Genomic DNA, 59,589 nt, shown 5'->3' with positions numbered 1-59,589 from the left:
CACAGTTGAATGCTAAGCTACGAATATTATTTTCTATAAGTGCACTACTTGAAAACCATGTTAACCATGATAAATTGTCATGGAGAAAAAATCTATCTCTGTGGTCCCTCAGAGTCAAGAAATGAGTTGATGGCACATAATTAGTTGTTTCACAATCCACCTATTAAGAGCATTATCTGGAACAGATACAACACACTTGTTGTGGTTCGCCGGCAGCCGGTGCAGCTGGCAGCAGAGTCGGACAGTGAGGAAGAAAGGGGACCAGTCAGGGAGTCTGGAGAGGACTTGAACAAGGGTCCTGCATCCGATGCAGGGATGGGGCCAGGATCATCTGGGAGTGGGGTGCTGCCTTTGGAGCCTTTGGAGTCTGGCAGCAGCGAGGCAGAGGACCCAGGGGAGCCTGTTCCCAGTGTGCATGTGCGCAGAGCTGCTAGAAGGTGAGAGCAGCTGAAACAAAAGGGGCGAGTCAGGAGTAAGGCTGGGAGGTGATTGCCCCTCCCATAAGGGATAAAAGTCAGGCCTAAATGATGAAACCTTTGCAGGAAGTAAAGTAGTTCGATCAGTTCCGAGTCCTCCTTGAAGCTCTGTGTAATCTGTTTGTTTGTTTTCTGGTACGTTGGTTGGTTTCTATGATCATTAAATTGGATACTTCTATTTTTGGCAGCATTCCACAGCACTGAAAGGTGTGTGCTTATCTTGAGGAACTGTTTAAGATACGTTCTGGCTGGGAATGTAAGTAATTCCCAGTGTTGCAATAAAATAGGTTTTGCTTTTAAAACAAGTTTGTGTTCAATTACGTTTGACGAAGCCTGGGTCAGAACAACACCAAAGGGATGGGAGGATTCGTAGAGCCACTTAAGGCCTGATGCTGTAGCCTCAGGATAAAATACTGTAGGCTAGTCCTAAGGACCAAATAGCTTACTCATACTTCTTCCCCTGTGGGAGAATGCAGGCATTGGAAAATAAGGCTGTCCTGTTGACTCATCAGAAAGCAAACTTTCCTTGTACTGTCACATTTGCTGGTCTATTAGGAAGCAGGAGAAAAATTTGTCACCCTCATTTGGGACGATCCCCCGTTCTAAGTCTGGTTTGGTTTGTTCCAATTTCCGTCTATGTTGGTGCAGGTTTTCAGTTTCCTAAATGACATCCAGAGGCATGGAAAAAATAGCTTGTACTATTTTCTCACATTTATCCCTAAGAGAATTCTCTGGTATCCCTGGTTGGAAATTTCCCAGGTCCAAATCTGTGCTTCCTGATTTAGACTGACCTTCAAGCAAAGCGTGGAACAAATATAGAAAATGTGCTGAAACAAGTGGATATTTGCTCCAAGTATGCACTCCAGTCTTGAGCAGTTTTTAAGAAGCTACTGGTTGGATTTCTGCATTCTGTGTGGTTTGATTTTTCTTTAATGCACACATACACAGACATAAAACATAGAATAATAGGGTTGGACAGAACCTTGGAGATCTTCTAGTCTAACCCCCTGCCTGGGGCAAACACACAGAGGAAAGACACAGAGGAAAGGAAAGACAAACACACACATTAAATGAGTCATTGCTCCTACAAATCCGTGGTGGGATTCAAAACAATTTACTACCAGGTCTGTGGGCGTGGCTTGGTGGGTGTGGCAGGGCAAGGTTACTGCAAAATTCCATTCCCTCCCCACCCCACTAACCTGCTTTCCAGCTCATACCTGGGTATGTTCAATCTTGTGTGTGTGAGATTCATTTTTTTTTTTTTTACTACCGGTTGTGTGGGTGTGGTTTGGTGGGCATGGCAGGGGAAGGATATACTGTAAAATCCCCATTCCCTCCCCATCCCACTAACCTGCTTTCCAGCTCCGTTCTCCTGTGCAGGGCAACCAAAGAAGACCCACCCGATCAGCTGGGAATCAGGAGGCAGAGAATAGATGGGGGTGGAGCCAGTCAGAGGTGGTATTTGCCGGTTCTCCAAACTACTCAAAATTTCTGCTACCGGTTCTCCAGAACTGCTCAGAACCTGCTGAATACCACCTCTGCTCCTACTCCAGAGGCCAACCTCTACTCCATGCTGGTCTTCTGTGCCATTGTTACTACCAATAAAAATGAGGTTTTATATCCTTGAAGCCAGCTCATTGCTGAACAAACACTTATGATTTACATGTTCAGAGTCTGTAGCATCTATGGGCTCTTGAACCTCACAAAGAAAGATGCTGTGTTGGATGGCATCCAATCAAGACAGATAAATTCCGCTATAGATGGCCAAAGTCATATCAGCCCTTCAGGGGATACCAGACGAGGAAACCAAAATAATGAAGGCCAAGAACGCTTCTATTATAACATTACGGGAACAGAATTTTGCAAGCCTGAATGTGCTTCCCCTTTCCATCCCTCCGTATTCGTGAGACCTAGGGGAGGTATTGCCTTAAAACATTTTCTCAGATTATAATTCTGCCTCATCCTCAGGTTTCCTTCTTCCTATCCATCAAGGCCCTTCCTTCTGTACATTACAGTTAGAAGGGAAGAGAAAGGGAAGGGAGGCCAGGGCAGGGACACGTGGGGAAGGGAAAAGGAAGGGAGGGGAGGGAAGAAGAAGAAAGGGAAGGGATTCTATTTTCTCCTTGCAGCCATGTCAGTATAAGCGGAAATGGCATATTCTCTTGACCCATTGACTCTTGCTTAAGCAATACACATTGCATAAGTTCTCCCTCAGGCTACATTTCTGCCGTCCTTCCAATCAGGAGTTTGCAAATTCAGGTCTTCAGATAGTTGACCATCAGTTCATAGAGCCCAGCCCTTCCAATAGTTGCTGCCAGATAGTAATTAGTAGCAGGGCCAAAGGGAGGAAAGATAAAATACAAGAAGAATAGCTTCAAGCAAGGAAAGCATAAAGAACAAAGCTGTGGGATCTTAATGGAGCCAAGGCATGCTTTGAACCTTTGAACAACACATCAGGGGCTGCACCCAGCAAAGAATGAAAGACATGATGGCAAGTGAAGATTCCATTATCAGTCAGAATAGAGCTGGAAGGGACCTTGGATGTCATCTAGCCAACCCCCTGCTCAAGCAGGAGACCCTAGAGCAGGGGTGTCCAACCTTGGCAACTTTAAGACTTGTGGACTTCAACTCCCAGAATTCCTCAGCCAGCAAAGCTGGCTGAGGAATTCTGGGAGTTGAAGTCCACAAGTCTTAAAGTTGCCAAGGTTGGACACCCCTGCTCTAGAGCATTTCACAATGGGTCTTTTCTTTAAAAACCTCCAGTGATGAAACATCTACCACTTCTGAAGATAAACTGTTCCACTGGTTAATTGTCCTCACTGTTTGGAAGTTTCTCCTTAATTCCAGGTTGCTTCCCTCCTTCATTAGTTTCCATCCATTGTTTCTTGTCCTGTCTTCTGGTGCTTTGGAAAATAAGTTGATCCCCCCTCTTCTTTGTGGCAGCCCCTCAAATACTGGAATACTGCTGTCATGTCACCCCTAGTCCTTCTTTTCTCTAGACTGGAGAAAGATACCCAATTCCTGCAACCATTATTCATATGTTTTAGTCTCCAGGCCTTTGATTATCTTAGTTGCTCTTCTTTGAACTTTTTCCAAAGTCTCAACATTTTTTTTTGTATATATGGTGACCAAAAGTAAGGCTTTATAAAGCAGTACTAATACTTCATGTGATTTTGATTCTATGCCTCTGTTTATGTCTTCGCTATTTTGGCTGCTGCAGTGCACTGCTGGCTCATGTTTAAGTGATCCTCCAATAGGACTCCAAGGTCCCTCTCATAGTTACAGCCTTGAGCCAGGTTTCATCTAATCTGTACCTGTACCTTTTCCTGCCTAGGTGTAAAACTTTGCTTTTCTCCACATTAAACTTCATGTCTTTAGTTACTTGTATCTATTTAATTTTTGAGATGGGCTGCCTGAGAAGTCTCAGTTACTCCCCACATTCTAAAATGAAGATGACAACCATCTATTAATCACTAACATATTTGGGATTTTGAAAGTTTTAAATGTCTGCTCAGTTATGTAGAGGTCATCCCCACCTTCAAAAAGGGAGACCCCAGCCTAGTTGAAAATTACAGACCAATCTCTTTATGCTGCGTCACCTGTAAAGTCATGGAATCAATTATTAACCAATCCATCATCCTCCACTTAGAGACAAACAACCTACTCTCCAATAAACAATTTGGTTTCAGAAAAAAACTATCCTGCAATCTGCAACTCTTACACTGCAAAAACATATGGACTACACAACTCGATCAGGGCAAAGCAATAGACGCAATCTACATAGACTTCTGTAAAGCCTTTGATTCAGTGGTACACGACAAACTACTCCTAAAACTAAAATCTTATGGTATCTCTGGACACCTGCATAACTGGATAGAAGCATTCCTGTCAACAGACAACAAATAGTCAAAATTGGGAGCATCCTATCAAATTCTGTACCTGTCAACAGTGGTGTCCCCCAAGGCAGTGTTCTAGGACCAGCTCTCTTCATACTCTACATAAATGACCTCTGTGATCATATTAAGAGCAACTGTGTTCTCTTCGCTGACGATGTAAAGCTATTCAACACCACAGACAACACTGCTACCCTTCAAAAAGACCTCAACTATGTATAAGAATGGTCAAACAAATGGCAACTTCAAATCTCAACAAATAAATGCTCTGTCTTACATATTGGCAAAAAAAATATATCAGAAAATAAAATAGTCAAGACCTTGTTGATGATCCAAACTCTGTCAAGGATCTTGGAGTACTCATCTCTAATGATCTAAGTGCTAGAGCCCACTGTAACTACATAGCCAAAAAGGCATTAGGAGTTGTTAACCTAATCTTACGTAGCTTTTTCTCTGGTATTATTACACTACTAACTAGAGCATACAAAACATTTGCTAGACCAATACTCGAATACAGCTCATCAGTCTGGAACCCACTAAGTATAGTATATAAGATCATATATTGCAATGTCCTACCTGTCAATGAATACTTCAGCTTCAACCATAACAATACAAGAGCACACAATAGATACAAACTTAAGGTAAACCGCACCAAACTTGATTGCAGGAAATAGGACTTCAGCAACAGAGTGGTCAATGTCTGGAATACTCTACCCGACTCTGTAGTTTCTTCCCCAAATCCCAAAAACTTTAACCTTAGACTGTCTACTATTGACCTCACCCCTTTCCTAAGAGGTCTGTAGGGGGCATGCATAAGCGCACCAATGTGCCTATCGTCCCTGTCCTATTGATTCTTTTATTTTTCTTATATGTATCCATGTATTCATAACTATGTTTTTACTTATACCTATTATCTTGTAAGCAATTGACAAACCAAATAAAATAAATAAAAAATAAAGTATTTAGTTACTTGTATCTGTTTAATTTTTGAGATGGGCTGCCTGAGAACTCTCATTTACTCCCCACATTCTAAAATGAAGATGACAACCATATGTTAATCACTAACATATTTGGATTTCAAAAGTTTTAAATGTCTGCTCAGTTATGTAGAGGTGCTTTAAATCATCTGGGAAAACCCTAACTTGTAAAGATACATCTGGGAAATTAATGTCTCCAGGTGTGTTTATTTTAGGCATTCACATAAATTTCTTTTCCTGGATAATGTCAAGAGCTTCAGCACAGTTTTATTTCTATCAACCTTCTTCTTTGGACACCCAAGATGTTTTGTGGCTATGGATTGGACCCAAAATATGATGAATATTCTAACTGATAATAATTTTATTTATGGGAGTACATTCATGCTGTAACAGGAAACAAAAATGACTAAATCCCTGTGGGTATGTATATAATCTCAAAATTTTTAAAAACCTGTATGTTCATTCATGGGCAACATTTCTAACTGTTCCTGCATACCTCCTTTACTCAATAATAAAAAAAAAATGACATCAAAACCAAGACTCCTGATTGACCATTCTTCTAAGAATCTGTAACCTAAAGTTAGGATTTGAACAGAATTTTTCAGAGTAACAAATCAGGAATTCACTTCCATTGTAATGCAAACATTTTGCATTTCACTGTTTATTTTCATTCTGTTGGCAGTAGAAGTCAAGGGAGTCTCCTTTGAAACAACATGCTAGACTACTGTAGGGGTCTAGCTTGTTTTGTATACAAACAGAATAATTCATGAGTATGGTTGCTTTCAAAATTGATGGACCACCCCTTGGTTTTCTTCCTTAGCTTGGATGTTTTTGCCTGACAAATCCAGAGATATTGTTTATAAATCATGTGCTTTGAAAATTCTTTGAAGTTTTATTCCCATTTTTAAATTTCCTTTTATACCCTCATTTCCCAAGGAAAATTAGAGCACTAAGCAAACTATTTCTTGCTCAAACAGCTCTGTAAGGCCAGCAGCCCAAGAGCTATGTTGCTACCAACTTCTCACAGTAGAAGTGAAAAAGCTCCAATACAATTGATGAAAGTTCTAGTTCTGTCTTAGGCATGAAAGCCAACTGGGTGACTTTGGGCCAATCACCAGAAGAGAGTGAGTCCTAGTCCCACTTTAGCCACGAAAGTCCAGTTGGGTGTCTCTGGGCTGGTCACTCTCTCTCAGCCCAACCCACATGATAGAATTGTTGTGAGGAAAATAGGAGAAGGAATAAGTATTATGTATGTACTCCACCTTGAGTTACCTATAAAGGTAATAAAAATCTAATAATTATTTTAGTTTTTCAGTTTCTAGACAACAAAAATTCATATATTCTCTAAGGCCATCTCTCCCAATTTTTCTAGCAGAGCCAATTACAAGATCATGGGCAAAACAACAAATGAACCTGGTTGATATATCAAATGTGCCTGTGAGATGGAGGTCTGTCGGTGTGAGGGAGTGGGACGGAGAGAATGATGTCAAAGTAATAGCTGACAGTTCAGCACCATTCCCTGAAGATGAGCAGCCTAAGTGGGGCGCGGTAGGGAGGAAGCAATACGACTTAAGCAGGGGTGGGATTCAACATTTTTAACAACCGGTTCTGTGGGCGTGGCTTAGGTGGTGGGTGTGGCTTGGTGGTCATGTGACTGGGTGGACATGGCTTGGTGGTCATGTTATTGGCTGGGCGTGGCCAACTCAATATCACTCACATCGAGGCGCACATCTCCTCGCCTGGCCTCTCATGACTGTGGGGATGCTGCAACAGTCGTAAGTGTGAAAAAGGGTCATGTCACTTTTTTCAGTGCCATTGTAACTTTAAATGGTCACTCTACACAAGCAAAGTACCAGCAAAAGAGGGGGAAAAAACTCCAGAGAAGTTTCTGAGACAGGAAGTCTAGTCCTGCCAAGAATGTAATAAGGGTTAACGGAGAGGCAGTTTCTGTAAGCAACCCTAGAATGTTTCCTTCCTGCCTTCCTTACAGGATTAGGCCAGTAATTTCTTCTAACAACCGGTTCTCCAAACTGCTTAGAATGTTTAACAACCGGTTCTAGCGAATAGGTGCGAACTGGTAGAATCCCACCCCTGAACTTAAGCCTCCATCGATTAACATGTCTGAAGTAAAAAACGATAGAGCTAATCACAGGTGGGAAGTGAGTGAATGGGCCTATTACCTGCGCAATGGCTAAATTGATCAATGATGCATAAAGGTGAATATCTCTTCAATGGTAGTTTTTACATTCTGAGGATGTTAGCAGAGGCTAATGAAAGCTAAGTGGATAATATAGTTTAAGTTCTGGAGATTGTGATGTCTGCCCCTTCTTTTATTGCTACACCTGGAAAGATAGAGAGGTGATAGATAGATAGATAGATAGATAGATAGATAGATAGATGATAGATAGATATAGATAGATATAGATATGGTATATAGATATAGATAGATACATGATAAATAGATATAGATTAGATATAGATACATACACAAACATACATATATGTGTGTGTGTATATATGTGTATATGTGTGTCTACGTATACATACAGTATATACTGGTATATATGTATCTATATGTATACGTGTGTGTGTGTGTGTGTGTGTGTGTGTGTGTATGTATATATATATATATATATATATATATATATATATATATATATATATATATATATATATATATATATATATATATTGTAGTGTATTCAAATAGAGACTTCTAAGTCGATGTTCCTATTGGTTAGTTAATGCAACGGAATGATTGGTTAATAACGTCAGTATCGGATTGGCCGCCTAAAGCGGCGGGAAGTTGAAATAAATGCCATTGGTTGCGAGCCACGAGCAGCCGCTATAAAAAGGGCTGCCGCAGCTCGAATGCAGTTGAAGTTACTGGTTGCTATTAAAGAGCTGAATTCAACTCCGATCTTCAAGTCTCTTTTACTGGCAACAGAACACTGGCGACGAAGGTGGGATTGAAGAGACAAAGACCGTAAGCACGTGGCAACGATAGCCAAGGGACCAACGAGATGGCCGGCAACAATTCGCCACCCGCACCATTCAATCCAGCCGAAGAAGACTGGGAGTCATACATTGACAGGTTCCTGATGTTTTTAGAAAGCAACGAACTGCAAGGAATCAATGACCAAAGGAAGAGAGCCGTATTCCTAACGCATTGCGGTCCAACTATTTTTAAAATGGCCAAGGCATTAGCAAGACCAAATGACGTTAAACAGATGGCCTGGCCAGACCTAAATCGGATGTTGAGGAACCATTACGCTCCGGCCGTATCCAACCTCATTAGAAGGCACGAGTTTTACAAGCGCGACCAACTAGAAGGCGAGAGCATTGGAGACTTTGTAGCAGCCTTAAGAGACATTGGGGGGCATGCGAGTTCCTTAATATGGACGAAGCCATGAGGGATCTCATAGTCCTTGGACTAAGAGACGCAACTCTACAGAGCAAACTGCTAAACCGACCCAACATCACCGCGAACGAAGCCATTGCTGAAGCAACTGCTGCTGAAGCCACAAAGAAATCTGCAGCAAAAATGAAGCAGATGAATACAATGGGTAGCCCGAGCATGAACAAAGAAAAGAAGACAGAAGGAACCCAAAAGCACGCTGCCACGACCTCTCACCATGAGGACATCGAATCATCAACCGATTCAGATGACGAAGACGAGGAAGTAAACAGGCTCTACCCAGAAAGGAACCGGAGAGAGAGACGAAGCAGAAAACCCGAGTTCCAGTGTGCGGGTTGCGGCAGAAACCAGCCAAGATCTGAGTGTTGATTCTTGGATGCCACATGCCGGCATTATGAGAAACAGGGGCACATTGCGAGGGTATGCCGAAACAAAAAGAGCTATAATCCAAAGGGACGAGGCAATACCCCCACCCCCACCCCGAAATAAAGAAAGGCCAACCGGAAGCCGTTGGAGCCGAGACGGAAAAAGTCAACGACTAAATGAAAAAGAAGAAACACACCAAACTATCACAATTGGGACGGCCAGAACATGAAACACTAAGAAGGTTCGAATCAACGTCCTGATAGAAGGCGAGCCGTGCGAAATGGAAGTAGACTCCGGTTCGTATTTATCAATGGTGTCATGGAATACAATAAAAAGTTTGATACCCGACATAAAACGAAGAGAGAAGCAAAGCCTGATCATCAAGGACTACCAGGGAAACAAGATACCAGTAGTGGGACTGGGACACTTCAAAGTAAATTTTAAAAGGCACACTGAGATCCTGCCGTTAACCATCATTGACAGAGATCGCCCCAGCCTGCTCAGTTTGGAATGGTTCAAACCGCTCGGAATCGAGGTGACAGGGATCAACAGCATCACCATGACTGACTGGGAAAAAGACCTAATGGAAGAATTCCATGACGTATTCGACGGGACCTTAGGCAAGTACCGTGGGACCCCCATATCGTTTAGCTTAAACCTGAACGTAGCTCCAGTCAGGCTTAAAGCCAGACGGGTACTATTTGCACTAAGACCAAAAATTGATGAGCAACTAAACAAGCTAATTGCTCAGGGGGTACTAGAGCCAACCGACCACACCAGATGGGAGACCCCAATTATAACCCCTATAAAACCTGACGGGTCCGTGCGCATCTGTGGTGACCATAAGGCTACCCTGAACCACGCATTACAACAGAGCACATATCCCGTTCCGGTAGTCCAACACCTGTTGCATTCATTGGGAAGAGGAAGGATTTTTGCAAAACTCGACCTCGCGCAGGCATATCAACAATTACCCGTTGATCCTGAGACAGTTGAGGCACAAACCATCGTAACGCATAGAGGAGCATTTAAATGTAACAGATTACAATTCGGTGTAAGCGTGGCCCCTGGCGTTTTCCAGAGCCTAATGGAACGCCTCCTACAAGGACTAAAAGGGGTGGTACCCTACTTCGATGATGTATTAATATCAGCTGAAAACAAAAAACAACTAAAAGACTGTTTAAGGGCAGTCCTGACAAAATTTAGAGAAGCAGGACTCAAAGTCAAAAAAGAAAAATGCCAACTTGCCACAAACCAGGTCGAGTTCCTGGGATACCTTATCGATGAAGCAGGAATCCACCCCACTAAAAAAAAAAAAATACGAGCAATAAAGGAAGCTCCCAGACCCAAAAACAAAACGGACTTACAAGCATTTTTGGGACTCATTAATTTTTATCATGTCTTTCTGTCACAGAAGGCAATGGTAGCGGAACCACTGCATAGACTCCTCGATAAAAAAGCCAGCTGGAAATGGGGCCACCAAGAGGAAACAGCATTCCAAAAAATTAAAGACTTAATTACATCAAAATCGGTATTGATTCAATACTGTGACACACTACCTCTAACTGTCACCTGCGACGCTTCGCCTTTCGGGATAGGCGCAATATTCAGCCACACACTACCAGATGGCAGAGAAGCATCGATCACTTTTTATTCCAAGACATTGTCCAAAACCGAAAGAAACTACAGTCAATTGGACAGGGAAGCCTTGGCAGCCATCTCGGGGGTGAAACGTTTCCATGAATACTTATACGGTAGGACATTTTCTTTGATTACTGACCACAAGCCGCTATTGGGAATCCTAGCTGGAGATAGGGCAACCCCCAATATCCTGTCCCCAAGAATGACTAGATGGTCAGAATTTCTGGCAGCTTACAATTACAAACTCATTTATCGCCCAGGGAAAGCCCACGCAGACGCTTTAAGCCGCTCACCACTACCAGGGTCTGACGATGACGATCCAGCTCCCACCACACAGACCCTACAAATTGAAACGATTCCAAATTGGCCAATCACCGCATCAGACATCGCAAAGGGAAACGGCTAAAGATGCACTGATGGCCCGAATATTGAACTGGGTGGGACGGGGTTGGCCGGAAAACATAAAAACCGAGACTTTTAAACCTTTTAAAAACCGACAAACTGAAAATGGCCACTATACCAGTTCTCCAGAACTGGTCAGAACCTGCTGAATACCACCTCTGCCATGAACCAATAATCCTTACTAGAAATTAGCTCCATCGAACACGAGTAGCTGAAAACAAGCCCATGTCCCTTAAGCCTCTTCATTCCATTGGAGGCAGATCCATAATTAGAAAGACCTCCTGTGGGAGGTTGGCAGGAATTGCTATCAAGGGGACTCAAGCAGTCTGTTTATCCACGTGGCTCAGAGGTCAGTTGGGGTTTACCAGACTTGAATTTGAATCAAGAAGGCCAGCGTGATGTCCACGCAGAGCAAATCTGGTGTGAAAGTACATTGGATATGGCCTAATGTTGCTGATCGTCTATGAAGCATCAATATGAATGTCATCTCGCTAATGAATCTAGTGCAATAACTACAGATTACATTCTCCATGTGATGTTTTTCCTACATTCATTTGCTTAATATAGCCTTGCAAAAAAAAAGAAAAAGAAAAAATGTTATCCCACAATGTTTTTGGCCAGCTTGCTCCCTCATGATATATCATTTATAGCACATTGCAGTCTGAAAAACAAATCACTTTTTTTCATCCAGCACTCAAAAATATCCCTGTTGGTTTGTCTTGGGAAAAATATTCACTTGCCACAGGTAGTAAAGAGATACCTCTGTTTAATTTGATGTAAAGTTTAGAGTTGTTTTGTGTTTGATTAAGTTTGACTTACCTCTTCCTTAAAGCCTGATAAAACAGTCTTTAAAACTCTGCTGATTTTGAATTAGGATGCCTCTAACTTAATTATAATTCCACACAGTTGATGTTCCTTTGACAGCCATCCTACACTAGAATGTAGGGGTTGGAAAGAATTTTGAAAATCATTTATTCCAACCCTTACTAGCACAGTAATGTACTACTAAGGGTTTCCTCCAGAGTAGTAATTCACACATTTGAATCATAGAGGTGGAGGGACATTAAAAACTTCCTGCTTTATGAAGAATTCATCAGAGCATCTCTGACAGGTGTCCATCTGGTCTGTGTTTGAAGATTCCAGTGAAGGGCATTTCAGCATTTCATATGTCAATATGTCTCAGATTGATCAGTCAGGATATTCTTCCTGATGTCTAACCTGAATCTTTTGTAGTTTTAATCCTCTGGTTCTGGGGATTGAACTCTGGGACAATAGAAAATAAGTTTATTCACTTTTCCATGTGACAATTCAGATATTTGAAACAACTGTCAGGTTCAAATTTTCCCTTCGGTAGTTAAATATACTGGTAACCCTTGACTTAACAACAGTTCATTTAGTGGCCATTTGAAGTTACAATAAACTGGAAAAAAAAGTGACTGAGGACTGGCTGGGGAATTCTGGGAGGTTGAAGCCCACACATCTTAAAGTTGTCCCGTTTGAAAAATAGGGATCTTGTCCGTCTTTTATGCTTTTATCAAAGAGAATTTCATGACTTCGCTGAGATCTAAGTATATAAAATCTACGTCATTCCTCTGATCAGCTAAGTTAGTTAACCTCCTCCTCCCTAGCAAACCAACAATTAGAGGAAAGACGGGTTAATGTGGGACAAACAAACAGCGAGAAGCGCCTTCTAGAAGCTTCAGATTGTTTGTGCCCTTTAGCATTACTAACCTCTGGGCCTTCTTCCTCCACTTAGACAGGTCTTTGGCCAATGTCCCATCCCTAATCTCCCCTTCTATTTTCATTTGCAAACCCTTTGGCACACGTAGCAACATTGAGGGAAAAGGAATCGGGATAGCTATTCTTAGCTCAAGAATGTACACAGTGCCAGTGTTATGGTACCTCGCTAACCACCCCTGGAAAAGCAAGGACAGCTCCGTGATGCTAAACAAACCTACAAACCATCCCCAATGAATCCTTCAAACCAGCGAAAGAATAATATAGGGAGGTTTCATGGCTTCCTCTCCCTCTCCTTTTCAAACATTAATCTTCCGAAGCAAGTTATAGGCATGGAAAGTTTCAGCAGAGAATAAACAAGCCAGAATCACTGAAGGTTGGGAAAGGATTAAGGTAAACAGATCTGCCCCCATTTTTTTTTATATATATATTTTTTTTGCTACAAACAAAAGTCATTAGATCTTGGAGAAATTTGTTTTGGTGTGTAGCAGCTGGGTTGTTGGGGTTTTAAACCTCTCCGTGCAATATATGCTAGTTATATTTTGTACATTTCATTGAAGAATGGGATGATGGGGTGAAGGTGCACTGAAGTCGGCTAGCAGCTGTCCTCCTCTTTAAAAAATAGAGCACCTTTCTGTGATCTGTTGTTGTTTTGTGGTGCAGTCAGAACCAAAACTGATGCATTGAGAAATAAAAGCTAAGCATTGAATGCATTTTATTGTGCATGTACAGTATAGCAGAGTATAACTATAAGGTTGGGGATAATGTTTTTAGCAGACTTTGAAATCATGCAAAGAAAACAAATCAGTGATTCCTGTTTGGGACTGATCTGAAATCCTCACCTTTCAAGAAGTGCCTTGACTTCCATCGGTCAGAAATGGTGTAGGGTCTCCTGCTTGGGTGGGGAATTGGATTAGATGACCTACAAGGTCCCTTCCAACTCTGTTATTCTGAAAGCAAAGCAATTTACAGTAAAAAAAAAATCCCTGTGGATTCCTAGACGCAGTTTAGTTTAGTTTATTGTGTTGTTCTGCAAAGTTACATTCTTTAGAAATGACTACGATTCTTTTTTTGGGTGATGGTGGGGAAATGCTAAATAGCTTAGAATTTTTAGAGTTTCTTCCTTATGGACATTTTTTTTTTTTTTTTTTGCTTTGGTCTTGAATCCCTGATTACTGAAAGCATTTTGAAACGTTTTTAAAAAAATCTATTTTTTAACTCAATGGACTATCAGAAGCCTAGAACTGGAATTTAACATCAGGTTTATTTTGTAAGAGGAATGTGATACAGATAGTCCTCGACATACGGGCATAATTGAGCCCAACATTTTTGTTGCTAAGCGACACCATTGTTAGGAAAGTTTTGCTCCATTTTCGTGACCTTTCTTATTAAGTGAAGCTGTCAGGTTTCTGGCAGTTATCGAACCAAAGTTCCAGAACTTCAAAGGATTTATTGGGAGTTAACATGTCCAGCATTGCCTGGGTGTAGCTGACTCTGAGACACAATCACTGCAATCATTAAATGAGTAACATGGTTGTTAAGTGAATCTGGCTCCCCCGTTGAATTTGCTTGTCAGAAGGTTGCGAAAAGGGGATCATGTGACCCTGGGATACTGCAAACGTCATAACTATGAGTCAGTTGCCAGGGGTCTGAATTTTGATCACGTGACCATGGGAACGCTGCAACAGTCATGAATGTGAAAAACGGCCATAAGACACTAAATGAACTGTTGTAAGTCGAGGACTACCTCTGTGTGTGTGTGTGTGTGTGTGTGTGTGTGTGTGTGTGTGTGTAAATATACATACATACATACATACACACACACATAGACACACAGACAGACACACAGACAGACATACACAGACATACAGACACAGACACACAGACACACAGACACACACAGACACACACACACACATATATTTTCTTAAGTTTTCGTGGGTATCTATATATATGGTATTCAGCTTTGTTCGGGTATTTTCCCACATCATTATAGTTGTGCTTTTAAAGTTGTAGTGTCATTTCGACAGAATCTCATCTGCCATCATCAGGCTTCTGTATTGTGTTCGTTCTCACAGATGTTAATATATATATATTAACCTTCTTTGTTGATGTAAGCAGCTGTTTTCCCCACTCTATAACAGATGGACAATATTTCGAGGGGACTTTTGCATTGCACCCCGAAGAATTGTTGATACCGTCATCCTAAGAAATCTCCTTTGGGTGCTGTTGATGTCATGGAAGAAAACGCCCTCCAAGGCCTGCTGTTCAGAGACCAAGATTTTTCCTCTGACCTCCTAAAGCAGCTGAACGCCTTGAGACAAAACAGAATCCTAACGGACGTCCTTCTGTGCACAAACGACGTTGAAATTCCTTGCCATAAGAATGTTCTTGTTTCCAGCAGCCCCTATTTCAAGGCCATGTTCTGTAATAACTTTAAGGAGAGCATCCAGGAAAAAGTCAACCTCCAAGGAATGGACTCCAGCATTCTGGGTTCGATTATCCTTTACGTCTACACGGGGGAGATTCTCATGACTCCCGAGAACATTCTCAGCCTCATGGAGACGGCTTCCATGCTCCATTACATGAAACTCTTCGAAGCCTGTTCGGCTTACCTCCAGGATCAGCTTTCTCCAGAAAATTGCCTTAGCCTGAGCAGGCTTTCCGAAATCCTCCACTGTCAGGATCTTAATCGGAAAGCGAAAGCCATGGCTCTAAGGTGTTTCCCTGAAGTAGCCACTTCTGAAGACCTGAAAGAACTTTGTGTGTTGGAGTTGATAGACTACCTTGGGAATGATGAGCTTTGCGGAGAGGAGGAGGAGGTTTTTGAGGCTATCATGGTCTGGGTAAGGCATGACCTTCAAGCCCGACAAGGCTACATTCAAGACTTGTTCCAGAAGGTGAGGCTTCAGTATGTCCATCCCACATTCTTCTTCCGCTTCATAGCCAACGACTCTCTCATTCAGTCATCCCCCGCCTGTCAAAATATCCTAGAACTTGCAAATAAGCAGATGTTTTCATTGTATAGTGTCAATGCCCCTGACGTCAAACCCCTCTGGCATGTTCCCCGGCGCTATTCGTGCCGGGAGTTCCTCCTCTTAATTGGTGGTCGCAAAGACAACCAACAAACTACAAGGGACGTCTTGCTATATGATGAGAAAACAGATCAATGGTTGAGGCTTGCCAAGTATCCAACCCGTCTCTACAAGGCCTCGGCAGTGAGCCTGCACAGTAATGTCTATCTTCTGGGGGGAATTCCTGTCGGTAACGGGAGAAACCAAGTCAGCAATAACGTTCACATCTTCTCACTCAAACTTAATCAATGGAGGCCGATCGAGCCCATGTTAGTGGCACGCTATTCCCATAGAAGTGTGGCCTACAAAAACTATATCTTTGCCATTGGGGGCATCGGGGTGAACCAGGAAATCTTAAATTCCATGGAGAGGTACGATAGCATCTACAACGTTTGGGAAGACATGGCAAATATTCCCACTGCGGTTCTGCATCCTGCTGTATCTGCCAAAGACCAACGAATCTACCTGTTTGGGGGGGAAGACTTGATGCAAAATCCAGTCAGGCTAATACAGGTAATTCCCATTCTTGATCATCTCACCTGGGCTATCTCAATTGCATGCTTCCAGACATGCCTGGCCTTCGGTTCAAAGTCTTCGAGCTATTCTTATGCTTTGCTAAGAAAATATCCCTAGCAGGAAATAGAAAAACCTATCCATTATTTTGAGAATCCATTGGGAAGCCATGCAGTGGATAACCAAACTCATTGGCTCAGCTGAAATTTCCAATTCCTGAAAACCACATAAAACCCCCTTTTTATTTATACGTACAATCATTTTGCTGTTAAAGACCTTAAGCAACAGCCACAATGTCATTTTGCTAAAAGGCCCCACCATTACTTGCCACATGCAATCTAGAGTAGCGTAAATATTGCAGGGTGGACTATATACGACTATATAGGACTGTGTGTGTGTGTGTGTGATTGTAATGCAGACGAATCCAGATAGCAATAGCAATAGCACTTTACAGTGCTTTACAGCCCTCTCTAAGCAGTTTACAGAGTCAGCATATTTCCCCCAACAATTTGGGCCCTCATTTTACCCACCTCAGAAGGATGGAAGGCTGAGTCAGCCTTGAGCCTGGTGAGATTTGAACTGCCAAGTTGCAGGCAGCCAGCTGTTGCCACCACATGCTCGGATGCATGTCAAAGGGTAATTTTTTGAACAATTGCAAATGTGGGTGCATCTCAGCATTACAACGTCAGTTTAATAATGAGAAGAACTAGTTAGAATGGTTGCATCCAACGGCATCTACAGAAGGGACAAAAAAATATCAAGATGGCTGCAACTGTGAAATAGGAGTCCTGTCCCATTGTTCTTATTGGCTACAAGAGCCAAAGAGAGGCTGGTCCTTCAGGGATCAGTAAAATAGGGGTAGGGCAATGGTGAGATTCAATTTTTTTTTAACTACCGGTTCTGTGGGTGTGGCTTGGTGGGCGTGGCAGGGGAAAGATAGTGTAAAATCTCCAGTCAGAGGTGGTATTTGCCGGTTCTCCAAACTACTCAAAATTTCCGGTTCGTCAGAACTGGTCAGAACCTGCTGAATACCACCTCTGGGGTGGAGCTTCAGTCACATGGTTGTGGTTGCCATCTTGAACTTTACACCTAACCTTCCTCACCATCCCTGGCTGCTTATCTAACCTGGCTTTCGCAATCCACAATTCAACCACCACACCATGTCAGTTGTTAAAATGCATTCTATTTTATATTTACACACTTCTATAGCTGCAAACTGTCAGAAGTTAGTGAAATAAGACCAAATCAATATTGTTCTGCCTGCTTCATGGGCTCATCAGGGCAACGGATCAATACCGTCACACAGGCCAAGGGCTGTCCAATACAGGAGATCAAACTCCATGCTTTCAACCAAATTGATGGGAAAAGGGGCCAGGTTGGATGGATTCCTTCTTGTCCAAGATTCTGGACTTCCAAGCATAATAAAGATGCCCTTGTGATTTTCTCAGAAACAATTGGTTATCTAAGCACAGGATTTGTTTCTGCCAACTCAAATTTAGGGTTACATTATATCAGAGGTGGTATTCAGCAGGTTCTGACCAGTTCTGGAGAACTGCTAGCAGAAATTTTGAGTAGTTCAAAAACCCCCGCAAATACCACCTCTGACTGGCCCCGCCCCCATCTATTCTCTGCCTCCCGAGTCCCAGCTGATTGGCCGGGTCTTCTTTTGTTGCCCTGCACAGGAGAGTGGAGCTGGAAAGCAGGTTAGTGGGGTGGGGAGGGAATGGGATTTTGCAGTAACCTTCCCCCAAGAGTGAGTAGAGAATGGAGATTTTATAGTATCTTTCCCCTGCCATGCCCATCAAGCCACACCCACAGAACCGGTAGTAAAGTATTAGGAATCCCACCACTGCATTATATGTACAGTATTTCACCAGTATTTTCCAATTTTAAACCTAGCATTTTCTTAGGCCATCTTTTCTCAGCTTTGTGCCTTTATACACCTTATTTTCACTCCTATAATCATTCAGTGGCTATGCTGGCTGACATATACAGGAACAGAGGATATAAAGGTGGCTGCCCCTTTTATAATATACAGTAATATGTTCAAATATTTGGTTTCATAAAAAAGCAATTTACAAACTGTTTCTATCCCAGATGTTCTTTTAGTCATGGGTGGTCATTTAAAAAAAAAACTTGAAAGTTAGGCAATTCCAGATGTCCATTGCAAAGGTTTTATCAGCATTTGGTGTCTATCATCATTCAGGTTTCATTTAAATAGCTCGCAAGATATGTTAACTGTTGACTTTCCCATTATGTTTATACAACAGCTAATGATGCGCAAATAAGACTTTAAAACAAGCTCTGACATTCTTTTCATTTTTCAATTGCCAAATGGTATTAAATTGTGTGCGTGTATGTTTGAATCTAGTTGACACACAAATAGCAGGGCACAGACGCAAGATGAGGATGGAGCTGAATATTCAAATGCCATTCAGTTTCTTGTGCATTTAAATGACGGTATACCTCTGTTGTAGTTTTCATCCTGTAAGCTAAAAGCAATATACAGGTAGCTGTTGACTTACAACCATTCATTTAGTTACAATGGCACTGAAAAAAGTGACTTGCAACCAATCCTCGCACTTATGACTGTTGCAGTATCCCTATGATCATGGGATCCAAATTTAGGCATAGGGCAATCATCATGCATGACAATTGCCACTTGCTGGGGTCATATCATTGCTATTTGTGACCTTCCCTGCTGCCTTCCAACAAGCAAAGTCAATGGGAGGGAAGCCAGGTTCACTTAATAACTGCATAATTCACTTAACAACTGAGGCAAAAAAAGGTCTTAAGCTCGGCCGTGACTCACTTAACAACTTCCTTGCTTAGCAAAGGAAGTTCTGGTTCCAGTTGTGGTTATAAGTCAAGGACTACCTGTATGATAGTAGTTAAGTAACTGAACTAGGACTGGGGAGTTCCATGTTCAACATCTGGGGATGAAAAAGTGATTGGTTGGTTTTGGGGCAATCACTCAAGTGAGGTGTAGGATTATACCTGCTAATTTACTTGAATTTCCAGATCTGGATCCAAAATTTGGTGCCTATTTGCCAAATAGGTAAATGATTGTAGCCTACTTGCAAATATATATTGTACATTTATTGTAGAATTAGAATTAGAATTCTTTTATTGGCCAAGTGTGATTGGACACAAAAGTAATTTGTCTTGGTGCAAATGCTCTCAGTGTACATAAAAGAAAAGATACATTCGTCAAGAGTTGAGAATCATAAGGTACAACACTTAATGATAGTCATAGGGTACAATAAGCAATCAAATCATACTAGGAAACAGTCCATATAAATCATAAGGATACAAGCGACAAAGTTACAGTCATACAGTCACAAGTGGGAGGGGATAGGTGATAAGGAGCTATGAGAAGATTAACAGTAATAGTAGTGCAGACTTCGTAAATAGTTGGACAGTGTTGAAGGAATTATTTGTTTAGCAGAGTTTGTGTGTCTAATCACACTTGGCCAATAAACAATTCTAATTCTATATCTTCACTTAAAAAAAAAAAGATTCATTGTTAGAGATACCCTTTTATGTCAAATCCCTCCATTTCATGCCACTTCGTTTCATATTTTTCAGGTGTATCATGTGTCTAGGAACATGTGGTTCCGAATGGAGACCAGGATGGTGAAAAATGTCTGTGCACCAGCAGTTTTGATTGGAGACCGGATTTTTATCGTTGGAGGTAACATACATTGAGAATCACTGTCATGCAGGTGTCCCAAAATATAGCAATTTCTCTCTGCTTGATGTTATAGTGTAGAATTTCCCCACCCCCCCTACATCTCAAGTGTCTGAATATATCTTGTGGAGTCTATTACAGCAATAGTATTGGATATAATTGATATTAAATTCAATTTATGTTTTGTTCTCTCCCTATGATTTCACGTACTAATCCGTCTTAATACAGCACTCAGAGATTATTTACGATCCTTGATGCAAGCAAGTTTTGCATATCTTTTATTCAGAATGAAAACTGAAAAAGGAAGCAAAACATATAGAGAAAAAAGTGGAATAGTTAGAGGTAACATTTGGACAAAACCTTCAGATAATATAGTTGAAATTTAACATAGACGATATGCAAACTTTATGCAAATTTACTGTAGACAATATGCAAATGTTTGCTCCATGTCTTACTTCTGAAACTTTGATCTCATACTTGGAGAGCTTAATACTGCTAACACATTTTTTAATTATTATTTCCAGCCTGGAGATGCTATGGGGTAGGCATTCAGGAAAATCCTGATCTGGAGGTTAAGGAGAAAAATCAGGGAGCCAAATCCAGGGAGTTGGTGTGGGACAAGATGAAAATTCATCATACCTTTGACCTCTTCATCCTCTAAGAAATTACCCCTCATTAATGTCCACCTGTCTATGTACTTCATGAAATAACTGTGCAAGTCTTATGGCTATAACATTTGAGCACTGAAAGCCTGCTCAGCCCTGGAACAGTCTGTCTAGCTGCTTAATTTCACTGAGTTAGTAAACAGAAGAACCATCAAACTGTGTCTTCCAGAAATCCAGTTGTCCTGAGTTCTCTTCTCCTTTCCTTTAGTTTAGTCTGTAGAAATACCCTGTCTGGAGCGTTGATCCTTATCTTGCTTCTTCTCTGAAGAAGCTGCCAGCTTCAATCATGGCCTAGGAACTCAGAACAGATCAGAATAAGTTGGGAGGGACTTTGAGGTCTTCTACTCCGGCCTCCCCTCACCCCAGTCAAGCAGAAGACCCTATACCATTCCAGACAAATGGCTGTCCAATCTCTTCTTAACATCCTTCAGTGGTGAAGAACCCACAACTCTTAAAGGGAAGCCATTCCACTGGCTAATTGTTCTCACTGTCAGGAAATTTCTGCTCAGTTCTAGGTTGGATCTCTCCTTGATAAGTCTCCACGTGTTATGTCTTAGCCTGCCTTCAGGTGCTTTGGAAAACTAAACCAAACTTAGTCTTTGAAGAACATATACTAGAGATGTGGGGGTCACACTATTGTTGGTAGTCTAACCTTACCATTATTATTATTTTTTTACATTTTGTGGGATCAGCACCATTTTCAAGCAAACCAAATTATTACTCTTTTCTTGTTTTCCTTCAGAAGTATATGGCAGTGTCTAATTTTTGGTGCCATAATTTTTCATTTTTCTATACAAGAGAGAGCAGGGAGACCAAAATATGAATATTAGAAGAGATGTACAAGAAGGTTTGTAAAAAAAAAAAAAAAAAACCAAGCCTTGCTCTCTATTTGCTCTGAAATTTTGTGCCAATGATTCAGTGGACAAGCTTAAGCCATAAGCATTTTGGTTTATTTAAGGAAAAGAACAAACATTTCACCTAATTTCAAACATAATTCATTTTCCTTTAAAGCAAAGACATTTACTACCAATAAATTTTCAGTTACTGGGTAAGATGTCATAACAACATCTAGTTGTTCCTGGCTTATCGACCAATTGGAACTGTGTGTAGGGGGGGTGTAATTCTCAATAATAACAAACAGATTTTTGATATTTTTCAAAAAGCATCTAACGTATGTCAAGTTTTCCTTGAATAAATCAGATCAAAACAAGACAGAGTTTATTAATCACAGCAATGTGCAACTTGGCTTGAATTAAATACAGTTCTTATTATTTACTGCAATTATGTCTGATTCTGTATTAGTTTTGAGCTGATTCAATACATGATAAAGCTTTAGAGTTCATAGCATAGAAATATAGTTTTGTAGGTCTGATTACCGGTTTTAGATTAAATTCAATGGGATATTTTTTTGAGGACACAATGGAGACACCTTATCGTTCTTCACTTATTCTTTTTTTTTTTTTTGACTCCCATATTTCTGTAAATATTTCATCCATTCCTGTAGCTTTCCAATTTAGTAGTGACAAAAGCGTTCCTCTAAATCAGGGCTGTCCAACCTTGGCCCCTTGAAGCCTGGCGGACTTCAACTCCCAGAATTCTCCAGCCAGCTGGCTGGGAATTCTGGGAGTTGAAGTCCGCCAAAGCTCAAGGCAGAATGAACAACCTATCCTAAATTTTTTCTTCCATACTACAAATTCGTGTAAATAGGGAATATCTCCTAGGGTATGTTGGATGTTGACATCTCTACTACACAGAATTTCAGTATATTTCTTCTATATTTTTTTCACCTTCTTTGAATCAGTTGCTATCTGTTCACTGACATCCTTTAGCATGCTAATTTGAGGTTGCAACCATCTTCTAATCTAGGAGGGAACCAACTGAGAAATAAAAAGAAATTTCCTAAAAGCTAGAACAATTAATCAGTGGAACAATTTTGCTTCATAGAGTTGTAGTGTTCCAATACTGGAGGTTTTAAAGAAGAGTTTGGACAACCATTTGTCTGAAATGGTTGAACAAGGAGTTTGAGTAGAAGACTTCCACAGTCCCTTCCAACTCTGTTATTGTATTCTGAGATTTTTGGAAGACTGTCCTTGATTTTCTGTGTCGGTTTCATCTTTGATGTTTTTATAGATATCATTGTAATACTGTCTCTTGCCTCTTCTGAAATGCTTTGTTAAATTCCTTCTGAAGATTTTTGTTTTTCTTGGCTTCAGCTTCTCTTTTCTTCTCTTGGCAACTTCAGGGATCTGTTCTGAAATCCAGTTTGCTTTATTCTATTTCTTGCTCTTGGATAGTTACTTTTTACACTAATCCTTAACAATTTCTTTGAGTTCCTTCCACAGTTCTCTGGTTTCCTATCGGAGTGGTTCAGTGGTGGGATTCAATTTGTTTTTTACTACCGGTTCTGTGGGCGTGGCTTGGTGGGCGTGGCAGGGGAAGGATACTGCAAAATCCCCATTCCCTCCCCACCCCACTAACCTGCTTTCCAGCTCCGTTCTCCTGTGCAGGGCAACAAAAGAAAACCCAGCTGGGACTCGGGAGGCAGAGAATAGATGGGGGCGGGGCCAGTCAGAGGTAGTATTTGCCGGTTCTCCGAACTACTCAACCTTTCCACTACCGGTTCTCCAGAACTGCTCAGAACCTGCTGAATACCACCTCTGGTGTGGTGCGGGACTCACTCTGATTCAAAACCTGATCATGTGACCCCCTAGGACACTGCAACCGTGACTAAAACTGAATTTTGACCATGTGACCATGGGGATGCTGCAACGGTCATAAGTGTGAAAAACGGTCATAAGCCACTATTTTTCAGAACCATTATAACTTTGAGCGGTCATTAAATGAACTGTTGTAAGTTGAGGATCATCTGTAACTGTTGCTGGCTTTCCAAGCCACGCCACAATGTGATAAGACAGCATTGTAGGACTTGAAAAGTGGGGGCAGTAGATTTTGCTTAACTTTGTCCCTCACACTTCTGAACCCACCTCCCCAAATTGGCCTAGCCCTACCTACATTTTTCATTGCAACCCACAACCTAGTGTACAAAGTCTATTGTGGTCTTTGAGCCAAAATTTTGCCCATTTGTAAAACGCAATGATTTGTTGAATTATTATTTATTTCAGGGGTCTCCAACCTTGGCAACTGTGGACTTCAACTCCCAGAATTCCTCAGCCTGCTGGCTGAGGAACTCTGGGAGTTGAAGTCCACAAGTCTTAAAGTTGCCAAGGTTGGAGACCCCTGATTTATTTAACTCAGCCATAGCTGTCTCTCTTCACATTCCCAACGTCTGTCATATGGTGTAACAGGTCTGACTCCAAGCCACGCAAAGGAAGAGCATAATAATATGGTTTGCAATGGAAAGAATAAATCACAAGAACAGAGAATACATGCAGTAATATTATTTGTAAGGGGTCATTTAGGCCACTGAATCAGTGAGGTGCATGAGTAAAGTGGAGGAATGTCAAAGCAATATGGCAGGTGGTGCATCATGAACTTAGACACACCAGGTGGACTTTCCACTGCAAAACTCCTCCCGCCATCTTGCTCATGGTGACACACAAACTGGTGATGCCACTGCATTGAGTTTGATACTCTGCTCAACACAAGAATCCAGATAAAAAAGAATTCCAGTGGAACAACTTGTGTCAAGGTTTATGATGCTGCTAACTGCCCAGGTGATCCAGCCCCTAATTTCTACTTACAGGTAGTTCTCAACTTAAAACAGGGCTGTCAAACTCGCAGCTGGCGGGCCAGATGCATCACACGCCGGCCACGCCCATGCCCAGTTTAGTAAAGGAGAAAAAAGTCATGATACATCACATAATGCCGTGACGACGCGAGTTTGACACCTCTGACTTACAATCATTTGTTTAGTGATTGCTCAAAGTTACAACAGCACTGAAAAAAAGTGACTTATGGTCATTTTCACGACCGTTGTAGCATTCCCATGGTCACATAATCAAAATTTGGACGCTTTGCAACTGACTCGTATTTATGACAATTGCAGTGTCCCAGGGATCACATGATCCCCTTTTGCGACCTTCTGACAAGCAAAGTGTCAACTAAAAAGATACTCCTTTGATCTTTTTAGCTGCCAGAAAAAGGGAGTGGGGGAAAACAAGGCATTCTTGAAATGCCTAGATAATCACCTCGGTAGCCCAAAGTTGTCGGAGCATAAGAAGGTTATTGGAGAGTGTGATGGATGACTCTAGGAGATGGATGTGTCCCATTGGAGAAGTGACATCTAGGGGGTGGGAGAAAGACCAGGGTCAAGGGGGAAATGTATGATGTGATTTAGTATCGGCTGCACCCAGCCATGCGCCAACATGGCAACTTCTCATAATCCAATTTACTTTTCTCTGAGATGCGGCTAGAGACTTTTGATTTGAATGGGGGTGGATTTGTTGGAGCCCTGACACAAAGTCTGTGGGGAAGCCAGATTCACTTAACAACCACATTACCAACAACTGCCATGATTCACTTAGCAACTGCGGCAAGACAGATTGTAAAATGGGGCAAAATTCACTTAACAATGGTCTCGCTTAGCAACAGAAATTTTGGGGTCAGTTTTAGTCATAAGTTGAGTACTATCTGGTTTTCATTGCCCTTCCCTTCCATTCTCCCTGCTGAGCCTGTGACTTATGCATTTCACAATTTTCCATTATTTTTGGTTTTTCCCTAGGGTACACCCGGAGAGTGATTGCTTACGATACCAAGGACAATAAATTTGTGAAGTGTGCAGACATGAAGGAAAGGCGGATGCACCATGGGGTAGCCACCATCAACGAGAAGCTGTATTTGACCGGCGGCCGCTGTCTAACACCGGATAATGCCATCGTGGACTCTGATTCACTGGACTGCTATGACCCTCAGACAGACACCTGGTGTTCAAAGGGGAAACTACCTCATAGACTGTTTGACCACGGATGCCTCACACTCCAGTGTGTGCCTTATGCCAACTTCTTGGGAGAAGGGAATGGAAGGAAAACGTTTTCCTAACTGCAGAGAAGATGCTAGTCAACCCTTCAAAATGGATTCAGGAATAGGCTTGAGAAGGTTTCCTCATAACATGAGGTAAAATGAGCTCTTTGCCCCCAGCAGCAGATACAGGATTTGGTTAAAGGAGTGTTTGGGGTGTGTTGGCATGGTACATTTATCCAGAGAGATTAACCCTGGTTTCTTTCCATTAACCCAACGTCCTGGATTCACACAGCGTCCTGAATCCTGTACTAAGCTCTTGCCAGATTGCACTATAATGTCTGCCAAATATAGCCTACATGTTGCTGAAGATTTCCACTTTATTCTTTGTTCCCTAAGTTCAGGAATAACCATGTTTTTACGCAGAAAGATTTCCCTCGTATGTTATCTGCATATGACCTGAATGTTCTTTTTTTAAAAAAAAAAATTATTTGGGATTAAACGGATCCAGTGCAATTCTGAAATAAACAGGTGCCAGAGAGATATAGGTGTGTCTGTCCCTTTCTTTTCTCTCGCTTGCTCTTTTGTTTTCTTTTCACAGCAAGCTTGATGGAAAGGATATCGTTTTCACTCTAAGAAGTCCTAGCTCAGGGGCGTCAAACTGGATTTGATTGAGGGCCGCATCAGGGTTGTATTTGACCTTGGGGGGCCAGGGTGGGCTTGGCCAGCTCGACGTTACTTGTATTAGGGGCGCCTGTGGTGGCCTGAGAGCCTCTGCCAGGGAAAATGGGCTCCCAAGCTCCGTTTTAGAGTGCAACAGACTCCTTCTGTCAGTTAAAACGGAGATTGGGAGGGCCACATGCAGCCCTCCCAAGCTTGGTTTTTGCCAGCAGAGGCACTTTGGGCCAGTCCTTCGCTGTTTGCAGGGTGGCCCCGCTGGCCAGATCTAAGCACCCGTGGGCTGGATCCGGGCCCCGGGCCTTGAGTTTGACACCCCTGCCCTAGCTGAACAACAGTTTTAAAGTGGGTCATCCTTCCATTCATTGTCCAGAAGATGTCAGGTAAAAGGATCCTTTCCATCAAAACTTCCCACTGGGATATTGAGTATCTAAGGCTTCTTAATCTTCTTGTTTAAAAGTTTAAATTACAATTACAGGTTGTCCTCAGTTTACGACCCTAATTGAGCCCAGAATTTATGTTGCTAAGTCAGACATTCATCAAGTGAGTTTTGTCCCCCCTTTACGACTTTTCTTGCCCCAGTGGTTAAGTGAATCACGGCAGTTCTTAAATCAGCAATATGGTCGTAAAGTGAATCTGGCTTCCCTCATTGACTTTGCTCGTCAGAAGGCCGCAACAGGTCATCATCACATGACCCCAGGACACTGCAACCATCATAAATATGAATCAGTTGCCACGCCTCTGAATTTTGATCAGGTGACCAGGGGAAAGCTGCAACGGTCATAAGTGTGAAAAACATCATAGCACAGGTGGTATTCAGCAGGTTCTGACCAGTTCTGGAGAACCAGTAGCAGAAATTTTGAATAGTTCAGAGAACCTGCAAATCCTACCTCTAACTGGCCCCGCCCCCATCTATTCTCTGCCTCCCGAGTCCCAGCTGATCGGCTGGGTCTTCTTTTGTTGCCCTGCACAGGAGAACAGAGCTGGAAAGCAGGTTAGTGGGGTGGGGAGGGAATGGGGATTTTGCAGTATCCTTCCCCTGCAACACCCACCAAGCCATGCCCACCAAGCCACGCCCACAGAACTGGTAGTAAAAATAATTTGAATCCCATCGCTGGGTCATAGGTTACTTTTTTCAATGCCGTTGTAACTTTGAACAGCCACTAAACAAATGGTTGTAAGTTTGAGGACTACCAGTAGTAGGAATTGGGGGCTGAATCACCTGGGCAGTTAATAGCATCATCAACCTTGGCAAAGCAAATCGATCATGTAACCAGGGGGTCATCAGTGTGAAAAATGCTCACAAGTCCCTTTCCTTCAGTGCCATTGCAATTTTGAACGGTCACTCAACGAACTGTTGTAAGTTGAGGACTACCTGGATATAGGAGATGAACTGTGCCTCTGAAGGAAAGATACATCCTGTCAACAGCAGTTAACGGAGAGAGATCCACTTACTTACAAGGGATACTTTCAGTAAATCCACGGACCTGTTTATGTTGGTAGGAACACTGGCAACGGAGCTGTGTCCTTCATGTGACTGTACTAAGTTCCTACAACACAAAATATGGTGCCTGGACAGTGGGGGAGGTGGTCAGGAGGTGACCGGTTGCTCAGACTTAGTTACAGGAATGTAAGGAGAGAGCGTGGAGAGAAGTGGAAAATACAATGAAGCCATGGTAGATTTACAGGAGCAGGTGGCCAGGTTGTCTGTGTCCCCAAGCAAACTTAGAAGAGAACATCTGAGTTTAGATTAGTCCGCTGGTTCAGGGGAAATGTGGTCCAGCTAGGAATGTAAACAACTTGGAAAAGAGATCTACTATTTGCAAATAACAGTGACAGTAAATCAGATCATCGTCCTTTCGCAGGAGGAAAGGGACATCAACATCTCCGGCTCCCAGCAAACAGAAGCCAGCAGGAGTAGAAATTTGCTTTTCTATCCTTTTCTTAATGCACTGAAATATAAGAGTTAGATACCCCTCTTCCATAACCTGGCATAGGGGTTGGGGTTCCCTGAATCCTCAGGCAGGCAGGCAGGCTTAGCATGCACAGTTGCCTAGGTGAGATGGGCGGTGTCAGAATTTAATAAATAAGTAGCTTTCTCAGTATTCACTCATCTCTTACCTTTGTGTTGCAAAAATTGTTTCCACCAGTTCAGTTGCAGTGAGGTTATGCAGAGAGCAACTTTTGAAGTCTGAGGGCTTCATTGGCCAATGACTGTGCCATCACGTATACTTTATCCCTTTCACAGCAATAGAAATGAACGTAAATGATTGGCAAAACATGTGACGGACACCATTAACGAAACAATTATTATGGGGCTCTAAATCAATGAAGATTCTTGTTGACATTTCTTTGGTGTTGTTTTGAACTTGCACTGCGAACTCTGTTGATTATTAGGTTTTTATTGGTGCCATGGTAAGCCACTTGGAAATAAAATATGGGGCAGTATATAACTCCGCATAATACATAAACTAAATATCTATAGCAATAGCACTTAGATGCTATTACACTTAGATGTATGACTGTAACTTTGTCGCTTGTATCCTTATGATTTATATGGACTGTTTCCAAGTATGATTTGATTGCTTATTGTACCCTATGACTATCATTAAGTGTTGTACCTTATGATTCTTAACTCTTGATGAATGTATCTTTTCTTTTATATATACTGAGAGTATTTGCACCAAGACAAATTCCTTGTGTGTCCAATCAGACTTGGCCAATAAAGAATTCTATTCTATTCTGTTCTGTTCTGTCCTGTCCTGTCCTGTCCTGTCCTGCCCTGTCCTACCCTACCCTACCCTACCCTACTCTACCCTACTCTACTCTATTCTAGACTTATATACTGCTTCGCAGTGCTTTTTACAGCCCTCTCTAAGTGGTTTACAGAGTCATCCTATTGCCCCAACAATCTGGGTCCTCATTTTACCAACCTGGGAAGGATGGAAGGCTGACTCAACCTTGAGCCAGTGAGAATCGAACTGCTGAAAGCTGGCAGTCAGCAGAAATAGCCTGCAGTACTGCATTCTAACCACTGCGCAACCACGACTCCTATATAGGTATTCAGTCACCAAACTTTGGCAATTTTAAGATAGATGGACTTTTGTTTCCATGCTGGCTGGGGAATTCTGAGAGTTGAAGTCCATTCATCTTAAAGTTGTCAAGGTTGAGAAACTTTGCACTGGACATTGTACTCAACAGGAGCTGGATTGGTGGCTTTGAGGAAGACATCAAGACTCTCAAATAAGCAATGTTTAAAGAACTTTTCTGAAAAGCAACAAAACTCCCAGCAAACTGTGATGTAAAAAAAGTAAATGCAGTTTAATGATGCTTTTTTGTTGATTTATAATACATAGCTGTGAAACAAGGCCTCGCTTGATTCTTTACGGTACAGTACATTGTGTATTTGGCTTGCTGGTTTGTTCTGATAATGATGAAGATGTGCTGTTCTTGAACTGGAGGGAACTCTTCTTCTCGTATTCAATTTCTTAAATAATCAAGACATAAATACTTTTAAAATACTGGATAACATTACCAGAACTCGATGTGACAGAGGAGGCAGGAGACAGACCAAGAAAAAGCAAAACTTGGTTTTTGTGTAAAGAAAAAAACCATCTGTATTTTTCACCTGCAACCTCTTCATGCCCTATGAGGAATTATTCATGCAGTACAAAAGAAATCATAGATTAATTTTTCCCCCTTGATTAAAATAGTTGAAGTCATATGTGTGGGTCAAAACAGGGAGGAATTAAAACCAAGGAAGGGAAAACAGTTAACTCAGTTATACTTGATGAGCTGTAAAATAATTGGCACCATCTATGCAAACAAATTAAGCCTTAGGCCTTGTCACTAGAATTACACTCTCCTTTTACTCAAGTTGGGCTCCTGATGACCATGGAGGTTTATGGAGGTAGTCCTTGACTTACAACCATTTGTTTAGTGACCGCTCAAAGTTACAATGGCACTGAAAAAAGTGACATGACCGTTTTTCACTCTTAAGAAAGAGTAACATGGTAGCAGGGTTCCAATACCTCAGGCATGTGTTTCCAATACCTCAGGCCTCCGGAGACCGGGGAGGGTGAAAATGGCCCCCTCGCGGCCCCTTTTCACTCCCAGGGTGGTGCAGGAGGCCAAACAGGCCATGCCCACTATAGTTGTGTCCACCCAGCAACCAGGCAGAGAACTGGCTGTTAAATTATTTGAAGCCCACCCTGCCTGTTCTCCAAAGCTCCTGAAGGCAGGACAAGAAGCATTGGGTGGAAACTAGTCAAGGAGAGAAGCAACCTAGAACTAAGGAGAAATTTCCTGATACTGAGAAGAATTAATCAGTGGATGGAATTTCCTCTAGAACAGTGGTTCCCAAACTTTTTCAGTCCACTGCCCCCTTGGTGCTACAAACTCATCCTCAATGCCCCCCACCCAGGGGCGGGATTCAAATTTCTGTGGGCATGGCCTAATTTGAGGGTGTGGTTTGCTGGTAATGTGACTGGGTGGGCGTGGCTTGCTGGTCACGTGACTGGGTGGGCGTGGCTTGCTGGTCACATGACTGGGTGAGCGTGGTTTGGTGACTGGCAAACCAAATACAAGTGGTCCTCACTTAACGGCCAGTTCCTTAGCAAGTGTTCTAATTTATGACTGGCCTCCCCAGAACTACTTGACCTGTTTTTGGAGTTTTGACAGCCATGCACACACACACACACACACACACACACACACTTCTAACCTTGCTGGAGCAGGTCATTGGAATAGAATCGGCAAAGCATCTCTGATTAGATTCTAGTAGTGAATAAAATCTAATCAGAGATGCTTTGCCGATTCTTGTTGATTTGTTTTATTTGTATTTCTTTATTTTATGTTGCTGAATTGCATTGACATGTGTGTCCCTTCTTGTGCACACCCCAGAAGCTTTTGTGATTCTTTGCAGCAAAAAACGTCTGGCTTTGCTCGACTTTTCAAACATGCCAGCACTGCTGCATTCTAGGTGCCGGCCCCGCAGGTCCACCCCATTGAGCCCACTGCACCGGAAGGACCTGCCCAAGCAAGTCCGAGTGGAGCAGTGCACCAAATCAATGGGGTGAGCCTGGGAGAGGGAAAGAGAGAGAGAGAAAAGAAAGAGAGAAAGAGAGAAGGAAGAAAGAAAGAAAGAGAGAAAGAGAGAAGGAAGAAAAGAAAGAGAAAAGGGAAAGAAAGAAAAAGGGACAAAGAAAGGGGGGGCATGGAGGGATGGAGGGATGGAGGGGGGAGAGGGAGAGAGAGAGAGAGAGAGACCTGATGCATCAGATTGAAATGAGGCCTAGTTTAGAGGCCCTTTTCCACACTGAAACATCTTTGCCAGCATCTTTGCCAGCACATTGAAACATCTTTGGCTTCTATTAATTAAAGGTTTTGTGGATGAAACATGGCCAAGACTATCAGGAAGCTCTCACATTTTGTTGAGGCTTTAAACAGGATCCATTGGACCAGACCTCCACCCTAAAAAATTACTTTTCCCCACTGTATTACAGTGCCAATTCTGAAGAAGGCAAAACCAAAATGTATTGGTAAATTACGAGAACACACACACACACACACACACACACACACACACTCCCTTCTAACCCTGCTGGAGCAGGTGATTGGACTAGAATAGATATCTCATTATCTTTCTTCTCCCTCCCTCCCTCCTTCTTTATTTCTTTTTCTTTCTGTCCCTTCCTTCCATCCCCCCTCTTTCTTTGTCCCTTTTTCTTTCTTTCCCTTTTCTCTTTCTCTTCTTCCTTCTCTCTTTCTCTCTCTCTCTCTTTCCTCTCTCTTTCCCTCTCTCAGGCTCACCACATTGACTTCGTGCACTGCTCCGTTTGGACTTGTTTGGGCAGGTGCCTCCGGTGCAAGAGGCTCAATGGAACGCGGCGGCGGTGGGATGTTTGAAAAGGAGAGCAAAGCCACTGTGGCTTTGCTGTCCTATTCCCAACGCTGCGTTCAGGGCGGAGCTCCTTGCACCGGAGCATGCAAGTCAATGGGATGATCCTGCGGGCAAAGTCCATGTACTCTGATCCCTGGTTTTTGCATTAACACCATTCTGACTTTGATAGTCCATTATTTCAAGGTCCGCTGCAATCAGGAAGGAACAGCAAGTTAAAAGAATTATCTATAGAGGTTTTTTTAAAAAGTTAGTTATAAATAAGTTGAACCATATAGCAGTTCCAGAAAATGTGTGATGACCCAGGGTGGGGTACAAAACAAACACAGTCACAGAAAACAGGTGAAGCCCCTTTTATTTCTTCACTTTGCTTCCAAACTCCGAATATCCTTGACGGAAGTCAAAAAACTCCCACACAAACAGTTACAAGAAGAAGGGAAAAAGCAACACAAGCCAAGCAAGATAAGGGCCGGAGGACTTCCACAGATAACACACACTGGGAAGGACGCAAAACTCAGAGAGGGATCATAAACTAGAGATATTTCCACACTTTGTTTCCTACTCTTAATTCAGTTGTCACAGCTGCAGCCCATGAAGAGGATCAAGGCCCTCTCCTCCCAAATAGACCGTGTCTCTCCCTTATCCTCTACTCCCTCCGTGCCCTAGGATGTAGAGGGGATGGGCCTGGATCCTCCTCTGACTGCTCAACCAGCCTCTGCTCTTCCCCAGCCTCCTCCACAACTTCTGGAGCCACACTCCCACTCTGTCGGCTGTTCTTCCTTTCCCTCAGAGTCAATCTCCACCAGGGGCATGACAGCAGCATCCCTATGGTTACGTGATCAAAATCCAGTCTCTTGGCAGCTGTCTCATATTCCCAGGTCATGTGACCATCTTTCGCGATGTTCTGTCAAGCTAAGTTAATGGGGAAATCAGATTCATTTAACAACTGTATTGCCAATTTAACAACTACGGTAATTCACTTAACAACTGTGGCTAGAAAAATTATAAAATATCAAAAAAGTCAACAAAGCAAAAGTCAAAAGGACCCAAAACTCACTTAACAACTGTCTTGCTTATGAAAGTCGTAAGTTGAGAACTACCTATACTGTTGCCTGTTCTAGGATGACTTGAACTTTGCAATGGGATCTACAGCCTTAGGATTTCTCTGGTGGTCTCTTATGTAAGCACCAACCCAGATTGGACCCTGTTTTCAAAGATTAGCCATGATTAGGTGGGTGCTGCCATCTAGAGGGATTTGCTAATGATATAGCAGACTGGAAAGTATGCAGCCGTATCAGAAGAGAAAAGATGGAAACCTTCCGTCATTTGTTTAAAAAAATGACCATATGATTATTTATGTCCTAAATTGTATGCCAGCACAATAATTGAATGATAGAATCCTATAACTAGAAAAGAGAATAGGGAGGAGTAAAACTACAAGTACAAAAAACTTCTATGCGTACAAGGGAAGAGGAAGGGAAAAAAAGGAGAACATATAAAGAGAAAAGAGAAGTGATTTCCAACTTTCATCACAAGTATAAACAAACTTAGTAACTTTTCACCCTCTCTAAAGTTATAAAATATTGATCTCTTCCTCCCATATCGACCCATCTTTATCTATGAACTAATCCGTAAAAATCATCTTTTGAGTCCTGATGTCAGCAGAAAGTCCATAAAAGGGTGGCCAGTAGGAGAAATTTTTCTTATTTGAATTTTGATCAAATAAACCAACTTTATATTCCTTCCCTTTATTCTAACAGACCTAGTTTTTAGTGCATTCAAATATGAGTGGACACCAGGTTCATAAGGTGTCACCCGGTAATAGTTCTTCGGAGTTGGTTCATTTGGAAATTAGATATACCAGGGAGAATCTGCTACTATAGTCCTCAACTTATGACCTGAACCAGAATTTCCATTATTAAGCAAGGCGGTGTTAGGTGAGTTACACCTGATGTTATGACCTTTTTTGCCACTGTTAAGTGAATCATTGCAGTTGTTAAGTGAATCAGCATGTCATTAAATGAATCTTTTTCCCCTATTGTCAGAAACTGGCTGGGAAGATCACAAATGGTGATCACATTAATTCAGGATACTGCAACAGTTGTAAATACATGCCAGTTGCCAAGCACCAGAATTTTGATGTAATTGGAAGTGCTACAATGGTTGTAAGTGCGAGGATTGGTCATAAGCCTGTGTTGTTTCAGTGTTGTTGTAACTTTGAATGGTCACTAAATGAATGATTGTAAATTGAGGGCTGCCTGTACTCCCACACTTCTGTGTGTAGGGATTTGAGTTTGAAGCTAAACATGCTCTTTTTACCTGTAGCAATGCCAATTTTGTGAAACAGCTTCTCCATGGAGATCTGGCTAGCTCTTTCGTTGTTGATCTTTGGAAGCTCTTGAAGCCCAAACAATTTTTGAGATGGTTTTCTCCTATTCTAAAGTTGCCATCTGGATTTTTATTTATTTATTATTTTGCACAGTTTTGTTTTTGGATTGTTGTATCATCACAGTGGGTTTTATTTTTTACTTTTTACCATGTAATTTTTACCATATCACAAATCTATGTGAGTTGCCAAAAGTCTTTTTGATCATGGCAGCATGGAAATATGTTTAATAAATAAGAAAGCAAAATAAACATGAGGACAATAGAATCCTTGCATTTAAGTTTCCCAGTAAACTGCCTCTGAACCCAAATTTCGCTTTATTAGTTCTAATTTCCATGAGCTTGTCTTCTACTAACACACACTAAACTTTGATATGTTTAATAAGTTACATTCAGCCAGAATCGTAACAGCATACTAAACCAGAAACCACAATCTACACATCACGACTGGATTTGCACAATCAAAAGCGAACAGACCTACATGGTGACTTATCATGATAATATAAACCAAGTTTATACATTGGCTATTCCTGTTACTCACAATCTCCCTGTAACACACATATACACAGTTCCATATTTATCTCTCAAGAATTTTAGCCATCAAAGTCATCCTAATTTGTCTGGAAAAAAAATATGTTGTCTATTTTATGCCCAGCATATTATGCATATTAAATACCGGCTGTTAGAATTAGCCAGTAAAGAGTAAATATAATCCATAGAGCAAGGATAAGAAGGCCTTTCATATCAGCAACTTATACCAAGATCCCATTTTTATGCCTCTGTATGTGAAAACAAAAGCCAGTGGAAGCAACTGATTGTACGCAAACATTGCTTCAGGACAGAACGTGACAGCATCATGTGTTGTCTCTGGCAACATGAGCAAGCAAAAGAGATTATGGAACCGGTCCAGCAATTGCCTGCAAAAGGCCACCACAGTTGGAAAATGAAGAACACGCTAGAATAGCTGGGGAGAAAAAAAGTTAATTGGGTGTGTGAATTCGACTAAAAACATAGCCTCTCCTTGGTCAAGGAAACAAACAGGATAAATTGAATTACAGCGCTGGAAGGTCTTCTATCTAGTCCAATCCCCAAATTCAAGCATAGAGCCATTGACAAGCACTCTTTGGGTGTATTGATTCAATCAGTTGTGAGTTCTGTTAACAAGAATTTCACTTTCTTCAGTGCTTTTCAAACTTGGCAACTTTAAGATGATGTCCACAGATCTTAAAGTGGTCAAGTTTGAAAAACACTGATCTAGTTCATGTCTTACACTTTGATCAAATAGTTTTCTGACTTTGCTGAGATCTAGGTCAGGGGTCTTCAAACTTGACAGCTTTAAGACTTGTGGACTTCAACTCCCAGAATTCCTTCTCCAGCCATGTTAGCTCAGGAATTCTGGGAATTGAAGTCCACAAGTCTTAAGATCTACATCTTTCCCTTGGTCAGCTAATAACAAAATAACAGAGTTGGAAAGGACCTTGGAGGCCTTTTAGTCCAACCTCCTCCTCAAGCAGGAAACTCTATAACTTTTCAGACAAATAGTTGTTCAATCACTTCTTAAAAACCTCCAGTGTTGGAGCACCCATAACTTTTGGAGGCTGATAATTGTTTAACTGTCAGGAAATTTCTCCTTAATTCTAGGCTTGATTTCTCCTTGCTTAGTTTCCATCCATTGTTTCTTGTCCTGCCTTCAGGTGCTTTGGAGAACTAAGCTGAACCTGTCTTCTTTGTGGCAGCCCTTAGATATTAGAAGACTACTATCATGTCATCCCTAGACCTTCTTGTAGATCTGAGCTTCAAATTAATCCAAGGACTGAGCTGTGTTCATCTAATGTTCTTGTTCCTTAGCGATAGATTGGATATCTTTGGCTTTTCACTGTCTTTTTCATCAACACCATGACACTAAATCTAATGATGAAAAGAACTTGGACAAAAAACAAAGATCCTGTTGAGAGGAACAAGGAGTTCTTATAGTAGTTGCAACCCAGTATTATCTGAAGAAGGTGGAACTATCAGATTACTGACCTGGAACTCAACCTGCAAAACTACTGCTCTTCTTTGGATATCATGGGATTCTGGAAATCTCTGACCTCAAAATTATAGAAAGAACAGGTTTGGAGAAAGCTGACCCTTTCCAACAGTCCAACAACTATTTTCCAGGACCTAGTAAGAAGATTGTTTCTATCACCTGTTGCCACCTAATCCATTAAAAACTAGAAATATGAGATATTGAATCTTACACTTCCTGCGTCCAATTCATGTGCTCTAGTTCTCAATGAGTCTTCTTGGATGGAGCTAGGAAACTAACTTGCCCATTCCAGGAGTTTTCAACTTTAACCCAGAACTTTATTTGGCTTTTGCATCAGTGGTGGGATTCAAATTTTTTTCACTACCGGTTCTGTGGGAGTGGCTTGATGGGCGTGGCAGGGGAAGGATACTGTAAAATCTCCAGTCAGAGGCGGTATTTGCCAGTTCTCCGAAGTACTCAAAATTTCCGCTACTGGTTCTCCAGAACTGGTCAGAACCTGCTGAATAGCACCTCTGTTTTGCATGATGCTTTAAGGGCTCTAAAAACAATGAGTTGGAGTCAGGATAAACCTTGATTAGATCCCATTTCATTTCCAGTAAAATTCAGTTAAATATTGTTCAACTTGCCGAGATCTCCAGGAATCATATCCAAGGCTTTAGGCAGGGGTGGGCTTCAAATTTTTTAGCAAGGGGCTCTCTGCCCTAATGACTGGCTGGGTGGGTATGGCTAGGTGGTCATGTGGCTGGGTGAGTATGGCTAGGTGGTCATGTGACTGGGTGGGTGTGGCCAACTCGATGTCACTTCTTTGCCCTAATTACCTAAAAAAAGATATATACCAAAAAGCTGTTTATTATTTTGTGCATTTAATACTTAAATAAAAGAGTAGGTGAAACCAGGCTTAATAGCAGGGACTGTGAGAGGGATCTTTGAGTCTTAGTGGAGTTTCTGGTGAGTTACATGATTCTTATTATTTGGGAATTAATCACCTCAGAGGCTAGTAGCTATGTTATTTGATTTTCTCAACGGCTCTCCCTCACAAGCACTGAGTGGATTGTTTATCTAGCTTGCAACACTTTTACGAGGTGTGAAATGCTCTTGGCTGAATGCCCAGAAGTTCAATTAAGCCTATTAAGAGCTTTCCCTTGCTGCTTGTCTTTCTGAGGTTATTGGGGGCTCTCTGAGCCCCACAGAGTCTTAGCTAGGGTCTCTCCTAAGCCCATACAAGCCCCCAACAGCCCACCTCTGGCTTTAGGTGACTGAAAAAGGCCTGGGGTCTTGATTGTACACCTCTAGACTGTACTTTAGAGTCAAGTTGAGTCACTCTTGAAGCTGCTGCTTCTCCCATAATTCAAATATCTGTACAGCAATTTAGTTTTTAGTCTATATGGCCATTAAAGTTGGCTGCAAATAGACTGGCAACATAGACTAAAAAAAGTGACCAACAAAACACATTTGTTTTATAAAAGTGGGAAATAATATTTGCATATTTTGATTGTGAGCTTGTTTTCTCCAGAGAAAATGATGATTTTCCTAAATAGCATTGATTGCTAAGCATGGGGTCAAGAGCTGTACAACTTATGTCCCATGCCATGAAGTCAGGATGACTACTGAATAAATTTGAATAGAATAGTATAGAGCTGGAAGGGACATTGGAGGTCTTCTAGTCCAGCCCCTTGCTCAAGCATGAGAACCTATACTATTTCAGGTAAGTGACTGTCTAGTCTCTTCTTAAAAACTTCCAGTGATGGAGCACTCACAATTTCTGGAGGCAAGCTGTTCCACTGGTTAATTGTTCTCATTCTTAGGAAGTTTCTCCTTGATTCCAGGTTGCTTCTCTCTTCAATTAATTTCCAATCATTATTTCTTGCCCTACCCTCTGGTGCTTTGTAGAATAATTTGAACCCCTCTTCTTTGTGTCAGCCCCTCAAATACTGGAATGATGCTATCATATCACTCCTAATTCTTATTTTCTTTACACTAGCTAGCCTAACCCAAATCCTGCAGCCATTCTTCATAAGTTTTAGTCTCCAGGCCTTTGATCGTCTTAGTTGCGATTATCCTCGAATTTGCTTAAAACTACGCACCAATCCAGGATCTCGGAGTATCCAGCGTCCCGGTCTGAAAAAGATTTCAATGGAAAATGAAGATGGGATGGAAGGAGGATATATTTTGTTTTGTATTGTTTTTTTTTTCCACGCAGACGATTCCTTGGCATGGAGGAGTCCAGCAGAAGCAAGCAAACAAGTCTCCAATTTCTCATTTTGTTTTCTATTTTGAGCAATCAATCTTGGCATACGTTACCAAGTTTTGCTGTGCTCCCAGGCAGGGACTTTTCTTAGGGAGGAAAGTAGAGAAGGAGAACTGAGCTCTGCAAAAATTTAAAAAAATCACTTTCGAAACCCCCCACTTTTTTTCTTTTGTTTTTGGTTAGGAAGCAGAGGATTGACCGCAGAAGGGAGGATGTCCCTTTCCAGCATCTGGCAATGGCTGAGATTCAGATCTTTTCAGAAGTCTGGGATGACACTAGGATTAGGCCCAGAGAAAACAGACTGACTTTCTCACCAGTGGCTTAGAGTATCTCATATCCCTTGAACCGTGGCATAAACATATCCCAAGAAATATTTTTAAGCTTCTTTATGACATAGCCTTCATCGTGTGAACAGTTTCACATTGTTTTACCATAGCAGTTCCAGTTTTAAAGTAGGTTCCCCCCACCTTTTCCAAGCATAATTGTTGCATGATTCAACACACTTCAATAATGATGTGGCTGATGACACAATCCCATACTGGGCATGTGCCCAGTTTTTAACCAGCCAATTTAACTGTTGGAGACACACTTTTCCTTCCAGTTGCTGAACAGGCCTTCCATGGAATTTGGCTCTGGGTTACAGGAGAGACTGAGTAGAGATAGTCCTTAACTTATAACCGTTGGAAGGAAAATCCATCTGGTTCAGTTCCAAGTTGGGAGAAAGACACTGGAAACATGGAGGCTGATTGAGAAAAAAGGGTTTATTGATGAAACAGAACCACCATACATATGTGATTTTGGGCAGCTGACAAAATGGAGTTGAGAGTGGGTGGGGTTTTATACCTTCTTTGTACCTTCTTTGAGCTTCTTGTTGCTGGGCAAGAACATGTCCTTTAATATTTTATTGGCTGTTATCAGATTCCTATGGGGTCAAGTAAAGGTCATAGCTGGCTCTAGAGGCAAAAGAGGAAATGCAAATCCTAGGTGCTTGTCTGAGCTAATTTTGTCGACCTTTTGTTTCTTGTTTATCTGAGTTTCTGTCTTGACCCAGTCTTTCTGAACGGATTACCAAATCTGCATTCCTAAAAGCTAGCCTCCTCAGTTTCTGCTTGGGGCAGGGGAACTGGGACTGGTTTCTGACTCCCTTAAGATTTTTTCCCATTTCTCATTTAGGGGAAATATTCTATCCTGCCTTTTTAACATTTCCCAATATATTTCATTCTTGTCAGGTGGGGTGGGGGACTTCCCACATAACCATTCACTTAGTGACCATTCAAAGTTTCAACAGCACTGAAAAAAAGTGACCGTTTTCCACACTTACAACCTTTGTAGCATCCCCGCGTAGTCACGTGATCAAAATTCAGATACTTGGCAACTGGCATGTATTTATGATGGTTGCAGTGTCCTGGGGTCATGTGATCCCCTTTGGCAACCTTCTCACAAGCAAAGTCAATGGGGAAACCACATTCACAGCCACCGTGTTACTAAGTTAACACCTGCAGTGATTCCTTTAATAACTGTGGCAAGAAGGGTTGTAAAATGGAGGCAGAACTCACTTAACAGCTGTCTTGCTTAGCAATGGGCTTATTTGTGGCCATAAGTTGAGGACTACCTATATATGGCATCCTCAGAAGCACCTACCTGCATACTGCCTTTGTGTTACTCCAAAAGATTTGCCAAGCTTCATACCGGCTTCTTATGTACAGTGTGTAGGTTTAGCGTTTTTATAATAGAGCAATAGATGGGTTTAGTTCTCCTTTGAAAGAATACTACATTGGTCTTTTTAAAAAATGAGATTCATGTTCTCTTTGACAGTGCTCTGCAAATTAAAGCTTGGTTGGGCCAGCTGTGTGTTGTGATTCTGTTACCAATGAGTGCATTACTGATTTTCCAATGCTTTTGCTAACAGGCGGTTTCACGTTACTTTATTCCTAGTTTTTATTAGTTTTCATAGGGAACACAAGTTTCCTTCCTCTGTTTGCTACTTCTGTGCACTGCTGGTGATTGGCTGCCATTCTTGCAATATGAGTCAAGACCTTGTGATTTATTGCTCCTGTTCAGTCTGTCAAACAAGTTATTTTTGAACCGAGGTTTAATGCTCTTCCAGGACAGACACATGCTCAGAAATGTCTAAATGACAGGTGGCAGGTGCCTGGGATCTGTGGATGGACAAGATAGATGAACCAACCAGTCCCTGCCCCTGCTTACCTTTGTTTGTCTTCACCTCATCATGTATCAAGACAGCAATTGGTGATTGTCTGAGAAGCAAAGCAAAGGCAGGAACATTGAAAGAATAGAGAAGAAGAAGAGACAATGCAGAATAGACTAGAATAGAATCAGAATAGAATGGAATTGAATGGAACAGGAGAAGAGAAGGGAAGAAAAAGCAGAATAGAGCACAGTAGGGTAGAGTAGAATAGAATGGAATGGAACAGAACAGGAGAAGAGAAGAGACAGCAGAATAGAATAGAGTAGAATAAGTAGAATAGAATAGAATAGAATAGAATAGAATAGAATAGAATAGAATAGAATAGAATAGAATAGAATAGAATAGAATAGAATAGAATAGAATAGAATAGGGTAGGGTAGGGTAGGGTAGGGTAGGGTAGGGTAGGGTAGGGTAGGGTAAGGTAAGGTAAGGTAAGGTAAGGTAAGGTAAGGTAAGGTAGGGTAGAACAGAACAAAACAGAACAGAACAGAACAGAACAGAACAGAATTCTTTATTGGCCAAGTGTGTTTGGGCATACAAGGAATTTGTCTCTGGTACATAAGCTCTCAGTGTACATACAAACACCAAACGATAGGTCATAGATCATAGATACAATCATTAATCATGAGATACAAACAACAGGTGATAAATCATAAGGTGCCAATAGGAGAAGGTAGGAGGAAAGATGAGAAGATGTGAAAAGATGAAAAGGATAATAGCAATACAGCTCTACTATATGGCTTCAACAATAAGAACGGCCCCAATCTCTGGCTTTCTAGATAGGCAGAAGAGGAATATGCAGTGAGAACAAGGCAGCATATACTGGCATTCAAGAAGTCCTCAACTTCCAACCATTCATTTAGTGACCCTAGTTACAACAGCAATGAAAAAGGTGACTTATAAATGGTTTTCACGCTTATTGCAGCGCCCTGTGATCAAAATTTGGACTCTGGACCAGTCGTGGGATTCAGATTTTTTTACTACCAGTTCTGTGGACGTGGCTTGGTGGATGTGGTGGGAGAAGGATACTGTAAAATCTCCAGTAAGAGGTGGTATTTGCTGATCCTCTGAACTACTCAAAATTTCCACTACTGGTTCTCCAGAACTGGTCAGAACCTGCTGAATACTACCTCTGCTCCGGACAACTGATTCATATTTGTGGTGGTTGCAGTATTCCAGGGTCATGTAATCACTTTTGCGACCTTCTGACAAGCAAAGTCCATGGGGATGCCAGATTGACTTAACAGTGGTGTTACTAACTTAACAACTGCAGTGATTCACTTAACAATGGTGGCAAGAAAGGTCATAAAATGGAGAAAAGCTCACTTAGCAACTGTCTTGTTTAGCTATGGAAATGTGGGGCTCACTTGCGGTTGTACTGTAAGGATACGCGATCTTAGACTTGTTGGACTATTGTTATGGCAAAATAACAGAAATGAAGACAAACTTTATATCATGTCTGTGAGAGGTGAAGCTATGAAGGCTCAATAACCTTAGAAGGCAGTGTCTGCTATGGCCTGTTGAGTTGTTTCTTTCTGAAACCTGCCTCTGTCTAGAGAGGCAGGACTACAATGGCCATAAATCTCAGTGGAGAGAAACCCAGCGTACATAACTCACTGAATAAACCATGACTGGTTCCAATGTACTCAGCCATTAACTATGCTCCGCAAACCACAAAGACTGAATTCCTAGAACAGATAACACTAAAGCAAGACAAGCCACAGGATGACTTAACACAGTGTTGGTTTTTCTGAGTCAGTGCCAGAACATGGCTGAGGAATCTCCCACCCCACCCTGCCAGTATTGTGGTTTCAATCAAGGCCTGGGCTACAATTGGGAAGCTTAACTGAGCAGATGCAGCTTAACCTTGTAAAAAGTTGCTGTTAGGAGGATAAAAATGATTGCTGTGGCATGATATCCATCGCTTTAAGGTCCTTGGGGGGAAAATGTAAAACAAACATAATAAATCAGTGAAATTCCATTCTGGGCAACTGAATGGAGCGGAGCGTTTACTGACCGGATGCCCTTCCTGTTGCCAATGCAGAGTTTTTTCCCCCCAGCAGATATATTCTCAGTGTGTCCAGAGAGAGAAAAATATCTACCTCTATCTAGGATCGAACTCACAGTCTCCTGACTGTCAGGCTCCATTTAATATAAAGTGAAAGGAAATTCTAATGTGGTTCAACACTGCTAATGTAAATCCACAAAAATGCACCTTTATCATTAAATTACATTTATTTGTTTCATTACAATTTCCTGGTTTGTTTGTTTTTTGTTTGTTTTTGTTTTGCTTTTCAGAAAAAATCTTCAAACACCGATTATTTGAGTGCAATGCCTAGTGCAGTGTTTGTCATCCTTGGCAACTTTAAGATGTATAGACTTCAATTCCCAGAATTCCCCAGCCAGTCAGCTGGGAATTCTGGGAGGTGAAGTCTACACAACTCCATGTTGCCCAGATTGAGAAACACTGGCCTAGAGGGATCAGTCGGAGTTGCCACCCAGTCAAGGTACATAAATAGACATCTAGTCCCAAAGCAGAGGTGGTATTCAACAGGTTCTGACCAGTTCTGGAGAACCAATAGAGGAAATTTTGAGAAGTTCGGAGAACCGGCAAATACCACCTCTGACTGGCCCCATCCCCATCTATTCTCTGCCTGCCGAGTCCCAACTGATAGGCAGTTGCCCTGCATAGGAGAATGAAGCTGGAAAGCAGGTTCGTGGGGTGGGGAGAGAATGGGGATTTTCCCCCTGCCACGCCCATCAAGCCATGCCCACCAAGCCACACCCACCGAAGCGGTAGTAAAAAAAAATTGAATCCCACCACTGATCCAGTTGTCTTTTGAAAAGAAAAACACCTTTGGGACACCAGAATGGAATGGTCCTGATACAATCCTATATGTCAGTCCAGGAAATCACCATAACATGAGTGGTATGCTTCAACTTGTAAGAACAAAAAACATTTATTGTGTTTTGGCTATTTATTGCTTGCCTTTGTGCAAAAGCATTGAAGCAACTGTCTCCGAATTTGCACTGGGGCCAGACTTTCCCATTTCCCATATTTTTGTTTACTAACAGGGTATTAATCAAATATTTGCTGTCAGATGCTCTTCCAATTCTTTGGACCTGGGATAGGCTGGGCAGAAGAAAGACACAACATTTAGAACCAGCCCCTCCATCCAAGTAGCCCTGACATTTGGGGGCAATTCACCTCAGATGTTTGCTTTGATGCTTGATAGTCATGTTAATTGTAACGGACTCTTCTTATCTTTCTCCAAGAAAAATGTGCCAGGTGCTTTCCTTGGGCCTGGAACACGCTGTTCTTGCACAATTCTGGAGAACCACAACAAGAGATGCACAAAGCAACAGCAGCTGTCTTTAGCATACTGTCTCCCTCTTTGCCATTTTTCAAATTGTTGTCTGTGTCTTCAGCATTGCCCCCCAAAGCTAAACAACTGCGCTCTTGGTGGGTGGGCTATAGAAGCAACTTACCCAAGCAGAGAAAAGCAGAAGAAACTCAGTTCTAGAAGAACAGCCTTTAAGAAAACAAGGCTGTAATCCTCTCCTAATCCTGTAGCTTCAACAATGACCGATCCGCCATGAGATGGCTAACATGTTTACATTTGGCAAGTGTATTCATGGCAGCACCTTTGTCAAATTGTTTAGACATTTGTGATTATTCACTCCCCAGGAAAAAAACTCATATTTTGGTTTGGAGCCAGCAAGAGGTATGTGATAGCTATTATTCATGCCATGAAAGAACAGCAGCATTAAGCCATATTTATTGCTTGGTTAAGCCAATGGCAGATGTCATCGCACCAATGAGTCAGATGATCTGTTGTTTGTGCTCTTAGTGGACGTTGAAGAAGCAGGATAAGAAGAGTATTGATCCTCAGAGAAGACTCCTGAGAATATCATGGACAGCCAAGGGAACCAAAAATGGATCGTAGAAAAATCAGTTCCAAGGTATTACTTAAAGTAATATGGTAAAATAAAGGTTTCCCTTGCTCAGTTGTGTCCAGTTTTAGGGGGCTCATCTCCATTTCCTAGATGAGGGAGCCAACATTGTCTGAAGACAATTCTATGGTCATGTAGCCAGCATAACTATAGGTGGAGGAGAATGCTGTTATCTTCCCACCGAAGTGGTACCTATTTATCTACTCACATTTGCACGCTTTCAAACTGCTAGGTTGGCAGGAGCTGAGTCAAGGATGGGAGCTCATCCTGTCACATGGTACTGAGGTCTTGAACCTGAGCTGCTGGCTTTCCAGCCAACAAGCCCAGCATCTGAGCCACCATGCCACCAAAGTAATACGGTCAGACTTAAATTATATTTTGAACAAATTATAAGACCCCAATTTCCTGAGAAGTCCATAATGCTAGAAAAGGAAAGAGAAGAAAAGACTAGACAATAGCAAATGGCATGGACTCAGTGGCAGTGGTGATGGGTGTTTTGTCGGACAGTGCATCCTGAAGATCTGTCTATCCACATGTTCAATTAATGTCTATATTAAAGCTGGTTTGATGGCACATCCTCAGTCAATTGTGCTCTTGAACAGGAAATAATGAAACGATATTAAACTTTCCAAAGAATAGTCACATTGAATTCATTTGGACTTATTTCTGAATCCACATGCACAGAATTCTTGTATATATATCTAGATGCAGAAAATAAATTGTCGGTAGAGCATCCTATGATCAAAAGCCACATTGCAAAACATGCCTGTCTGACTTGGTGAGAAAATATTCCAAGCCTGTTTTCCGCCTTCTGCCAAGCCTGCCAGAAAAAAGTACGGTTAGCAGTGATACTATACAGAAAGAAAGTTCATACAGTGTAGTATTATTTAATCTTGTACTGCCATTATATAGGTACTATGTTGGAATAATTCCCATACATTCCTATTTAATTCTCACTTCCTTGCTGTAGCAAGAGGACGATTACTATAAGAATCACAAAGTAGTTTCTAAAGTGAGTTTCAGAAAAAATTCATAGACACAAATTTAGAGCACTGAAAAACCCTGGTGACACAGTGTTTAGAATGCACTATTGCAACTTAACCCTGCCCACAGCCAGGAGTTCAATTTTGACCAACTCAATTTTTACTCAGCCTTCCAGGTCAGTGAATGGTGAGGTCAGTGAGGTCAGTGAATGGGACCCACACAGGGGTGGGATTCAAAAATCCCAGCAACCAGTTCGCTGTCCAGTTGCTGGGTGGGTGTGACCTACTGGTACTTCTGGAAGGGGCATTTTTTACTCTCCAAAGGGTCCGGAGGCCTCCTCCTGGCCCCTAGGAGGGCAAAAATAGCCTCCCCTGGGCTCAGGAGGCCCACCGGAAGCTGGAAGCAGGCCCATTTCCGGACTTCCGGAAGGCCCATTTTCCCCCCCTCCCAGAGCCTCCACGCAGACTGTGAACTTACCTGCATTGCATGGCAACTCCTGATAGGGGAGAGGAGGTGAGGGGAGGGGTGGGCGGGGCCAGCCAGTTGGTTGAAATTTCGGTTCGGTGAACCAGATGAAAACTTAACATCCGGTTCACCTAAACTGGTCCGAATTGGTAGAATCCCACCCCTGGACCCACATTGTTGGGGACAATATGCTGACACTCTAAGCTTGTTAGAGAGGGCTAATATAGCACGATACAGTGGTATATAAGTCTAAGTGCTACTGCTATTCTCTCCACTCTATAAAACTCAATTATTATACTGCAAATCATTCTGTTCAAAAGTTGAATCCCTATTTATGTTCTCCGTCTACCATTTGAAGCATCTACGAAAGTAGCATCTTGCAAGGATTTTGCACCTCTTTGAATCGATTTTCCCCACTCATCCATGTTTTGGATTTTCAGAATCTGCAGGGTCCTGAACTTTAAAATTTCACATAACCCTCCAAGCTGATGGAGATGGATTTCCGTAACAGTTTATGTCAGCCATAGCTTCTCACAAACATAAGATAGCTAACTTCTCCTTTGAAAATATCAGTCCCTTGGGAGGATCAGTCTAGTCCAAAGCCATTTAACTACTTATGGGGAAAGCTTGACCAATACCTTGCATGATAGGACAGAACTAGGTGGAATTTTGTGCACTAGGTAGAATTTTGTGACCTTCAGTTATTTATTACACAGTTTCATCATGTCAGTAATAGAACTCTGGTTCCTTATGTTGGGGAAGCACATTCAATTTAAGCCAGAAATATTTTTCTTAGTAATAATGACAGAAGGTCACAGCTAAGGTATAACATATTTAATAATACATGTATTGACAGCGGCGAGAATGGTTTGTGCACAATATTGGAAAAATGAAAGTATACCACTGAAAAGAGAGATAATAAGGAAAATAATGGCTTGTGCAGAATCTGACAGATTAACTTTAATGCTGAAAGATAAGGGGGAATCAAAATATTATACCTGGAATAAGTTTTACCTGTGGTTGCAAAAAAAAAGGGAAGGTTGGAACAAAAATAGCTAAGAGGATTAGAATCAGGGGTGGAATTCTACTGGTTCAGACTGGTTCTATAGAACCGGTTGTTATGATTCTGCACAGTTCGGAGAATTGGCAAATTGTTTTCCTGGCTGGCTCCCCCCCCCCCTCTGCCCGCCCCTCCCCTCCCTGCCCAGTCAGTCCTTATCATGCATGCACAACATTGCATGCATGCCCGACATTGCTGACTGCATTCTTCCCCGCCCAGTCACTCCTTAAGGTATTTCTTTTTTTTCCCCCTCCCGACAATCAGCTGTTCCTATAATCAGCTGTGCTGGGATTCCCCTCTTACTGCTTCGCCCAGGAGGCTTCCCTGAGGCCCAGGAAGGCAAAAAATGGCGGGGATGCGCACAGTACCCCTTCAATTTTTTTTCTTCCTGGGCCCCAAGGAAGCCTTCTGGGAGCAAAAACACCCCCCAGGAGGCTTCCCTGGGGCCCAGAAGGCCCCAAAAATGGGAGGGGGGTTGCTGCCAAAAAAAAAAAGAAAAAGAAGAAGCCATGCCCACTCAGTCACATCACCATGCCCACCTAGCCACGCCTACCTAGCCACGCCCACAAAGCCACACCCACCTAGCCATGCCCACAGAACCGGTTATTACAAAATTTGAATCCCACCCCTGATTAGAATCAAAATGTAAATATTGTACCAATAATAGGACTGTTAATGGTTTGGTTATATTTTTGTATATAAGGCAAAGTAATTCCAAAATGGTGCTTGATACTTATAGTTGTAAACAATAAAAAATATATTCCAAAAAAAAAAAAAAGATTTCTGGTTCCTTGACAACATAGTTTGAGGGAAGTGGTCAATGGGTTATGAGTCTCTACCCTAGTTGGATGCCCTCACCAGCACTTGGATAAGATTAAGAGGATCATTCACACATTCTCAAGGTAAGAATTTGGGAAGCTGCCTTATACACAGTCGGGATGTGGTCCATCTAGTTCACAACCAGAACACCACATCACAGCCACTGTCCAACATTTCAGAGTGGAGGCCTTCTCACACCACTCCAAGCAAAAGAAAGCAGGAAGTGAAAGTGTATGACCTCTGACGTGTAAAAACGGGATCTACCAATCCACTGTCTAATAAATCCATTCATTTGGGAGGCTCATTTACAGAGGTCCCCAATTTTGGATGACTGCTGGATGTTATATGTCCTGCAAGGTTCTGTTGCTGTTGTTGCCAAGGTCAGCTTCCCATTCATAAAATACTTGTTGGGAGACATGCACATGCAATTAATAGCAACAAGAAGAAGTAGTTACAAGGTATTGATTTCCCAAAACCTTACCTGGAAATAATTTTTCACCAACACAGGATATTTCCTCCTAATTCTGTGTATATATGCATGTTTGTGCGGCTAAGATGGCTCAGTGGCTAAGATGGTGAGCTTGTCGATCAGAAAGTTCGGTAGTTCGGTGGTTCGAATCCCTAGCACTGTGTGACGGAGTGAGCTCCCATTACTTGTCCCAGCTTCTACCAACCTAGCCGTTTGAAAGCATGTAAAAATGCAAGTAGAAAAATAGGGACCACTTTGGTGGAAAGGTAACAGCGTTCCGTGTGCCTTCGGCATTTAGTCATGTTGGCCACTGTCTTTGGACAGCGCTAGCTCTTCAGCTTTGTAACGGAGATGAGCACTGCCCCCTAGAACCAGAAACAATTAGTACGTATGTGCAAGGGGAACCTGTATGTATGTATGTATGTATGTATGTATGTATGTATGTATGTATGTATGTATGTATATTGGAAAGGTTGTTCCTTATCTATTTAAATACTGGGCTTCAGGTTTCGTTTCTTTTTTTTTATCATTTAAGAGAATTGATAGATCCTTTCTTGGAAACAAGGGACTTGCTTAGAAATAAAAGGAATGCTGATACTTGGAGCAAATTTCCCAAAACTGCTTTGCAAAGTGCAAATATTCCCTGCTCCTTGTAGTACTTTAAAGCAGATATCTATGGAGACTCTCAGTCATCCAGATCCTGGTTGTCCCAGTTGTGCTTTTACAAAAGGCAACTGGATTTTGTTTTTCCTTGAAGACCTTTTGACTTCTCATCCGAGAAGCTTCTTCAACTGGACTGTCTTTGTTTTTCCTTGAAGAAGTTTCGCTTCTCATCCAAGAAGCTTCTTCAGTTCTCAAAGACCATGCAGTAAAGCAGAGACTGCATAGTCTTGAGGCGGGAAAGCAGGTTGTTAAAAGATATGACAGGGAGTCTACAAGCCATGCTTAAAAAAACCCCCACCTCAGATAGCAATAGCAATAGCACTTAGATTGATATACCACTTCACAGTATTTTACACCCCTGTCTAAGTGGTTTACAGATTCAGCCTATTGCCCCTAGCAATATGGCTCCTCATTTTACCGAACTTGGAAAGATGGAAGACTGAGACAACCTTGAGCCAGTCAGGATTGAACTCCTGGCTGTGGGCAAAGTCAGCCTGCAATACTACATTCTAACTACAGTACTATGCCATCATGCACCAAGACAGCAACCACAATAGTGTGACCAAACTCTGCCCATTTCTATCTGGCTTAAAACTGGCTGGAACTCTGGCCATACTGTTATGGCTGTTCTCTTGACTTTGTTGGTCACATTATGTAGACATTCTGTAGACGGACGGATGCTGCCTTTGTACTCTTGCACGGTCCAAAACTCTTTTTGAGGACTGAACCCTGTGCTCTGCATCTTTGGTATCCATTATACCAATAATTTAAATATTTTTTTAAAATCCAGTGGGAACCAGGCACATAACAATGGAAATTGCTAGGAGCAGATTGATGGTAATGTGCTCAGTGCAGACCAAACTGAAGAAGACAATAACGATGTCTCCAACCATCAAAACTCTGCCTGGTGTGTGTTTTGAACAGATAGCACAACAGGTCTCTCTCTCTCTCTCTCTCTCTCTCTCTCTCCTCTCCTTCCTCCCTCCCTCTCCTCTCCTCCCTCCCTCCTCCTCTCTCTCTCTCTCTCTCTCTCATGCACCTTGAGACAAGTAGAAGTAACAACCAGAGGACGACAAGACCACAGTAAGATATATTGCTGTGTTGTGATACCAGTTTGAGGTTACCATGAGCTTAACAATTCAGCTGTTCACTCAGCTGCAATCTATTTGCAATTTCATCATTCTCATATGTTGCTTTGATCAGAAGTTATTTTCTTCAGCCACATGTGCTGGGTCTTCTTTTAGGCCTGCTGGGATTGACACCATCATTCCCCTGGCTTGAGTTAGAGTTCCTGGAACCGGTTCTTCCTTTCCAGTTTCACAGAAGATGAACTCTCTTGATCTGGAGCTCATTACTTTCCCGAACGATTCACAAGGTTTACAGATGCTCTTTTGCAAAACACATGTCCACATGTTCTTGCCACATCATCAAGGGGGATGTGAAATTCCGTGGTAGATTTGGGCAATAAGGATCTCAAATATCCAAGCTTCTACTGATCGAGGAATGACATTTGCAACATTAATTAGTACATTGCTAAACAATCTTTGTTTTCTCTTTAGGACAGGGGTGACAAACTCGATTTCCTTGAAGGCTGCATCAGGGTTGTGTTTGATCTCGGAGGGCTGGGGTGGGTGTGGCCAGCTTAATGTCATTTGTGTTGGCACCTGTGGTGGCCCGAGCGCTCTGTCAGCGAAAACGGGCTCCCAACAGTGGTGGGATTTAAAAAGTTTTACCACCGGTTTGGTGGGCGTGGCTTGGTGGGCATGCTTTGCACACGTGCATACACTTTGCATGTGTGTGCGTGCCAAGCGTGCACTTTGCGCAGGCACAGAGGCATTTGTGCAGGCACAGAGGCATTCCAAGTCACCTCATGCAAGCCTGCACTCTCCCGGTTGCTTCAGCAGCTGCCGTGTGGCATTCTTCTGTGCCGCATTAAGCAGCTGCACTTCAAAAGCAGAGGATAAAGGTGAGTATGGAAGCCCAGGCGGGTGGGTGGGCCCAACAGCAGAGTGGTGGAGAGAACCAGTTCGGTCTCTGTGGCTCATCGCCGCTACCGGCTCAATAGAACCAGGCCAAACCGGTAGAATACCATCACTGGCTCCCAAGCTCCCTTTTTCGGCTGCCCTGGAAACAGTAAAGGATCGACCTGGGGTGCTTCTGCCAGCGAAAAAAGGCTCCTGAGCTCCATTTTGCAGCTGTGACGGCCTCCTGCAACCCTCTGCCAATGAAAATGGCGCTCGGGAGCCTGTTTTCACTGGTAGAGGCACCCAAGGTCGATCCTTCACCGTTTCCAGGGCAGCCCCGCAGGCTAGATCTGAGCACCTTATGGGCCAGATCCAGCCCATGAGCCTTGAGCTTGACACCGCTGCTTTAGGATATGCTCTATATTTAGGACCTTTAAGTTAACAGGTTCACCAAATTATGTCCCCCAAATATTTTTTAAACTTCTCCTCTTGTGAACCCCAGATGTCAGGCTTACAATGAAAGCACCTTTCATTGACTCTTGGATGCATATATATTGAGATCAAGACAGCAACTTCTTCTTCTTGTTCCCATAGAATGATTTACATTGCATAGAATGATTCACCTGCGACCACAACTGAGCCCCAAATTTCTGTTGTTCAGTGAATTTCATCTTGCGACCTTTATTGTCACAATTTGTTAAGTTAATCCCTGCAGTTGTTAGGTTGGTGACACGGTTGTTAAATGAATCTGGCTTCCCCGTTGACTTTGTCAGAAGGTCGCAAAAGGGGATCACATGACCCTGGGACATTGCGACTGTCGTAAATATCAGTCAGTTGCCAAGCTTCTGAATTTTGATCGTATGATGCCGCAACAGTTGTGTGAAAAACGGTCATACCGTAAATCACTTTATCAGTACCTGTCAGCCTTCAAGAATCTTTCTTCTGCTTGTCTATCCGGCTGCCATAGTAACCGGGGGAGGGAGGATAAATTGGGCTTGAGGGGGGAAGAGTGCTGGAGGCTTGAATTGGTGAAATGTAAAACTCGGGGAAACTTTCTTCTTTATGCTTACTTGCTTATTGCACAGCTGCAGCACCTTATCTACCCAGGCCAAGGTCAATGGCCAGATTTCTGAATCACCACCTGAAGATGCCCTACATGACATTATATACATCTCAGATTGGATGGCCAGTTTGAACTATTGTGGGTGGGAACTTAATAACTTTGTATATGTGACTTTGTATATGTGATTTTCGTGGCTATTGCCTCAGATCTTGAATTCTTCTGATGCTACCACTTGATTTCCAGTAAAAGCCCTTTTCTTTATAACAATAGAGTCTAATGGTTTCTTTCTTGGATTTTGAATGGAGTGCCTGACAGTATCATTGCAACTTCAAATGGTGATTAAATGAACTGTTGTAAGTCAAGCCATTTTGAAATGAGATGGACAATGTTAAGCCTGGATTCCCCAACGGTTGTTAAGGAAAACAAACTAAACAGATCGTGCAGCGAAGTCAAATAGGAAGACAGGTAAATGTGTGAGATAAGTTTTCTAGTTAACACGCAGTAAAAATACAGATACGCTTGTGCTATCAAAAATATAGTTTATTCCATTTAAGAATTATAGCATAGTCAAAATAAACGGTCCAGTAGTCATATATCAATTTCAGTCAAGACTTGTCGGGGATACTCTATTTGCAAAGTCCGTGTTGAATAGCCAATGTCAGTTCACTTACAATAAATCAGTCCAATCTTTATCTTCTCTCTGTTGAGAAGAATCAACACTCCTTTTTCTCTCCCCGTTCCAGCAAGAACGCAGTCATCAATCCATCCAGTAATTAGGGATCTTCAAGCCAGAGAGAGCGAGCTGCAATTGCCTCGCTTCTTATATAGTGCTTTTACAACCACACCCTTAATTACATTCTTGCTGTTAAAGTTACACACACTTTAACTAACAAACCATGATACCATATTTATTATTTTTACCCAAACCAGTTAGGGTAAACAATGTTATCCCTAACAGACAACACATAAATTTAATAAATAAATAAAATAATAAATTAATTCTGAAGAGAGAGCAGCACTGTCCTTGAGGGCTAGTGAAGAGAGTATTCAATGTTTTCCCCTCATGTTATATCTGTTAGGTTAGAAAGTTATAACTTTAATCTGGCAAGATTCTGTCTATATTAGATGTAAGCAATTAAAGATCTGGAATTGAGTGGATCTCACTGTGTCATTTCTGGGGCATTTCTGGGATATGAACATTTGCCCTCCCTTGTTCTAACTCCCACCCCAAGGTGGACATGTATGACATGGACTACATGTTTCAATCATTTCTGGAAGACTACATTTTCAAAATGAATTGAGTCCAAAATCCACTATTATTAGGATGAAGCAATATTACAACAAAGCACAAGCTTTTTTTTAGAACAAATCTGCATTTTATGGATTGCATCAGAAACCATAAGTGGAAAAGCAAATTAGAAACAATTTGGGTCAAACCAGAATTTGAACAAGCTCAAGAGAAACGATGTACTTTTCTTAAACGTCAACCACTATTTTTCATTCTGTTTCTGCCATTACTCCCACCACCACCTAAGGAATCCATCCTATCCCACCATATCCAATTTCAAAACCAGTAAAGGGATCTCTGGGTGAGGATTTTTCTCTCTCTCTCTCTCAGGTAAAAGCAGCCCTGGAGCTCTCTGATCCCAGAATGTTGTCAGTGTTAGGAAACTCAGTCAATTTATTTTTGGCTCATCTGCAGCGTTGCCAAAACCAGGGCAAAGCTACTATTTCCTACTGCACTGTTTTGAAAGGCTGCCACTCCGCAGAGTTGTGGCAATATGAAGTTCCAGATCACTCCTTTTTTTCTTGGACTTCAGCTCTTCTACTAAGTCCTTCACCCAGCAGGGTAGCATCATGATTTTGAAGCGCGACTGCTCAGATTCTTTTCGTTTTGTGAGGTGATCACATCTTTTGTGACCTTCTGATAAACAAAAGGCAACGGGGAAGCCAGATTCACTTAACAATTGTGTTACTGTGAGACTTCCAGAAATCCTTCGTTTGAAACAGTAACTCCGAGACCGGCATAATCTGAAAGCTTTATTCAGAACAAAAAACAGACTGGTGGGATTTCAGTACTGGCATACCTCCGACAAAATTCCACTTACCTCCACCCACTTTCACACCTCATTAATCACGTGAACCAATTATCCTGCATGTACAATTTTTTTACTACGCCACTCTCTGTGACCTTGACTTTCAAACTCATATTTTTCCCCTACCAAAAACTATGCCATTACATCACTTCCCTCCCAGCACCGATGACAGCAATGAATTTCAGAGCTGACAGTTACTCCCTTAACAACAGATTTACTTAACGATTGTGGCAAGAAAGGTGTTAAAATGGGGGCAAGGCTCACTTAGCAGCTGTCTTGCTTAGCAAGAGAAATTTTGGGCTCAGTTGTGGCCATAAGTTGAGGACTACCGGTATTCCTTTTCCAGGATTCAGTATCTTAAACCTCTTATCTCTTGATCTCAAACTCAACAGGCATGTAGATCAGGGGTGTCCAACCTTGGCAACTTGAAGCCTGGCGGACTTCAACTCCCAGAATTCCCCAGCCAGCTGGCTGGGGAATTCTGGGAGTTGAAGTCCGCCAGGCTTCAAGTTGCCAAGGTTGGACACCCCTGATGTAGATCCTTTGGTTAATATCCTTATAGCAGTGATGGCTAACATTTTTGGGCTCCCATGCCGATAATTGTGCGCGTGCTTGCCTGCTCATGCTCGTGTGCCATCACCCAGAAGGCAATGCACATGGGGCCCCCATGCCTCCTGCACATGCGTGTGCAACCTGCGCAACTTGCGTGACTCGTGCAACCTGCTTGACCTGCGCAACCTGCGCTGCACACGTCTGCGCATGCCTGCATGACCCCCCATGCACGCTGCGTGCTTTTGTGCATGCACAAGTGTGTCCTGCACACCACCGCACCTCCACACATGCGTGCCACATACCCGACAATTAGCTGTCGGGCGGGTGGCATGTGTGCATGCGCAATAGACCTTTTCTGGGTGAATGCTCGCATGCCGGCAGTAATGGCTCTGCATGCCACTTCTGGCATGCATGCCAGAAGTTCGCCACCATGGCCTTATAGCATCTCACATTAAAAGCAAAAATTAGAATATTTTGGACATGTGATGCAACACCCAGAAAAATACGACATACTTCACTTAATCCTCCAAGGAAAGATTGAAGGCAAATGAGGTCCAGGCAGAAGAAGAACATCATGGCTTCAAAATTGAAGGGACTGGTTTGGACAAAATTCGACAGCACTTTTTTGTGCGGCTGTTGATAAAAATAGGATGACCAACATGATCGCCAACGTCTGATAACAGATATGGTGCAGCAACAAGAAGAAGTATCTCACAGGAGAACTAGAGTGAAGCAAAGTTAAAGCAGATAGCTGGATTTGCAATAACAGATAAGGCATCATTTACATTGCAAAATGGAACAGTGTGTTTTTACTATTTATATGGATATGAGTATGATGGTATAACATGCTGTATTATTAAAAAACGCAAAAATAAACATATTTTTTGCAGATCCACATGTCTATGGCCAATATTTATTTTTATAGGGCTGAAAGAATAAAAATCAAATTTTCAACAATAGTGATATTTGTAACATAAACGTGTTCAAGAATGCAAGGGTAGAGAAAAAATCTTTAAACTAACATTCTTTTGCTTGATTGCAAACTCGGCAGGCTGGGCTTGGTTCAAGAAGAGCCTCATAAACTTACTTTGATGTTACATTCCTGGCAGCTTTTTGTGAGTAATGCAGCAAAGAATGTCTATTTTAGGAATGTAGACTGGCTGGAAATATTTGCAGATGCCAAAGCATTTCTAGCACTTTTGAGAATCGGAACTTACCAACACGAAGTAGTTGACAAGGATGGAATGTTTTACATTCGCTCCAGGGACAAAACTCCTGCCATCCAATTATCAGAATGAAAATATCCCTAATGCTTCCTAAATTTAAGCCACTTTCAAGAGAGCTGATATGCCTTATACACAGTCCTCAACTCACAACCAACATTTGGCAATTACACTTGTAAGTTGTGATAGCACTAGAGATAGCACTTAGACTTATATACTTTACAATTTACAGCCCTCCCTAAGCAGTTTACAGAGTCAGCATAGGTAAAGGTTCCCCTCGCACATATGTGCTAGTCGTTTCCGGCTCTAGGGGGCGGTGCTCATCTCCGTTACAAAGTCAAAGAGCCAGCGCTGTCCGAAGACGTCTCCATGGTCATGTGGCCAGCATGACTAAACGCCAAAAGCACACAGAACCTGTTACCTTCCCAACAAAGTAGTCCTTATTTTTTTACTTGCATTTTTACAAGCTTTTGAACTAGTCGGTTGGTAGAAGCTGGGACAAGTAACGGGAGCTCACTCCGTTACGTGGTGCTAGGGATTCGAACCGCCGAATTGCCGACCTTTCTGATCAACAAACTCAGTGTCTTAGCCACTGACCCACCACATCCCTTATACAGAGTCAGCATACCATCCCCAACAATATGGGTCCTCATTTTACTGACTTTAGAAGGAAGGCTGAGTCAGCCTTGAGCCATTCAGGCTCGAACTGCTGGTAGTCGGCAGAGTTAGCCTACATTTTAACCATTGAACCACCACGATGAGGATCATAAAGTGGATTGCCGCATGACCAGAGGTACTTTTACAGTCTTTTTGTAGTAGTCATAAAGCAAATGCAGAAGTTGTTAAGCAAACGTTAAGCATTTGAGGGGCTGCCACAAAGAGGAGGGGATCAAATTATTCTCCAAAGCACCAGAGGGCAGGACAAGAAGCAAAGTTGGACACTAATCAAGGAGAGAAGCGACCTGGAATTAAGGAGGCACTTCCTAACAATGAGGACAATTAACCAATGGAAGTGCTTGCCTTCAGAAGTTGTAGGTAGATAGGGGCTTTATCACTGGAGGTAGGTAGGGTCTTTATCACTGGTAGGGGCTTTATCACTGGAGGTTTTTAAGAAGAGACAGGACAGTCACTTGTCTGAAATGGTATAGGATTTCCTGCTTGAATAGGAGGCTGGATTGGTCCCTTCCAGCTCTATTCTATTCTGTTCTATTCAAGTTCCTTTGCGGTTCTGTGGTTCTGTTTTCTGTTCTTCTCACTCAACCTTCACTGAGCATGATGACGCATGTAACAGCATCCGTCATCCTTCTTGTGTAGTAGCTGCATGTTACTGTGTTTGGTTTTCTGTACTTGTGTAACCTTGGAATTCATCCAGCTATGTTGTCATAGTGTGTATCTAGCCTTGTACTCTTATAGCAGCCTACTAGTACCTCAGGACAGCTGATAAACAGGAGCACAAAAGTATCTTTTTGTTCTCGTAATGGTATCCAGGGGAAAGTATATAGCCAGGTAGAACTGCAATCAAAAGAAAGCAACAGTCAGGTAATCTGAGTTTTATGAATGGTTGGATAACAGAGGTAGGAATTAGGAGCTGGGAAAACATTATTATGTAAACAATTGACCCAGACAATACACTGTTTGCAAAGCATTTATGTACGTTATACGAAAATGTACAAATAAACCAGAGGTGGTATTCAGCAGGTTCTGACCAGTTCTGGAGAACTGGTAGTGGAAATTTTGAATAGTTCGGAGAACCGGCAAATACCACCTCTGACTGGCCCCGTCCCCATCTATTCTCTGCCTCCCGAGTCCCAACTGATCAGCTGGGTCTTCTTTGGTTGCCCTGCACAGGAGAACGGAGCTGGAAAGCAGGTTAGTGGGGTGGGGAAGGAATGGGGATTTTGCAGTATCCTTCCCTTGCCATGCCCACCAAGCCACGCCCACCAAGCCACGCCCACAGAACCTGTAGTAAAAAATTTTGAATCCTACCGCTGAAATAAACTATTTAAAAGAAAGAAAGAAAGAAAGAAGCAACAGTCAATTCTAATGATAATCAATAATCAATCCATCCCCATTCTTATTCTTCCCTGCAGCCCCAATTGCAGAAGACGTGACCACCCTCTCCCCCATCCTACATTTAACTAAAAAGGGACAGAATCTCTTTTGCAATGCAGTAAAGACAGGACTACTTGCATCGACCTCTTTTGGGGGTGCTGTGTTCAAACATTTTCCTAGAAGGAATAGAACATAAAATGACAAACAGGTGAGATGGCAATAACCAGGGAGACACACATAGTCCTACATTAATACACTGTAATCACACCCCAGGGCTCATAACTCCTAATTTCTCTCCTAATTGGAGAGAAAACCGGAGCTTCAAGACACATTTAAAGAGCAGCAGGACTGGGACAACCTCTGTGGAGATAATATGCCAGAAGGCAGGCGCTCCTTCTCCTCCTCCTTCTCCCCCTCCTCCTTCCCCCTCCCCCTCTCCTTTGCTTCTCTTCCTCCTTCTCCTTTTCCCTCTTTTTTCTCCTCTTTCTCTTCCTCCTCCTCTCCTCCTCTTCCTCCTTCTCCTTCTTCTGTCAGCATTCCAACTAACCAACTCCAAACCAATAAACTCCAAGACAAACATCTCCTCAAAGTTCCTGTTCCATATTAACATACTTGGAATGCCCTCTTCTGATTGGTCCAGAGACGCTGTACAGTGATTGGTTCGAATAACCTGTTTGGATTGGTTCACTAAGAATCGCCCGCGATTGGACCGGCCGATCGCGGGAGATTCAAAGAGCCGTCATTGGCTGCGAGCCGCGAGCAATCCCTATAAGAAGGGTTGCCGCGGCTCCGAGGTCTAGCACAGAACTTAACAAAGAAATAAAGAGCTGAAAGTCACACTGGTCTCGAGTCTCTTTCCCCACGATCTAACAGTTCCATTTTATTAGAATTGTCATACTGGCACATCTGGGAAAACCCAAATCTGAGAGTTCCAGGTTTTCCCTCCCCCCCAAAAAATCAAAGGTCCATCCCCTGCATCCCTCAGTCCATCACATGGCCCAATCAAA

At 42.2% G+C, this 59,589-nt stretch overlaps 1 protein-coding gene across 1 annotated transcript; it reads left to right on the top strand.

Annotated features, from left to right (window-relative positions):
• Positions 1–12,993: 12,993 nt before the first annotated feature.
• KLHL38 (kelch like family member 38) lies at positions 12,994–26,313 on the top strand. The gene is made up of 4 exons (XM_026679103.2): positions 12,994–13,303; positions 15,055–16,497; positions 20,086–20,191; positions 25,535–26,313. Exons 2-4 carry the CDS (start codon positions 15,148–15,150, stop codon positions 25,849–25,851), a joined length of 1,773 nt encoding a protein of 590 aa, XP_026534888.2. The 5' UTR covers positions 12,994–13,303; positions 15,055–15,147; the 3' UTR covers positions 25,852–26,313.
• Positions 26,314–59,589: the final 33,276 nt, after the last annotated feature.

Source organism: Notechis scutatus, chromosome 3 (assembly GCF_049901735.1).
Source record: "Notechis scutatus isolate UNSWTSFEM ecotype Mainland chromosome 3, rNotScu1.2, whole genome shotgun sequence".
Classification (NCBI taxonomy): domain Eukaryota; kingdom Metazoa; phylum Chordata; class Lepidosauria; order Squamata; family Elapidae; genus Notechis; species Notechis scutatus.
This window is presented reverse-complemented; position numbering and strand designations above follow the sequence as displayed.

Excerpts from the sequence above, each read along its gene's own strand:
- KLHL38 (XM_026679103.2), top strand. The coding sequence starts at position 15,148 with ATGGAAGAAAACGCCCTCCAAGGCCTGCTGTTCAGAGACCAAGATTTT. Across the intron at positions 16,498-20,085 it reads ATCCAGTCAGGCTAATACAG|GTGTATCATGTGTCTAGGAA; the intron begins GTAATTCCCATT and ends CATATTTTTCAG. Across the intron at positions 20,192-25,534 it reads CCGGATTTTTATCGTTGGAG|GGTACACCCGGAGAGTGATT; the intron begins GTAACATACATT and ends GTTTTTCCCTAG.